This window comes from Sorex fumeus, unplaced genomic scaffold (assembly GCF_029834395.1).
Source record: "Sorex fumeus unplaced genomic scaffold, SorFum_2.1 ptg000006l, whole genome shotgun sequence".
NCBI classification, from domain to species: domain Eukaryota; kingdom Metazoa; phylum Chordata; class Mammalia; order Eulipotyphla; family Soricidae; genus Sorex; species Sorex fumeus.
This window is the reverse complement of record NW_026606063.1, coordinates 21,396,722-21,468,478: the sequence shown is the minus strand read 5'-3', so window position 1 is coordinate 21,468,478 and position 71,757 is coordinate 21,396,722. Positions and strand designations below refer to the sequence as shown.

General features: G+C 47.5%; 1 protein-coding gene and 1 non-coding gene across 3 annotated transcripts in view; both read left to right on the top strand.

Moving 5' to 3' along the window:
* Nucleotides 1-51,345: 51,345 nt before the first annotated feature.
* On the top strand, nt 51,346-51,452 carry LOC130038702 (U6 spliceosomal RNA). The gene has a single exon (XR_008794771.1). It is a non-coding gene; the product is annotated as a U6 spliceosomal RNA (small nuclear RNA).
* Nucleotides 51,453-69,509: 18,057 nt separating this feature from the next.
* The window catches only part of MYCN (MYCN proto-oncogene, bHLH transcription factor), a 6,679-nt gene continuing 4,431 nt past the window's right edge, over nt 69,510-71,757 (top strand). The window contains exon 1 of one of the 2 annotated variants that reach the window (XM_056124639.1): nt 69,510-69,784. In XM_056124639.1, the coding sequence (XP_055980614.1) occupies nt 69,619-69,784 (166 nt within the window). In that variant the 5' untranslated portion in view covers nt 69,510-69,618. Of the gene's footprint in view, nt 69,785-71,222 lie in introns of those variants that run through there. The other variant, XM_056124631.1, reaches the window with a different exon arrangement.

Sequence of the window (71,757 nt, the reverse complement as noted above, 5' to 3'; positions counted from 1 at the left end):
GGCCAGATACAGATTGATCTTTTTCATATGTGGGATGTAAAGAAATGTATTAAGGCAATAGCAAAACGGTCAAAGTCAACAGAATCTGAAAACTGGTCCGGAGAGCTAAGCTGACCAAGGTTGCAATGGGATGGATGGGAGAGGTCAGTGGGTCATTGGTGGAGGGAAGTGGAGGGAGTCGTGTGTGCTGTTGAAACATTACACGCATGAAACAGTTATCATTAACAATACTATAAACCATGAAACCTCAAAAAGATGGAGAAAATAAATTATGAAATTGTATTTGTTTAAAAAGGAAGAAAAGTGGGTGTTCCCAGAGGGTTTCCTAACCAGCACGAGGCAAGGAGCACAGGATTTGATCCCACCTTTCTGCACTACCCTTTACCCCCTTCTCGCTGAACCATCCTAACTGCAGCACATTCAGCGCTGATGGGAACAGGCCTAAGCTTAGGACCAGCCCAAGACTCCATCAAGACTGGATTTGGCTGGAGTGATGATAGCACAACGGGTAGAGCGTTTGCCTTGCACACGGTTGGTCTGGGTTCGTTTCCCAGCATCCCATATGGTTCCCTGAGCACCGCCAGAAGTAACTCCTGAGTGCAGAGCCAGGAGTAACCCCTGTCTGTGCATCGCCAGGTGTGACCCAAAAAGCAAAAAAAAAAAAAAAAAATTGACTGAATTTGGCAACTGCCCTGGAACCTGGCATAAGTCATGGGGCGGGTGGGGGTGGGTTGGGGAGGCACCATGTCAATGAGGTGCCTACGGGAGGAAATCTGCCGGCGGAACGTCTGTTTTCACAACAGCTGCAGAGTGCAAAACGATATTAAATTGTCAACATCTTTCCCCTGCGCTCAAGGGTCTGAAATCCTATCTGTGTCTATCTGTCATCGGTTCTTCCCTGCGGCTGGGGGTCACCATAGGCTCTAGGGGTCCTGGAGCAGGCCTCCTGGCTTCGAAGCTTTGGGGGTCTACAGTAGAGCCCCTCGCATCTCCTCTTTCTCATGGCTCGCACAGAGCACGGTGGCGCTGGGAGGAATTTAAGATCCTGTGTGTGAAAGTGCTTTGATAGCAGTGAGAGGCTCTCTGAGTGATGTTTGATGAAGTGAGGGAGAATTATATGGACAGTATCTACCTGGGGCGGATCACGTAAGGAAGTGGTCAGACTTAACTTGCTTTCAGTTGCTCCCTGTGTTCTTCCTTTGGTGACTGTCATTCCTCCCAAATCTACTCTCATGATGTGAGGTTTGGGTGGGGCTCAGTATCCTTTCTCACCTTAATTATCTCCTGGTGGAAAACTGTGTTCCCTCCTCCTCTTCCCAAGGAGACAACCATGTTTTCTGTTGGTCTTCTGATACTTGCCACTCCCTGGCAGTGGTGAAAAGGATTTCTTCTTGCATGTGGGTGGAACTGGGGTGGAGGTTTCGCTTTCTGATTTCTGAGACTAATGTATGAATGGACTGAAGCGATAGCACAGTGGGCAGGGCATTTGCCTTGCACTTGGCTGACCTGGGTTTGATTTCTCCGTCCCTCTCGGAGAGACTGGCAGAACCTGGCAAGCTCCCTGTGGCATATTCGATATGCCAAAAACAGTAACGAGTATCATAATGGAGACATTACTGGTGCCCGCTCGAGCAAATAGATGAACAACCGGAGGACAGTGCTATAGTGATAATGTATGAATGATGACACAGTAACTCCCAGGTATCTTGACATGTTTGTCTTTGGTTTTATTTTGTTTGTTTTTTGTTGGGGGGGGGGGTAGTCACACCTGGCCGAACTCAGGGCTTACTCCTGGTTCTGCACTTAGGGATCATGGCATGGCTGAAAGTGTTCAGAGGACCATATGGGGTGCCAGGGCTTGAACCTGGGTCGGCTGCATGCAAGGTGAGTGCCCTACCCCACTGTCATAAGGCTCAGGCCCTGGGAAGTTCATCGTTGGAATCATCATCTCGCTGGGAGGAAATACAAACGAAGCTCTAGAAGAGTGATGTGTGGGGGGTGGGGACTGTGATCTCCAGCCAGTTACCAACATCAGCCCCCAAGAGATGTGAGGGAACAGATTCTTGGATAATTCCAGTGTCTGGCTCTTGAGTCACGACCTCACGGGGCAGAGACTAGCTGTCCGCACTGTGCTCATCTATCTTCCCATCCCCAAAAATCAGAGATCAGAGGAAAGGACTGCTTTATACCACTGTATTTTGCAGAATTAATTTGCACAGTCACAGAAACTGGGTCAGTCCCCTTCTAAACCAGACTCCTGGACAAGAGACACCCAGTTGGATTTGTCCCCTCCTGAGCCAGCTGAGCAGAGAACTGTCATTGGGGTGGCCGATCCTTTCTGAAGAACCCCTGCAGCCCCTTCAGTCAGCGGAATATCTCTGTACTCCAGAGATGTACTGGGTGTTTTATTTATTCATTCAGCCTGTCAGCAAATACTTGTGGAACGCCTAATGGTCTGAGGCAGTGTAGTGGATGCTAGAGAGAAGGGGGTGAGCATAGTGCCCCGGGAGTTAACAGATCATCTGTGATTGGAGAGGAGGAGCTTACAAATCACAAAGGCCAGGAAAAGATCCTGAGTGTTGAGGATACTATAAAAGGATGTGCTCAAAGCAAGGGGATGATGACCAGCAGGAAACTCTGCTGAGTGGGAAGATTTAGAGGCTGAGGTCCGCTGATGATGATATTGAGACCCACAAGCCTTGAGGGGACGAGGCTGTGGGTCACGAATATTCTGGAGCATGGATGAGAGTGAGAGAGTTCGTGGAAGAAGGAGCAGAGCCCAGGACAAGCTGGACGAGTCTTGCATGGGCCTTGGGAAACTTCTGCTTTTGTCTCTCAAGGCTGGGGGAACCTTGGGGATGTGGCAGACCTTTTTTTTTTTTTTTGCGTGTTTGCCAAATGCCTCATTTGAGTCCCACTTTCTGGCACAAGCTGTGGTGGAGAGTAGAGTAGAGCATCAATGCCCCCACAAGTCCTTGGTAAGAGTTTAAAGGTCAACCTCAGGACTGGAAAGAGCACAGCAAGTAGGGCATTTCCTTGCATGTGGCCAACCCGGGTTCAATCCCCGGCACCCCAAAGGCCCACCAAGACTGATCCCCGAGCACAAAGCCAGCTAATAGCCCTTAGCACCGCTGGGTGTGGCCCCCCACAAGGCAAAGTTCCAGAGGCAAAGCCAGAGGTCTGCGGTAGAGCCCCCTCTTTCTCATGGCTCACACAGAGCACGGTGGCGCTGGGAGGAATTTAAGATCTTGTTTGTGAAAGCACTTTGAAAGCTATGAGAGGCTCCCTGAGTGATGTTTGATGAAGTGAGAGAGAATTATATGGACAGTGTCTACCTGAGGCCAGTCACGTAAGGAGGTGGTCAGATTTAACTTGCTTTCAATTGCTCCCTGCGTTCTTCCTCTGGTGACTGCCATTCCTCCTGAATCTACCAACATTGGGGTGGGGTTCCGATATTCACATTTTTACTGAGGAACAACCAGTTTGTGTGCTGGATTCTCTCTTCCCCCATCTCTCTCTCTTTCTCTTTCCTCTCTTTCTTTCCTTTCTCTTCTCTCTCCTCTCTCTTTCTTTCCCTCTCTCTCCTCTTTCTCTCTTTCCTCTCACCTCTCTCTCCTTTCTCCTCTCTCTCTCTCTCTCTCTCTCTCTCTCTCTCTCACACACACACACACACACACACACACACACACACACACTCACACACAGAGCCCTGCCTACCCAAATAAGGAGCAGGGCATTTTTGAGCAATCAAGGGCCCGGCCCTCACAAAGACAGCAGCTGTCCCAGGCCCCACATGCTCTGCCTTTGGTCCTCATTTCCTGGTTCTCTGCTTCTCTGCTTTTTGTGACAAGGCGGAGCTCCTGGGGGTGCCACGAGCTGTGGGGGCTGCCCGCCGGCAGTAGTGGAGAGGCTCAGCCAGGCACTTTCAGGGCAGGCTGACGGCAACCAGTCGAGCACATACTCCTGAGCCCTGGGTCTCTGGGTGCAGAGAGAGGCGACCACGTGGGCTCGCCGTGGAGCCGTTCCTGCTCAGAACGGAGAGAAAGCTGTTCCACAGTTCAAGGCAGCAACAGGGGTGGGGTGAGGGGGGGACCTAGCATTTCTGTTGTTCGCTGCTTCTTTCCATTTGCTATGAACTATCTCGACCCCACCGTCACTTTCTAGAAATGTCAGCTGACATACTACCCCCCTCCCTCAGAGCCCACACACCCCACAACAGTGCTGAGGGAGCCTCTTCATGGATGCAAGTGTGTTTCCTCCCTGCCCTTGGCGAAACACCCCCCCCCCCCACCCCCGGAGTGCAGCTCTCCAAGGCCAGGACACGGGCTGCAGAGGATGTCAAAAGTGGGGGGACCCTGGCTGCCCCTCAAGTGCTCCTCGTTAATCAGGCCTGAGGCCTGGCCCTTTGCACGCTACATGTCAGTCTGTCTGCTCGTCTGCCCAGTGTGGTCCCGGCCCAGCTGCTGCCTGCAGCATGTTTTCCCACGCTGCGGCCGGCCCGGGCTGTCACCAGCTGCCACCAGCTGTCAGCCAGTTGGAGCGCCGAGTCCCTTCCCCTGCCACGTGACAGCTCCCCTGTCAGCCCGAACCTGGCAAGCACGTTCTGACAGATGGCACTCAGCGCCTGGCCACTCTGCGGTCAGTTGGACCCCGGGGTGGGGGTGGGGGCATCGGAGTGGGGCACGCACTGAACAACGAAGCTTGACAAGATCTGGGAGGTCTGAGAGAGGAGAGGAGGCAGGGCAGAGCCCAACAGGGACAGACACAGGCTCACAGGGCACCTTCCTGGGACGGAAGCGACCCAGGAATCCAGGGAGTGCTCTGGGGACCACCCTAGTCAGCTCCTCACAGCGTGGGTGCCACACCCCAAGCAACAGCTGAGCTGATCGCCCCCCCCCCAGGGGATCCCCATACCACAAACACACACACACACACCCTTCCAGCGTCAGATGGTGCGTCTGGACAAGTGTCTTGGGACAAGAACAGCCACAATCAGCACCAGGATCTGCTGTGACCTGCTGCCCCAGCTCTCAGAGGCAGGAACTTTGTTTATTTATCTTATTTTACTGTTATTATTTTGGGGGTTGCCAGGGATTGAACTCAGGGACTCACACATGCAAAGCTACAGCTGACCCACATCCCTCAGTACCAAAGCTTTCACATCTTCTTGTGTGTATGGGGGGAAGGTGGGGGGTCCCACACATACTTAGTAGTGATGGGGCGGGGCAGGGAGGGATGCCTTGTAGTACCAGGGTTGGAATCTGGGGTTCTTACCCGCAAAGCATGAGCTCTAGCCTTTTGAGCTGTCTCCTTGGCCACCAGCTAAGATGTCTCGCCATGTGCTACACCCCCAACCTCACCCCACAACTCCCAGGGCACCAAACCAGGGCTCCTGCATGCAATGCAGGCACTTTACTGTGGCTCACACTGCAGGAAGTCTGAAGCTGTGAGGGTCTCACCCTACTTCCTCTCCTACGTTGGGAGAATGCACACAGGAGGAGTGTTGAGGAAAGGCTCTCCAGGGCTCAGAGTACAGACCAGGGTCCATGGGAGAAAGGAAATGTCACATACCCTATGCTGCCCCCACTCCCAACCTCCTGAACCCTCTTTCCATTCTGCCTGTGTCCCCAGGGAACCCAGCCCAGGGCCTGTGACTCCTTCTTCTGGAGGGTCGATGTCATTTCCTGGCTTCCTACGCTCCATCTCAGAACAAGTCCCAAGGTGCTGCCCAAATGACAGCAACCAGGATGAAACTCTGTTTATTCCTCCACCCCCTCCCACCATGCCCCCCGCGAAACTAAATTGTCTTGCCACAGGGGGCATGATTGGCATTGCTAGGCCTGGCCCAACTTTTCTCCAACATATTATGGGGACATTACATAATGTGGGTTGGAGAATCAACTAGCCGGTGAGTCGCAACCTTCCAAGCTTCCTTTTTGTTGTTGTTTTGTTTTGGGACCACAACTAGGGGTGCTCAGAGATTGCTCCTACTTCTGTGCTCAGGAATTACTCCTGGCAGTTGCTTGGGGTACCATATGAAATGCCTACAATTAAATCTGGCTTGGTCATGTGCAAGGCAAGAGCCCGGTGTGCTGTGCTGTCACTCCCTCCAAGCTCCTGTTTGCAGAATATGGACAAGAAAGATGCTGTAGGCAAGGGAAAGGAGCAGAAGCTCACAAAATTTCAGTATGCCCGCTCTCTGCAATAAAGCCTTCAGGCCATGTCTGCGTGCAGAAGTTCACTGGGGCCCACGGGCAGGCGAGCTCCTTCTTCAGCGGCTGCACCATTGGCTGGAAGCCTCTAGAACAACGGTCATTTAATGAATAGGTCCAAGATTTATTTGTTTCCTCAAACAAGGGTCTTCCTTGGAGGAGGCCCCTCTTCTGCTCTCAGATCCAGTCCAAAGAAGAGGGTCCTTCTTCCCCCCCTTCCCTAACTAGAAGAATCTAAGGTGGGGAGCACCTGGGACCATCCCAGCGAGGAGCTAATATATCCACCTGTGTCAGTCTCCTAAGACTTCTGTCCTCTCACCTTACACCAACGACTTGGTTTTGAAGAATGGAGGCTGGCCCAGGCATTGCCTAGAATGTCTGGGAGGCAGTTGAGAAAGTGACATTTCCACAAAGCCATAAAGAACAGACCACTGGGACCGGAGAGATAGTAGAGTGGGTAAGTGTTTGTCTTACCCAAGGCTGACCAGGGTTTGATCCCTGGACCCCTTCCAGTTCCCTGAGTCCAGCCACGGAGTGATCCCTGAGCACAGATCCAGGAGTAATTCTTGAGCACTGCTGAGTGCAGTTCCTAAACAACAACAGCAGCAATGAAAAAATCAGACCGAGAGGGGCCAGAGCAATAGCAAAGCGTGCAGGGCATTTGCTTTGCACACAACCGGTTCAATCCCCTCCACCACATAAGGTTACCCAAACTCTGCCAGGAGTGAGTGATCTCTCAGAACCAGGAATAAGCCTTGTGCACTGCTGGGTGTGGCCCCAAGCCCCAAAATTCAACCAGACAACAACCAAAAAAAGAAGAGAAGAGAAGAGAAGAGAAGAGAAGAGAAGAGAAGAGAAGAGAAAAGAAACCTCAAATACCCAAAACAAACAAAACAGCCAACAACTGGCAGAGAGCAGCCTGGCTTTTATACCCTTCCACCTGTCGAGGCAAGAACAGCCTGAAACTCCCAAATGCTCTTTGTTTTCCTCTTACAGAGTTTCTATTATGCTATGGTTTCAGTAACATTTTTTTAAATTTTATTTTTCTAAATTTGTTCACAGTAATTTCTTACATTCAATATTCTAACACCAACCCCACCACCACTACACCTTCCCACCACCATTATTTCGAATTTTCCCACCACCCAAGCCTGTCCTAAAGGCAGATTCTAAATAATTAATTTTGTATTGCTTGTTATGAATAATCCACTAAAAATGATCCAAAAAAGATTTCCTTAGAGGAAATGTGTGAAAATTGTTGTATCTCATCCTGGAGCCATTAAGCCCTGGTATAAGAGATTAGTAACATGTTGTAGACTAACCTTTCAGGAGCATATTTTGTATTTTGTATTATACTGACCACAATTTCCATTTTTTAAAAATCTTCTAGAACTTTGCAATGTCTGATTCTAAAGAACTAGGCACGATGAGTAGAGGGGAGCTCAGTGAAGTTCTGCACCATCAGTGAGGTATAAATGCCACTTAAAGCATGATCCACTTTAAGGAGGTGGCTTGAAGCTAATAAAATGAGGTGTGAAAAGACCTTAAAGGCTGACCTGGCTGCGGAAGAAATCGCTTCCTTCTCACTCACCTAAGGCTCTGAGCACATGCCCAGTGAGCTTTCCCGGGGCACCAATCCTTCCGCTGTTGCAGTACCAAATCTCCAGGGTCTAAGCCCTTCTTTCTTTATTCATTTCCACAGTCTGGGAAGTGGTCCATTTTCCAGATAAAAACACTGAGGCCTGGAAAGGGTCTACCTCTTAGCTCAGGTCACAGTTGGTATCAGGAAAGGAGTTTGAATTTAGAACCTGTGCAGCTTACTATTTTTCCCAGGCAACAATCAACCTTTGTTCCTACATATCCAAGGTGCCTTTATGGCTCGACCAGCTCAACAAGGGAGGATGCTGATGGGTGGACAAGAGAATTTTCACCCCCTACCTAGGTCATAAATCTTCCCAACAAAGTGCCAGTGGATTACAAGTAACTGGGAGCTTGTTCTTCTCTCCACCAGCAGAGTCTTGCTTTTACAGAAGAAGTCACCACAGAGTTACCGGAATAATGAATATTAAAAATATTTCTGAGCACAACTTTTCAGGGACACAAGCTGCTAGAGGGGTGAAGGGGCACTGTGGATAGAGGTGTGAGGTCTCCAGAACGGCAGTGTGTTTACTGGGTCAAGGAGAGTTCTGCAAAGGTCTCTTGACAAGGACCAAGTTTTAGGTTTTAGGTCACCCCAACCTTTCATCCACCGCCCCTTACAAGTCACCAATTGCTTTGTTTTAAAATCCTATGATCTTGGGGCTGGAGCGATAGCACAGCAGGTAGGATGCTTGCCTTGCACTCGGCCAACCCGGGTTTGATTCCCAGCATCCCATATGGTCCCCTGAGCACCGCCAGGAGTAATTCCTGAGTGCAGAGCCAGGCGTGACCCAAAAAGAAAAAAGGAAAAAAAACTTATGATCTGATTTGTCATCGCTCAGCATATAGCAGAGTTCCCAATTGACATTCTTTTCTGTCACTGTAGCACTGTCCTCCCGTTGCTCATCGATTTGCTCGAGTGGGCCCAGTAACGTCTCCATTGTGAGACTTTTTTGTTACTGTGTTTGGCATATCGAATACGTCACGGGTAGTTTGCCAGGTTTTGCCATGCGGGCGAGATACTCTCCGTAGCTTGCCGGGCTCTCTGAGAGGGGCGGAGGAATCAAACCCAGTTCGGCCGGGCTGGCTGCATGCAAGGCAAACGCTCTACTGCTGTGCTATCAACGCCCTACCACTGTGCTATCTGCTCAAAAAGGGTCAGGAACCTGTGTGGAGATATATACACACAAACTGCACGTAAGTGCATACACAGCCTTGGGTCTAGCTTTCCCACTTCTGAATCTATCTACAAAATAAATTAAAGCAAGGATTTGAAAAGTATTTGTGCAGTCAGATTCCTAGCAGGTTGTTTTCATGATAATCCAAAGGTGGAAAGAGATTCCCAAGGATGAGCCTTGAGGATGAAGAGGTGCTCTGTGGAAGAGCAATGCCTAGCAGATATGAGGTCTTAGGGGCTGCCCCCAGCACCAGGCACTAAAAGTCCAAATATCCATCAGCAGTTAAGTGGACGAACAGAATGTGGTGTTCACTACACTAGAATGGCATCCAGTCTTTCCAAGAAAGGGCATGTTAACATACACAAGTTGGGTCAACCTGAAACCTTTATGTTAAGGGAAATAATCAAAGAGCCAAGGACATGGCCAATGCTATTATGATGGGGATCTGGAGCAGTCAGGTTCATAGATGACTGAGAATTGATGGCCAGCTGCCAGGGGGTGCCAGTCTGGTCTAGAGTTTCTCTTTGTCCTGATAATGCAAATACTTGGGAGTGGAGACTGGAGATTACATTTTTGGAGATTACATGATTACATTTACTGCCACTGAAAGATCCTATCAATATGATTGTCACTGCATTTACTTATATTATATCTATTTTACCCCAAGGAAAATGCAAAGTGAATGTCTGACCTGAAGAAGAATAAAAATGGTCACTTAATGTGTGCCTATAGTACTCAATACAATGGGAAAGATAGTTATCACCTTCTTATTTTAGGGGTGAGGGGAAGAGAGTGTTGGTTTGGCCCAAACCTAGTGGTGCAACAGATGACTGGTTAAAGAAACTTTGTGGGGGTATGGTGCCGCCAGCAGGTCAATCTGTACCTGTGAGGCGAGTACATCAGCAGCCTCACGGCGCCTTCAGACTTCCAGATACCCCAAAATTGCTGCTGTGCCTTTGGCCAGACCCCAAAAACTTGGGGCAAAGTTTACCAAGAAAGTAAACGGCCAAAAGTTAGGTATGTGGGAAACACACCCACAAACCACCTCCAGCTCAGCTATATAAGTGGAGGCAAGGCCTCTTTGGTTCCTGATTGAACTGCTTAATGGACATGATCCCAGAGACTCAGAAACGAATCTCAGAACCCAGTGGCTTTAGGTAGAAATGCGTCTGGTCTCTGCAATAGGCTACCAGTGCTGGGCCAACCCAGGTAGGAATAGGTTTCGTGCCTTGGCCTGTTCCCCCTGGTGGCCCAGTGGCCGCCATCCGTCTGAGGCCACTGGATAGTCACATTTGGGCCCCCAGTGACGAGACACACAGGGTCTCACGGAATGGGGGTGGAGACGGGCTTGTCCTCCCCACCCCAACAAGACCCTAAGTCATCGCCCATAAATGGCCTCTCTGGCTCCTGATCAAGCTGCTTAACGTCCATGATCCCAGAGACTCAGAAACAAATCTCAAAACCCAGTGGCTTTTGGCAGAAATGCATCCGGACTCCACAGTACGTTACTGTGGCCGGGCCACCCCAGGGAGGAAAGGGTGTTGTCCCTCCGCCTGCTCCCTCTTGGCGACTTGGTGGCTGTCATCCTCGAGAGGCCATTGGACAGTCAGGCTTGGGCCCGCAGTGATGAAACTTGTTGGGCCTCATGGGATGGGGGGGGGGGGGGTGGAGCCTGGCCTGTCCTCCCCACCCCAAGGAGACCCCAAGTCATCGCCCACGAATGGCCTCTCTGGCTCCTCATCAAGCTGCTCAACGGCCATGATCCCAGAGACTCAGGAGCAGATCTCTAAACCCAGTGGCTTTTGGCAGAAATCCCTCCAAATTTAAGTGTTAAAATTTCGGAATTTCAAAACCACATGGCCCTACTGCAGCCACACGACATCATGTTATTCATAACCAGCAATAGAACACAAATTGTCTATTGTTGCCTTTTCAGCAGATCTGAGTTTGGGGTAAAATCTCAAATAATGGTGGGTCTGGTGTCGAAATAGTGAATGTGATCAAAGTAGAGAGAGAGTAATGTGGAAATCATCTGCCCCACAGGCAGGGGGAGGGTGTGGGATGGGGGTATACTGGGATTTTTGGTGGTGGAAAATGGGCACTGGTGAAGGTACGGGTGTTTCATTGTATGACTGAGACTTAGACCCAAAAGCTTTGTAACTGCTCTCACGGTGATTCAATAAATAAAATTATAAAAAATGGGGAAAAAAAAGTAAGGTGGAGTTCATGCACAATTCAATCAGCTAATCAGTGGCTGAATAAATAGCAGTACTCCTACAAAAAAAGAAAAAAGAAAAAAAGAAATTTTGGTACATCTACACAATGGAGTACTATGTAGCTGTTAGAAAAGACGAAGTCATGAAATTTACATACAAGTGGTACTACATGGAAAGTATCATGCTAAGCGAAATGAGTCAGAAAGAGAGGGACAGACATAGAAATATTGCATTCATCTGGGGAACATAAAGTGATAAAATAGGAGACTAACACCCAAGAATAGCCAAGATAAGTACCAGGAGCTTCACTCCATGGCTTGGAGACCAGCCGCACATGCTAGGGGAAAAGGCAGCTCAGATAGAGAAGGGAGCACCAAGTAAAGGGTATTAGGAGGATTCTCCCAGGATGGGAGATACATGCTGAAAGTAGACTATAGACCGAACATGATTGCCACTCAATGCAAACCACAGCACCAAAAAGGAGAGAGAGAACAAAGGGGAATGCCCTGTCACAGAGGCAGGGTAGGATGACGAGATGGGGGTGGATGGGAGGGATACTGGGATCAGTGGTGATGGAAAATGGGCACTGGTGGAGGGATGGGTACTCGATCATTGTATAATTGAAACCCAAGCCCAAAAATTTGTAATTCTACAACTGTACCTCATGGTGTTTTGCCAATAAAAAAATAAATAAGGGGCTGGAGTGATAGCACAACAGGTAGGGCATTTGCCTTGCACGCAGCCAACATGGCCGACATGGGTTCGATTCCCAGCATCCCATATGGTCCCCCAAGCACCGTCAGGAGGAATTCCTGAGTGCATGAGCCAGGAGTAAGCCCTGAGCATTGCCAGGTGTGACCCAAAAAGAAAAAAATAATAATAAATAATAAATAAATAAAATAAAAACCTAGTGGTGCTTAGGACTTACTCCTGGGCATGTGCTCAGGGGCTGCTACCTATTCACACTCAGAGAATCACTTGGTGTCGCGATTCAATCCTGGGCTCTCAACACATGAAATATATATTCAGCCCATTGAGCTCTTTCTGTGACCTCTACCTTACTACTTAAGGATGGAATCTAAAGTTGAAGAAACTGGACCAGAGAAATATACTGTGGGCAGGGCACTTTCTTTGCATATGGCTGATTCAGGTTCAATCTACTATACCTCTTATGGTTCCCAAAACCCTGCTAGGAGTAACCCCTAAGTTCAAAGCCAGCAGTAAACCCTAAGAACTTCCAGGTGTGGCCCCAAAGCTACTACTATTACTAATACTAAAAAAATAATACGGGGGTATGGTGCTGCCAGCAGGTCAATCTGTACCTGTGAGGCGAGTGCATCAGCAGCCTGATGGTGCCTTCAGACTTCCAGATACTCCAAAATTGCGGCTGTGCCTTTGGCCAGACCCAAAAAACTTGGGGCAAACTTTACCAAGAAAGTAAACAGCCAAAAGTTAGGTATGTGGGAGACACCCACAAACCATCTCCAGCTCAGCTATATACTCGGAGGCATGGTCTCTCTAGTTCTTGATCGAACTGCTTAATGGCCATGATCCCAGAGACTCAGAAACAAATCTTGAAACCCAACAGCTTTTGGCAGAAATGCGTCGGGTCCCTGCAACAGGTTACCAGCACCAGGCCACCCCAGGTGGGAATAGGTTTCGTGCCTTGGCCTGTTCTCCCTGGTGGCCCGGTGGCCACCATTCTCCAGAGGCCACTGGACAGTGAGGTTTGGGCCCGCAGTGACCAGACACATGGGGCCTCACAGGATGGGGGTGGAGCCAGCCCTTTCCTCCCCACCCCAACAAGACCCCGAGTCACTGCCCACGAACGGCCTCTCTGGCTCCTGATCAAGCTGCTTAATGGCCATGATCCCAGAAACTCAGAAACAAATCTTGAAACCCAGCGGCTTTTGGCAGAAATGTGTTTGGACCCCGCAGTAGGTGACTGTCGCCGGGCCACCCCAGGGGGGAAGGATGCTGCCCCTCCGCTGTTCCCCCTTGGTGGTTCAGTGGCTGCCATCCTCCAGAGGCCATTGGACAGTCAAGTTCAGGCCTGCAGTGATGAGACACACAGGGCCTCACAGGATGGGGGTGGAGCCAGCCCTATCCTTCCCGTCCCAAGAAGATCTCAAGTCACTGCCCAAAAACGTCCTCTCTGGCTCCTGATCAAGCTGCTTAATGGCCATTATACCAGAGACTCAGCAACAAATCTCGGAACCCAGCAGGTTTTGGCAAGAAATCCCTCCATATTTAAGTGTTAAAGTTTTGGAATTTCAAAATCACGCGGCCACTACTGCAGCCACGCAACATCATATGTTATTCATAACCAGCAATAGAAAACAAATACTGTTGCCCTTTCGGCAGATCTGAGTGTAGCGGTAAAATCCCAGATAATAATGGTAGGTCTGGTGTCAAAATATTGAATGTAATCAAAGTAGAGAAAGAGTAATGTAGAAATCATCTGCCCCACAGGTAGGGGGAGGGTGTGGGATGGGGTATACTGGGGGTTTTGGTGGTGGAGAGTGGGCACTGGTGAAAGTATGGGTGTTTCATTGTATGACTGAGACTTAAACCCGAAAGTTTTGTAACTGCTCTCACGGTGATTCAATAAATAAAATTATAAAAAATGGGGAAAAAATGTAAGATGGAGTTCACGCACAATTCAATCAGCCTAATCAGTGGTTGAATAAATAGCAGTACTCCTACATTAAAAAAAATACTTTTTAAAAAAATAATAAAGATGAAGAAACTAAGGTTTGACAGCCCCAAAGCCAAAACTTCAAAAGTCAAGTTGAGATAAAAGTAGGTTTTCATATACTAGATAAAGGGCTAATGTCTAAGGTACAGAAAATATTCACAAAGCTCATTGATATGAGAACCAATAACCCCTCCCCCTCCAAAAAAAATAGGGAGGAGATGAACAGAAACTTCCCTGAAAAGGACATATGATCGCTAGAAGGCATATGAAAAAAATGTTCATCATCACTCGTTATCAGGGAAATGTAAATCAAAACAACAATGAGATATCATTTCATACAATGAGACTTCATAGTTCAGAGAGATTGGAAACAACCAGTGTTGGTGGGATGTGGTGTAAAAGGATCTCTTTCACATAGGTGGGACTGTTGTCTACATCAGCTTCTTGGGAAAACAATGAAGACTTTGAAAAAAATAAACCCACAAATTAACAAACAAAAAACTAAAAATAAAGCTTCCTTATGACCCCATAATCCCACTGCATGGCATCTATTCTAAGAAAACATTAATTAGAAAAGATTCTTGTTTATCTATGGGCTCATTGCAACACTAAGTATAATAGCCAGGAAATGGAAACAGCTCAAATGTCCAACAACAGATGAAAGGATAAAAACGTTCTGGTATGTGAACACTATGGAATACTATGCAACTACAAAAAATATGAAATCTTGCAACTTACTGTAACTTAAATGGAACTAGAGGGCATTAAATGGTATACAGTAAAAACAAAGGATTGAAAAGTATCTAAGGAGGCCATGCTCTTGGACTTTGAATGCAAAACTGAGATTACCAAGCAGTGGTGGGTACTGGGGAAGAAGATGACACAAGGTGGCACTTTAGTGGTACAGTAACTTATTACAGTGAACTTAAAGTTAGGGCTTTTGGACAGGTGTCCTTCTTCTTTTGTGGGATACTTACTCTCCTTTGAGTGCCTTTGCATGACCTTGGTTAAAAGAATTTTGTTTTAGGGCTGGAGTGATAGCACATCGGGTTGGGCATTTGCCTTGCACACGGACGATCCGGGTTCGATTCCCAGCATCCCATATGATCCTCTGAACACTGCTGGGGTAATTCCTGAGTGCAGAGCCAGGAGTGACCCCTGTGCATCACTGGATGTGACCCAAAAAGCAAAAAAAAAAAAGGATTTTGTTTCACTTATGGAAAATTTGTCCAAAGTACTTTGGACAAACTGGCAGGCTACCGAACATAACCTGCCCACACGGCAGAGTCTGGCAAACTCCCCGTGGCATACCCAATATGCCAAATACCAGTAACAATGATGGGTCTCATTCTCCTAACTCTGAAAGAGCCTTGAATTTGGCACTTTTTTAAAAATCTCAGGGCTAGGACGAAGGAGACGTTACTGGGGCCTGCTCGAGGCAATCGACAAATAACAGGATGGTCGTGATCTGATCGTGATGGAAAATTAGCTTCAGGAGGCATAGCATCTTGCATCTTTATTAGAAGCTATCTTGTACACAGATTCTGATCTTCCCTGCTCTGTACCTCAGTCTTGCCCAGAAGGCAATGGGATGGCCAATTTTGAAGACTGGCCTTGAAGACCATGACCAAGCCCACATTCCAGCATGTGCTAACTCCACCCAGTCTTGCAAACTCAACTGTCTTTGAAAAGAAAACAAATGTATAGATCAAACTTAAATCATATTCCTGCCACTCACACGCCTCAGATAGTACTGATTTTTGCCTGTTGCCTCATGAAAAGGCAATCATACTTGACCTTTGAGAAGTGTCCTGATTTGGATGCAAATCACCCTTCAAGTTGCCAGTTAGTTTTGTTTTGGGAACAGTTAACTTTAAAACTCACCATCAAGAGCTGCCTCTTAGTTCTTACTGATATTGGGGTTAAAGTCTACTAGGGAAAGGTAACCAAAGGTTGTCACCAGTGGTATTGCAGATTTTGCTTTGAAATTGCCCAGAAGGGTCAGACAAATGTATCTTTGTTTGAAAATCACAAGTTCTAATGATTTGCTTGTTTATGCTTCAAAGCTTAAAAAAAAAAGCACACAACCTTTTACTTATTGTCTTACAGAGCTTATTCTGTGATCTTAAAAGTTCAGTTTTTAAACAATTCAGTTCAATGACTTTTGAAACAAAAAAAAAACAGCATATGCAAAATGACAGATTTGGCAGAATGGGTAGAAATAAAAATTTTTATGGAATGTTTATGGGATCAACCCTAACTTAAAAGAAATGCACTAAGGTAGGGGGTGGTCAGAACCAGGAATAAAAGACTTTATAATAAGTTCTCTTATTACCTGATCCACCTTGGCAGTGCTTGTGGGTCTCCAGTATATACCTGGTGATGCTGGGGACCATGTGGTACCCAGAGATCAAACTAAAGTTCAGCATACAATGCATACAATGTATGCCACTTAACTACCTCTCCGCCCCCAAAACCACCATACTTTTTAAAAAAAATTTTATTAGTAAAACACCATGAGGTACAGTTATAGACTTATAAATGTTTGTGCTTGGGTTTCAGTTATACAATAATCAAGTACCCATCCATCCACCAGTGCCCATTCACCACCACTGATCCCAGTATCCCTCCCACCCCTCATCCCCCCACATCCCACCCTGACTCTGTGGCAGGGCATTCCCTTTTGTTCTCTCTCCTTTTGGGTGCTGTGGTTTGCAAAAGAGGCATTGAGTGGCAATGATATTTGGTCTATAGACTACTTTCAGCATGCATCTCCCATCCTGGGAGGATCCTCTCAACACCCTTTATTTGGTTTTCCCTGCTCTATCTGAGCTGCCTTTTCCCCTAGTGTGTACAGCTGGCCTCAAAGCCATGGAGTAAACCTCCTGGTACCTATCTCGGCTATTCTTGCGTGTTAGTCTCCTATTTTGTTACTTTATGTTCGCCAGATGAATGCAATTTTTCTTTATCTGTCCCTTTCTTTCTGACTCATTTCGCTTAGCATGACACTTTCCATGTAGTACCACTTGTATGTAAATTTTGTGACTTCATCTTTTCTAACAGCTGCATAGTACTCCATTGTGTAGATGTACCAAAGTTTCTTTAACCAGTCATTTGTTCTCGGGCACTTAGGTTTTTTCCAGATTCTAGCTATTGTAAACAGTGCTACCATGAACAAGCAAGTGCAGATGTCACTTCAACTGTACTTTTTTTGCCTCTCTGGAATATACTCCCAAGAGTGGTATTGCTGGGTCAAATGGGAGCTCAATTTCTAATTTTTTGAGAATCGTCCATACTGTTTTCCAAAAGGGCTGAACCAATTGGCATTCCCACCAGCCGTGAAGAAGGGTCCCTTTCTTGCCACATCCATGCCAACACCGAGCCAACAACAACCTACATTTTTAAAAAAGTTCTTGGGGCTGGAGCGATAGCATAGTGGGTAGGGTGTTTGCCTTGCACGCAACCAACATGGGGCGAGCTGGGTTCGATTCCCAGCATCCTGTATGGTCCCCTGAGCACCGCCAGGAGTAATTCCTGAGTGCATGAGCCAGGAGTAACTCCTGAGTACCGCCAGGTGTGGTCCAAAAAGCAAAAAAAAAAAAAAAAAAAAAAAAGTTCTTGAATCCTCCTTCTTTTATTTTTTTAATTGAATCACTGTGAGGTAGACCATTACAAAGTTGTCCATGATTAGGTTTCAGTCACACAGTGTTCCAACACCCATCCCTTCACCAGGGTACATTTCCCAGCACCAAGTGTCCCCACTTTGCTTCCCATCATTCCCCACCCCCCACCCCCTGCCTGCATCTATGGCAGGCGCTTTTCTTCTCTTCTCTCTCTCTCTCTCTCTCTCTCTATATATATATATATATATATATAGATATATATAGATATATATCCCTCTTTCTCTCTCCCTCTCTTCTCTCTTTTCCCTCTCTCCCTCTTTTTCCCTCCCTCTCTTTCTCTCTCTCTCTCTATATATATATACAGCAGCTCTCTCTCTTTCTCTCCTTCTCTCTCTCCCTCTCTCTTTCTCTCTTTCCATATATATATATCCCTCTTTCTCTCTCTCACTCTCTTCTCTCTTTTCCCTCTCTCCCTCTTTCTCCCTCCCTCTTTCTCTTTCTCTCTCTCTCTCTATATATATACAGCAGCTCGCTCTCTCTTTCTCTCCTTCTCTCTCTCCCTCTCTCTTTCTCTCTCTCCATATATATATCCCTCTTTCTCTCTCTATCCCTCTCTTCTCTCTTATCCCTCTCTCCCTCTATCTTTTTCCCTCCCTCTCTTTCTCTTTTTCTCTCTCTCTCTATATATACAGCAGCTCTCTCTCTTTCTCTCCTTCTCTCTCTCCCTCTCTCTCTCTTTCTCTCTCTCCATATATATATCCCTCTTTCTCTCTCTCCCTCTCTTCTCTCTTTTCCCTCTCTCCCTCTTTCTCCCTCCCTCTCTTTCTCTTTCTCTCTCTCTCTCTATATATATACAGCAGCTCGCTCTCTCTTTCTCTCCTTCTCTCTCTCCCTCTCTCTCTCTCTTTCTCTCTCTCCATATATATTCCTCTTTCTCTCTCTCTCCCTCTCTTCTCTCTTTTCCCTCTCTCCCTCTATCTTTCTCCCTCCCTCTCTTTCTCTCTCTCTCTCTATATATATATATACAGCAGCTCTTTCTCTTTCTCTCCTCTCTCTCCCTCTCTCTCTCCCTCTCTCTTTCTCTCTCTCCTTTTGGGCATTGTGGTTTGCAATATTGATACTGAAAGGTATCAATATTCCTTCACTACTTTTAACCTTCAGATCTTGTCCAGCGTGATCATTCCCAGCTATAACTGTCATAGTGGTCTCTTCTCTATTTTACCTCCCCTCAGTCCCTCTAACTAACACCTATGGTTAGTTCCAACCTCTGACCAGTCCTCCTAACTCCTGTTTTCCCTGGCCATAAATATTATTCTTCGATTATATGTATTTCTTATATGCCACAAATGAGTGCAGTCATTCTTTCAGTCCCTCTCCTTCTGTCTCATTTCACTCAGCATGATATTCTCCATGTCCATCCATTTATAGGCAGATTTCATGACTCACACCACGGAGATTGGTACACGTCCAAAAGAACAAGAGCAACTGGTGTTGGCATGGATGTGGGGAGAAAGATGCTCTCCTTCACTGTTGGTGGGAATGCCGACTGGCCCAGTCTTTTTGGAAAACAATATGGATATTTCTCAAAAAAAAACAAACTAGAAACTGAGCTCCCATTTGACCCAGCAATACCACTTCTGGGAATGTACTCTGGGGGCCCAAAAACACACAGCAGAAACACCATCTGCACTCCTATGTTCATTACAGCACTATTCACCATAGCCAGAATCTGGAAACAACCTGAGTGTCCAAAAACAGATGAATAGATAAAGAAACGATGGCATATCTACACAATGGAAAACTGTGCAGCCGTCAGGAAAAATGAAGTCATGAAATTTGCCTATAAATGAGTAGACATGGAGAGTATCATGCTGAGTGAAATGAACCATACTTTTATACCAGTAGAGTGAGTCAACAAATCATCTTATTGCAATTTTTGCTAATTTCTTGTCACTGAGAAAAAAAAATTTTTTTACTTCATTAAATAGTAACATACAAATCCAGCAGATAAATGATCAAAATCTACTTTAGCATACCCTATTACTAATGTTTATTTTTATTTTTTGTTGTGTTGCTTTTTGGGCTACTCAGCAGAATATTTTCTGGTTCCACCCACATAAGGGCAAATTACTTGATTTTATCTTTTCTTATAGCTGAATAGCATTACATTATATACATATACCACAATTTCTTTTCTTTTCTTTCTTACTTTTTGTTTTTGTTGTTAGTTGTTTTTGTTTGGGGGACACACCTGATATACTCAGAGCTTACTTCTGGCTCTGTACTCAGGATGACTCCTGGCAGGGCTCAGGGGTCAGTAGTTCCCCTGGGAATTCAACCCAGATATGCCACATGCAAGGCAAGCACCCTGCCCACTGTACTATCTCTCTGGTCTCATCTTTTCATATCTTATTTTTTGCTTAAAATATCCAAAAAGGAACTTGGTAGTAATTTTTTGGCATAAATCATTATGTACCTATACATTATTTTTTGGAAGATAAAGTCCTAGAAATTCATTTATTTACTAGGTTAAACAATACATATTTCTAAGATTTGATAAGTATTCTTATCACTGAAATTCTAAAACTTTTAAAATAAGCACAGGGTCTAGAGCAATAGCACAGCGGGTAGGGTGTTTGCCTTGCATGTGGTCGACCCAGGTTTGATTCCCAGCATCCCATATGGTTCCCCGAGCACCGCGAGGGGTAATTCCTGAGTGCAGAGCCAGTCGTAACCCCTGTGCATCGCTGGGTGTGACCCAAAAAACAAACCAAAAAAATTAATAAAATAAAATAAGCACATTGCAAGAGAAACTAAAGTGACCGTTGGTGTTCTAGACCTTTTCCCTCCAAATCTCCTCCTCTAGGTCTTGTCTCATCTAAAGAGGTTCCAGACCAGCCCCGAACAACCTGTTCAATCTCCACAGACCTGAGACAGTTCAACTCTAGAGCAAGAACCTGGGCCCAGTTAGCTTTTGCACACTTAGCGCTAATCTTAGTTAGCTTGCACAACTTTCTATTTGTTTAGGTTTTTGTTTTGGTTTTAGGATCATACTTGGCAATTCCTGCCTCTGCATTCAAGGAACCACTGCTACCAGTGCTAGGGGAGCAAACGGGATGCCAGGGATAGAAGCAGGGTCAGCCGCACACATGACAATCTCTTTACCCACTGCACTAACCCGCCAGTCCCAGCTCGCACAACTTTTGATCATAAACAAGATACCTGGTCTTCTGAATCGAAATTCCTCTCTTCATAGAACGAAAGGGCCTGCCAGATAATTATGAAAGGCCCTTCCTGCTCTTTATGCTGGAAATGAAAGAAATCTGATGGAAATGCATGTAAAATATTAACCAGGGACTTCAAACTGAGCTGGGCTCCCAGCTTTCTCTAACCCATCCTTCAGCCTCCCCAGTTCTCTTCCATTTCTCTTGGGCTTGGCTGTGTTTGCCTTCTCTCTGCTGCTCTTGGATAGACTTCAGCTGTGATCAACAATAACCTACGCCTTATTGAATCTATTGGATTTAGAAGTAATCTTTCTCTGGAGTGTTTCTTCACGGTTTATCAGGAGCCTTTGAAATGCAAATCATTTCAACCTCAAGCTAGAGAAACAGACTCCAACTGACCTCTCCAGCCTGTACCAAAGCCCCAGATAGGCAGGACTCTGGCTTGCTTCCGAAGATCAAAGGGCCATTGTTCATCTGAAGTTCACTACCAGAAAACCTAGATTAGCCAGTAGTTCCGCCCCCAGCAATTTTAGCAATCTTTCCACCTTTGGGGGAGCAGGAGAGTTGCTTGGGTCTCCCCAAGGAGCTGGGGGTTGGGAAACACTCCTTCAGAGTTGGGCTCAGAAATTACTGCTGGCCATCTCAGGGGAGCACATACTGCTGAGTAGGCCAAGTATGCAGGCTAGCCTGTTGACCTGTTTCCTGGTTCTCTCCCACCTTTCTAGCCCACCAATTCTTATCAAATTTCATGTGTAACCTGGACAGGATACAAGGACTCTGGTCACTGGGTTTTTAGTAGTTCATGGAAAGAAACTTCAATGACAACTCAACAGAGAGACCAGGTATCAGTTGAAGCTGGTTTTTTCCTGATTCCTCTTGACTAAAGCAAATCCAAGGGGCAGTACTGGTTGTCTGGATGAGTTGGAGCGATAGCACAGCGGATAGGGAGTTTGCTTTGCATGCGGCTAACCCGGGTTTGATTCCTCCACCCCTCTCAGATAGCCCAGCAAGCTACCGAGAGTATCTCGCCTGCATGGCAGAGCCTGGCAAGCTCCCCATGGTGTATTAGATATGCCAAAAACAATAACAACAAGTCTCACAATGGAGACTGTGCCCACTTGAGCAAATCAATGAACAATGGGAGGACTGTGCTACAGTGCTACAGTGGATTTGCATAAAGGGGATATGCATACCTGCATTTAGAATAAATTAAATTGCAGGAGAGAAAGTACAATGGTAGGGCACTTGCCTTGCAGACCAGACCCAGATTTGACATTAGCCAAGCGTCACATATGCTGGTCGACTTTGACTCTGAGTATGGAAAGATCAGACTGCAGCTGAATCTCACGAAGACAATGTTCACGAAAAACGGACTAGTTCCTGACGTTCCATTTGCTCCCAACGGAATGAACATCTCCGAATGCAGCAGTTATGATTAGGAGCGATAGCACAGTGGGTAGGGCATTCGCCTTACAAGCGGCCTACAGGCCGACCCGAGTTCGATTCCTCCGCCCCTCTCGGAGAGCCCGGCAAGCTACCGAGAGTATTCGATATGCCAGACACAGTAACAACAAAGTCTCCAATGGAGACGTTACTGGGCCCGCTCGAGCAAATCGACGATCAACGGGAGGGCCTTTACCTTTACCTTTACCTTTAGGTCGAGAACTCAACATGATAAATGACCTGGCCCCTGAGCTGCGCAGGAGGAAGACAGCGGCTTTGAACGCCTTCAAGAGCATCAAAGAAATAGCTAAGAGGATGAAGAACCTCTGGCTCCGGGCACATCTCTTTGACTCCACTGTTCTAACTGCACTAACATACACCTCAGAGACCTGGGCCCTATGAAAACAGAAACAGGGTCACCCAAAGAGGAATCTAAAGAGCTATGCTTGGAGTATCACGCGTCATTCAAGTGAAGAAAGAATCCAGAGTTCTGACCTCCATCTATGGAGAATCAGGGACGTTGTCTCATTTGCCAAGACATCGAAAATCAGACGGGCTGGACATGTAATGATGGGATTTGTAATGTTGGACTAGAGTTGTTACCAACAGGATTCCACATGATGTCAAAAGATTGTGTGGACGCCCAACTATGAGATGGTCAGACTTCTTTGTCAAGACCCTGAACAAATGGTTCTTCATGTTCCTGTAGCAAGCAGACACCATTGGGCTACAGTAGCACGCAACAGGAACAAATGGGGACGTTACTGGCGACCGCTCGAGATCAATGAGTAACAGGATATCAAGTGATCAAGTGACCCCATAGGTCCCTCTGGGCCCACCAGGAGTGCTCCCCTGCAGAGCCAGGAGTAAGCCCTGAGTTTGACCCCAAAACAAACAAACAAAAAAGAACACCTAGAATAAATTAAATGGATTTCTAAACTCTAGCTGTTTCAGTGCTACTTTTGCAGCCTCTCTCTTGCTCCTCCTCGAACTCATCAAGACTGGTCCTTGGAGGGGAGGTGAACCAGTCTAAGCCAATAAGAAATGAGTTCCGAGCTGCTTAAGGTTTCCAATGCTTCCCACTTTGGTTGTCCGTCTCTGCCTACTCTTTTCAGTGAATGCCCTGTGGATACAACATTATCTATTCCTGCCTGGAGTCCCACTCAAATGATAACAAAGGAATGCAGAAGGCTTAGAAGAATCTAGGGAACTGGAGAGGCAATTCCTGCAAACCATAGATAGTAATACTTTAGAAGCCGGGGAAACAGATGGATAAATGCTATGTGACTAAGAGAAGAAAAACAAATTGAATTTCCTTCAGTAGAACAACTGGAAAGAAGATATGAGGCCTAAAACGATGAGAAGGCTGTAGGTGGAATTTACAACAGGGCCAAAAGTTAGAGTATGATCTAAAAGTCGTCACGAGGAAAAAACTGGACCTCCACATGTCCCCCTTGCCCATCTGGACAGTGTTGAATATCTCCCTCAAGATGCACAGTTAGGGCCAGAGAGGTAGCGCAGTGAGTAGGGTATTTGCCTTGCAAGCAGCCAACCCTGGTTGGATGGATCTCAGGAGTCCTGTCAGCAATAATCCCTGAGCACAAAGCCAGGAAGCCCTGAGCACTGCTGCATATGGTACTTGAACAAACAAAAAAGAGAAATAGCAAAGGAAGATTAATCCCGAGACACCTGGCACAGCCGAGAACATGAAGATGCTTAGTCTTCAAAGGAGCAAAGACAAGTAAAAGAAGACGCAATTTGGGGCTGGAGGATAGCACAGCAGGTAGGGCGTTTGCCTTGCACGCAGCCAACATGGCCAACACAGGTTCGATTCCCAGCATCCCATATGGTCCCCTGAGCACCACCGGGAGCAATTCCTGAGTGCATGAGCCAGGAGTAACCCCTGAGCATTGCGGGGTGTGACCCAAAAAGCAAAAAAAAAAAAAAAGACCCAATTCAACTGCAGAGTGATAGCATTCTCCCCAGACTCCTACCTGTGCCTCTATCCAAGAGGGAACATTTCCTGACGTATTTCCTTTTGCACATGTGGACAAGGAAAAGGAGAAACTCATTGCAGAAAGTTAGCAAAATAAAAGGGAGCATGTAGAGACATTTGAAAATGCCAAAGGCCCCATCAAATTTCCCCCAATCCTATCGTTTGTGAGTAAAGCTGATCAGGGAGCCAAAAGCCACACACATGCCCACAAGTTCTCATTCTTGCATACCACAGTACTCTCCCTTTGTAGAAAGCCTCCAGCATAAAAGAAAGACCAAAAAAAAAAACAAAAAACAAAAAACACTGAAAAGAGGAACCCGAATCAACTACAATACACTTTTTTGAAGTTTGTAAAAGCCAGAAGAAATTTTCAAAGAAACTACAGAAGAAAGTATTCCAGAGATCACTGTATCACTGTCATCCTGTTGATCGTGGAATTACTCGAACGGGCACCAGTAACGTGTCTATTTCTCCCAGTCCTAAGATTTTAGCAGCCTCTTCGTACTCATCTTTTCCCAACGATTGGAGGCTCTTTCAGGGTCAGGGGAATGAGACCTGTTGTCATTACTGTATTTGGCATATCGAATACGCCATAGGGAGCTTGCCAGGCTCTGCTCATGTGGGTTGGATACTCTTAATAGCTTGCTGGGCTCTTCGAGAGGGATATATTTATATATTTTTTCTCTATGATTTGTTGCCTACTGTCTGAACCCCATCAGATATGGTGTAGTAATTGTGGAAAATGTGTAGGAAGTGTCATGCAGCCACAAAACGCAAAGCACAAAGTGGCCGCATAGTCCAGAAAGTGACTTGGAGTGTTGTGGTGGTTGGGCAGTGGAGGTTGGTTGCTGGGGCTGGGTCCCTTGGGGTGAAGAGGGTTTTCACCCACCCCAGAGCCTGGTGCAGAGTCCAGTGGCATGGTTCTTGGAGCCTCATTTCATACTCCCGTCTGGTAGGAGCATCCTGTGTTCTGGAGAGGGGCCTCTGAGGACACTATCTGGTGCTGGCAGGGTGTGGCTTATGGATGTGATTTCTGAGTCACTGGAGACTGGGGGAGGCAGGAAGAGGATCTCTGTTCCAGGGTCCCGTTGAGTCCAGAGTTTAAGGTCATGAAGTTCCGCATTATCTGGGTTCCGTGGGACTTCATTCATGTGTGAGGCTAGGCCTGAGCATCCGGAAAGCAGCCTGGAACATGGCAGTGGTTGGGTAGTGGAGGTCGGCTACTGTGGCTGGGTCCCTTGGGGTGAGGAGGGCTCCCACCAGAGATAATGCTATTATTTTTGTTTTGTAAATATTAATAATATTCTATCATTCTCCATTTTAAAAAAATCAGTAGTTATGAAATGTTTAAAGAGTAATTATAAGAAAGTTACCCACATGGGGGCTGGAGTGATAGCACAGCAGGTAAGGTGTTTGCCTTCCATGTTCGATTCCCAGCATCCCATATGGTCCCTTGAGCACCGCCAGGAGTTATTTCTGAGTGCAAATCCAGGAGGAAACCTTGTGCATCACTGGATATGACCAAAAAAGCAAAAAAAAAAAAGTTAGCCATAATTTTTTTTTAAATTTTTATTAGTGAAACACCATGAGGTACAATTGTAGATTTACAAATTTTTGTGCTTGGGTTTCGATTATACAATGATCAAATACCCATCCCTCCACCAGTGCCCATTTTCCACTCCCACCCCCATCCCCCATCCCACCCTGCCTCTGTGACAGGACATTCCCTTTTGTTCTCTCTCCTTTTGGGTGTTGTGGTCTGCAAGAGAGGCATTTAGTGGCAAACATGTTCAATCCATAGTCTACTTTCAACATGCATCTCCCCTCCTGGGAGGATCCTCCAAACACCCTTTATTTGGTGCTCCCTTCTCTATCCGAGCTAAAAAAAATTTTAGTAGATAAAACACACCACCTCCAAACTCCAAGGTGAAACCAAAAGAAAAGGGCCAAAGGACAAATGCACAGGGCATTTTTCCAGCCTCAGTTCTGTCCTCGCTCTGTGCTTAGGGATCACTCCTGGTGGCACTGGGAACCATCTGGGATTCTGGGGATAGAACCCATGTTGGCCGCATGCAAGGCAAATGCCCCACCTGCTGTACTATCTATCACCCTGGTCCCGCTAACCTAATCTTTTCTTTTATAGTTAAGTTGTATTCCTCTGTGTGGGGGGGGGGGCACAGGAGGGAGGGGAAACTCTAGGGGGAACCTCTAAAGCCAAATTTCTCAGTGGGCTTTTGGACTGTTTCCATATGTTGTAAATAGTGTTGCACTGCACACAGGTATTCTCATGTCTTTTTGAATTGGTGTTTTTATAATCTGCAGATAGACAATTAGTTGTGGATTTTCAACCTATATCACAGGCCTATTTTCAGCATCTTACATCTCCAGAGCTAAAGAGACAGCTCCATGGGCTGAGTGGTTGTTTTGCGTGCTGAAGGCCTGAGTTCTATTCCAAGCAGCATATGCTTCCAGAACACAACCAGGTATGATAGAAAGAAAGAAAAAGGAAGAAAGAAAGGGAGGAAGAAGAAGAAGAAGAAGAAGAAGAAGAAGAAGAAGAAGAAGAAGAAGAAGAAGAAGAAGAAGAAGAAGAAGAGAAGGAAGGAAGGAAGGAAGGAAGGAAGGAAGGAAGGAAGGAAGGAAGAAAAAGGGGAAACGGGAGTAAAACAAGCCTCCCCATTGATTACTGATAATGCTGAATCAATCTACACTCCACCAACTGTGTGGGAACCAACAGTTCCTTTTTCTTCACATTCTTGCCAATACTTATGCTCTCTGATGTTTGAGCTATAGGCCATTGTCACAGGTGTAAGGTCATTTTAGTTTGATTTTCGTTTCTTGACAGTCAGCGATAATCTGTGTCTTGTAAATAGGGACCACTGATAGTCAGCCATGGTCCCGTATAGGTTGGCTCTGCTTTTGCCAGTGGTGGTTATGAAGTGGTGCTAAGGGCCCAGTAGTGCTACGCCCAGCATTGCTGGAGGAAGGCTACTGTGTGCTGAGAACCAAGTTCAGGGCATTGTATGTGTTGAGCATTTTCTCTACTGCTTGGGATGTCTCTCCTGCTGAGTGGTGAACAGTTTTCCATGTGCTTGGTAGCCATTGCTTGGTAGTCTTCTTTGGAGAGGTGTCTCTTCATTTCTTCTGCTCACATTTTGATGGGACTACTTGTGTTCCTGTTCATTTTTTAGTTTTAGGAACTCTTTCCAGATCTCAAATGTTATTATTCCTTTATAAGATAGACAATATGTGTGTATACGTATATACATATATATTTGCCATTCAGTATGATGCTCTTTTCATTTTATTGACAGTTGTTTTTGCTCAGTCAAATCTTCTTACCTGTCTTGGGGCTGGAACGATAGCACAGCAGGAACGGCATTTTGCACACAGCCGACCCAGGTTCGATCCCCAGCATCCCATATGACCCCCTGAGCACCATCAGGAGCAATTCCTGAGTGCATGAACCAGGAGTAACCCCCTGTGCACCACTGGGTGTGACCCAAAAAACAAATTAATTAATTAATTAATTAATTAAAATCTTCTTACCTGTCCTGTGAAAGTCATTTACCTTGATTTCCCTAGATTTCCTCTCCTCTGGGAAACAGGTGGATCTTGCATGGATTTCATGTCCTGACTGTAGGGCTCTGCTGACCCCCATGCCAGGGGTCACTGCTTTTGGTGACTTGGTGTTCAATATCTTGAAAATCTTTGCTTCATACACTTTGCGTGGTTCTCCCTTTCAGATGGAAAGAACATTCTTGTTATATCCATCACTGACATGTCTTGTTTTACTTTCTTAACTCTGGTGGAGTAGATGAAAGAGGATTTATGGGAGACAAGTTTTTAAATCAAGTTTGAGTATCCCCCCACCCAAATTACATTTGTTTGATAATTTATATGATTTTAACATTTTAGATTTTGAAAATATTTCCCTCAGAATATTTCCAGAGGGCTGGAGCGATAGCACAGTGGGTAGGGCGTTCGCCTTACAAGCGGCCAACATGGCCGACCCGAGTTCGATTCCTCTGCCCCTCTTGGAGAGCCCGGCAAGCTACCGAGAGTATTCGATATGCCAGACACAGTAACAACAAAGTCTCCAATGGAGACGTTACTGGGCCCACTCGAGCAAATCGACGATCAACGGGAGGGCCTTTACCTTTACCTTTACCTTCCCTCAGATTTATAGGATACTTTTCTTTTTTCCCTTGTGTGTGTGTTTATGTTGAGGGTTGGAGTGGGGTGTGTGTTCTCATTCAATCCAAGCTGAACGCCAGGACCCAAGAATCTATTGTGGTCCCTGCTGTGCCACAGGTGCTCAGTGGAACTCAGGGACCACCAAGGCCTCACTTGGATGTGCTCTTTGGTGATTCCTGAGCATAGGGCTGGGAATAAGCCCTGAGCACAGTTGGGTCACTTGATCACTTGATATCCTGTTACTCATCAATTTGCTCAAGCGGGCGTCAGTAACATCTCCACTCGTCCCTGTCATGTGCTAGTATAGTCCAATGGCGTCTGTTCATTCTAGGAATACGAACAGTCTCAAACCGATCGTTCAGAGTCTTGACAAAGAAGTCTGACCATCTTGTAGGTGGGTGGCCACGCAATCATTTGACGTCCTGTGGAATCCAGTCGGTAATGGCTCTAGTCCAGCAGTCGTCTCCAAATCTCATTACGTGTCCAGCCCATCTGATTTTCGACACCTTGGCAAACGAGACAGCGTCCCTGACTCTGGACCGTCGATGGAGGTCGGAACTCTGAATTCTTTCTCTCATTTGAGTGAAGCATGATACTCCAAGCATAGCTCTTTCGATTCCTCTTTGGGAGACCCAAATAGCGTTCTCATCATGTTTTCGTAGGGCCCAGGTCTCTGAGGCACATGTTATTGCAGGAAGAACATGGAATTGAAGAGATGTGCCCGGAGCTGGAGGTTCTTCATCCTCTTAGCTATTTCTTTGACTCTCTTGAAGGCATTCCAAGCCACTCTCTTCCTCCTGCGCAGCTCGGGTGCCAGGTCATTTGTCATGTTGACTTCTCGACCTAGGTACACATAGCTGTTGCATTCGGAGATAGTCGTTCCATTGAGAGCGAATGGGGCATCAGGAATGAAATTGTTTCTCATAAACATTGTCTTCGTGAGATTCAGCTGTAATCCGACCTTTCCACAGCTGGGTATAGCCCAGAAATTTATACATTAAATCAAGTTTATAACATTGATGGAATTATAATATGTTATCTTAAGGGAAATGGATAAAAAGAGAGACATTTGGGATATATCATTCATTTTTCAAATATAATAAAGAAGCAAAGCAAGGTAAAAAGACCAAAACAGTCCAAGCATTTAGATGTCAGAACTAAGGTTTCCGGAAGGAAGAATGCAGTGAACACACAGGATGGAGGGGTTCCATAGATGGAACGAAAGATTTCAGCAAATTGATAGTGGGTACGAAGCTTATCTTTGAAGAAATGTGAAATAGCCCTCATGAAACATTAAGTAATGTAAACCAGGGACTGGAGCGATAGCACAGTGGGTAGGGCGTTTGCCTTGCATGCAGCCAATATGGCCAACACAGGTTCAATTCCCAGCATCCCATATGGTCCCCCGAGCACCTCCAGGAGTGATTCCTGAGTGCATGAGCTAGGAGTAACCCCTGAGCATCGCCAGGTGTGACCCAAAAAGAAAAAAAAAAGTAATGTAAACCAACTGTGAAAATGTGACCCAAACAGACCACAAGGTCACAAATGAGAGAAATAATACACAGGATACTAAAATCATTGAACTGTATTCTATATCTTCAAGATATTAGATAGAAGACTGAATATATTTTTAATGTAGCCATGAAAAATATAACTTAAGATACAAACAGATCTTTCAGAGATTTAAAAATAAAAGTTTTATATCTTGGGACCAGAGAGATATCTCAAAGATTAAGACACTGGCTTTGTATTTGGCCAACCCTGGTTCAATTCCCTGTACTACATATTGGATCTCCAAGCACTGCCTGGAGAGACTCCAGAGTGCAGAATCAGGAGTAAGACCTGAGTACCACCAAGTATGTGGCTCCTTTCCCCAAAAAAATGTTTTATAACTAAAGATTAAGCATATAGCATAGAGGTAGCACACTTGATTGGTATATATATAAGATTCTGGATTTGATCCTCTGCCAAGGAAAATCTAGTATAAAATGTAGGTGGGAGAAAACTAATGGCAGATTATATGCTACAGAAAATCAGTAAAGTTGAAGATACCTTAACAGAAAGTATCAAAAATAAAACAAGGAAATATAAGGGAACAAAAAAAAATTCAACAGAACATTAATATGTGGGTGACTTCAAGGAGTTAAATGGAAGTGAAAGTTACTGTAGAATACATGGTACCAACAATTGCTTCCTTTCTCTTTGTCTACCGAGAGTATCTCGCCTGCACAGCAAAACCTGACAAGCTACCTGTGAAGTATTCAATATGCCAAAAACAGCAACAACAAGTCTCAATATTTGTTGTGAGACATTACTGGTGCCCACTCGAGCAAACAACAGGAGGACAGTGCTACCGTACTACAGTGCTATTCATCTACATGACATCATGAAATCCCCTCCGACTGACTGTGGTGAAGGCAGGTATGAGGGAGAGTGACTTAGAATCAAATACCTGAAAGAAAAGAAAATGAGAGACAGAGGAAAATTAATTACAGGAACAGTGTCAAAATGTTTCCAGATTTGATAAAAATATAAACGCACCGATTCAAGAGGCTCAAATTAACTTGAGGGAAACTAAAACAATCATAGTATTATCATAATATTATCAAATTGCTTGAAACTAATGATTAAAAGGAAAAGTCATTGGGCATTATGTTAAGCAAAATAAATCTTAAGGAAAAGGATAAATACTGAATAAACTCACTCATCTGTGATCCATAGAAAAATAAAACAAGGGAATAGACAGTATAAAATAATGACAAACCTTGGCTTTTGATTGCAAAACTGAGGTGATCAAGCAGCAGGGGTTGAGGTGGGGATGAGGAGGTGAACTGAGAGTGACACAGGAAAGGTCACACAATGGTGGAAGGTTTGGTACATTTTAATGGGGGTAAAGATCCAGTAACCTTATGCTTCAAACCCTAAATGTTAACACTACTATCACCATATTTCATAAACAACAATACAAAAATTTTTAAAAAGAAAGAAAACTCCTAAAAGCAATTTGGAAGGAATAATATATCACATACAAGAGAGAAAAATGAAGAACACTGGTAGATTTCTTCTCATACTAATGCAAACTCTAAGAAACTGGAGTGAAAATTTTTTCAAATAATGAAAGAAAAACTTGTCAACATAAAATTATTTGATCAGTAAAATTATCTTGAAAGATGAAATAAGGACTTTCTTAGACATACATAACCTGAAATAACTCACCTCCCTCCAGCAGAATAGTACTACAGGAAATATTAGAGGAAGTTCAACTGGAAGAAATATGTTATTGAATAATAATCTGGATCTATAGAAAGAAATTCTTTTAAAAAGCCTGAAAAATAATCCATACATGAATTAGTATAGATTATTAACTTTGAAAGTTCTTTAAAAGGTGAGACTGAGTCTCAGATGATAGCTAAGTGAGCGTATGCTTTGCACATAGGTAGCCTAAGCTCAATACTCAGCACCTCAAGTCCTTTAAGTTCTACCAGGCACAACCCCTAAACTCTGTGTTGGAAGCCAGCCCTGAGTATCACTGGGTGTGATCCAACCCACCCCAAAAGACTTAAGAACTGGTTTTAGTAAATTAATGAGGCATGATAAAGTTTATAACATATAAAGCAAAATGTATAGGAATAATATCAAGAAGGATGAAAGGACAAACATGGCAGTGAATTATTAGGCTTTGATTCATAGAATAGTATTATATCATTTAGGTATAATAATTTCATAGAAAGTATACTTCAAAGCAAGAAACTTGTCAGAGATGCAAAGGACATTAGGCAGTAATAAAAAGATCGTTCTCTAAGAAGATATAATCCTCAACATGCATGAGTTTAACAAGAGTGTCAAACTACAAAGAGGCAAAAACTGATAGAAGTGTCTGGAAAAACAGGTGACACCACTGTCACAGGGGATTCTATCAGGGTCTACCAGAATGCAGAGCAAGAAAAAAAAATGTAAAAGTGATCTCTCAATGAAGTATGTGATTAGCTGAGGTGATAGATATCTTAACTGAACTTATCAATTGTTTGGCGATAATACATGGATCAAATCGTTACCTTATGCACCTTAAGCTTAAACAGTGTGGGCTGGGGGATGTTGGAGAGATATTACAATGAGTATGGCATTTGCCTTGCATGTGGCCAGCCCAGGTTTAATTCCCAGAGTACCAAACAGTCTTCTCAGACCATCCAGGAGTAATCCCTGAGCACAAAGCCAAGAGTAAGCCCTAAACACAGAATAGTTGTCACTAAAAAACAAAATAAAACAAAAACAAAACCAGCGTGGACTGGAATGATAGTACACCAGATAAGGCACTTGCCTGGCATGCAGCCAACCCTATTTGATCACCAACGTCTCATATGGTTCCCTGAGCACTGCTAGAAGTGATCCCCAAGCCCAGAACCAGGAATATGTCCTTGGCATGCCCAGAAACAAAAATGAAAGCAAAATCAAAAAAAAAATTACATAATGTTTTATGTCAATTTCATTGCAACAGACTGGAAGAAGAGAAGAAAAATTAGCATAAGCTTATTAAGTGAATGTGGATAAGTATCAAAGACCTAGATGATGAAAAGAAAAGTTGTTGTCTCTAAGAAAGGGCTGGGCAGATTGAGGGCAGAAGGCAGCTGGTTGTCATCAAATCCAACACTCTGACTTTTTAAACTCTATCTAAATATCCCTGGGACCAAATTTCAGTTTAAGAAAATGCATGAAGAGAACTCTGGAGGATATCAGGAACCATAAAACTGTGTGTCTGATCACTTCTTCCCTGTGTATTTGTACTTGTTCAGAGTTTTTCCAAATCGATTTATTATCTTCATTAAAAACAAAAATGAAAACAAGTGAGTCAATAAATGCAAGTGAACAAATCCCATCCTGTTTACAACTCTATTGGGCAGAGGAAAAAACTTTGACAAGAAAGAAGAAACCGAGATGGAAATTCCCAGAGTTGGAAGCAGTTGGCTATGCTCCTGGGGGGCCGTGCCCAGGAGCAACCTTCCCTGGGGAACCCACCCTGGGCATGTTCCAACACAGAAGCTGAGCTTCCTGAGGGGCTGCTGCCCACCGACGACGAATGGAAGGCCCTCTCAATAGACGTGCCTTCACATGCATGAGTCTAATAAGAGTGTCCAACTACAAGGAGGCAAAAACTGGTAGAAGTGCCTGATAAAACAGGTGACCCCACCGTCACAGGGGATTCTATCAGGATCTACCAGAAACGAGCAGAAAATTAGTAACGACAAAGTAAAACTCAACAACCTTGTCGATAAACTGAAAATAATTGATCACTTCATCGAAAACCAGCAGAACGTACCCTCTTCTCAAGCTCATATGGAACATTCACCACATTCTGGGCTGTGTAACTCACTTAAATAATGTTTTTAAAAGGAGAGAAGGGCAGGGATATAGTACATCAGGCAGGGCAGCCTGCCTTGCTGGGGCTGACCTCGGTTCAATTTCTGGCACCTTGTACTATCTCTAGAAGTGATCCCTGAATGCAGAGCAAGAAAAAAAAAAAAGTAAAAGTGATCTCTCAATGAAGTATGTGATTAGCTGAGGTGATAGATATCTTAACTGAACTTATTAATCTTATTGACCACCAGCATTTAAGTTTCACCTGTGCTTCCTGCCTTTGCTAAAAATCTCTCTTCCAGGGGCTGGAGTGATAGCACAGTGGGTAGGGCATTTGCCTTGCACACGGCCGACCCGGGTTCAATTCCCAGGATCCCATATGGTCCCCTGAGCACCGCCAGGAGTGATTCCTGAGTGCAAAACCAGGAGTAACCCCTGTGCATCGCCAGGTGTGACCCAAAAAGCCAATAAATAAATAAATAAATAAATAAATAAAATAAAACTCTCTCTTCCAGTGAAGGAAAGCTTCTAACAACTCTTCTCCCATTTGGTAACCGATTTCCCAGAGACTGCTTATCTAGAAAGGAAAATGAGAAGTAAGATCGATGGCTCTGAGGTGAATGAAAAAGGAAATGAGAAGAGCTGAGTTTCTATTCTAAAGAGAACTCTCTAAAAGTTTCCAGGCCGAAAAAAAAATTGCATTGGTTGTGCATCCTCTCTTCTATTTATTTTACCCCTAAATAATTCATAACCCCCTTTAGCAAAAAAGGAATCAAAAGCCAAGAGGAAGGAATCTTCCCAAGTTGATAGGAGTAAGAATTTAAACCTAGGTCTCCTCTCTCTTTCCTCTTTGATTTATTCCTCCTGGGATAGTATTATTTTTTTCTTTCTACAAACATGCCTATGGCATGTAGGCACACTAAGCACTACTCTGGGTTTTCATGGAGTTTTTATGGACTCTAGTTGGAAACCTAGAAAGTGGTGTGGGGGAGGGGTAGAAGGAAAACAGACAAATAGGCTGAAGAGCGAATATAGTGGGTAAAATGTTTGCTTTGCACGAGGCTGATCTGGGTTGCATCCTGGCATTCCTGAGCCTTGCCAGGAGTGATTACTGAACACAGAGTGAGGAATAAGCACCAGGTGTGGTCCTAAGAGAAGAGAAAGTAAAAGGAGAGAGAGAAAGAGAGAGAGAGAGAGAGAGAGAGAAGATAGAGGAAAGGAAGGAAGGAAGGAGGGAGGGAGGGAGGAAGGAAGGAAGGAAGGAAGGAAGGAAGGAAGGAAGGAAGGAAGGAAGGAAAGAAGGAAGGAAGGATGAACAAAATTATCCCAGAGTTTCTTTAGGGCTGTGAAGCAATAAGGCAGGTCATGTCATTGACAGGGTCAGCATGGGGTTGCCCAGTGGTTAGGGAGGGCTCTGAGAAAACAGGACAAACAGAGGGAAAATCTAGGCACAGAGGATTTTAGGAGTAGAGGAGAGGAAAGGCAAAAATCATGATGTACAAGTACCAAGAAGTTACCCAAGTCCAAATCTGGCTGCTACCTCCTGGCTGTGCTGAGCCCCCTGGCCCGGCCTTGCACACAGATATTGATCAGATCCCGATCTCTCATGGGGTTCCCTGTCCCTGCACAGCAGAGTCTGAAACTGAGAGTCCAGCACAGGAAGATTTGTGGAAAATACCCTTGGGAGCAACACAGAGACAGCTGGCCCAGGGACAGACAGGGGCTTCACATGGGGACCCTTGCCTCAGCAGTTCTCTCTCTCTGTCTCTCTGTCTCTCTCTGTCTCTCTGTCTCTCTCTCTCTGTCTCTCTCTCTATCTATCTATCTCCTCTCTCTCTCTCTCTGTAGGAGAACCCCCATCTCTGAGCTCCACCACTGGTACACTTAAACAGAAGCTCCCATCCTCATCCTTCTCTTTGTGCAGTTGCAGATTGCCTCTTCAGAGCTTTCCAAAATGGTCTTGCAGCTTCCACACTTGACCTAGTTAGCCACTTCTCTTGTCTTTCTCAGACCCATCAATAGCTCTTTGAATAGCTGTCTACTGCTTCTCAAATACCTGTGGCACTGCCTTCCCCTCTGCAGATACTCTGGCCACATTCCTCACGGCACCCCTAACCACTTTGCCGCTGGCGGGGCCAATCAGAGCCCTGATAACTACCAGGGACCAGATCCTCAGAGTCCTACTGACCCGTGAGGGAGACAACTCCCAAGATCCAAGGACTTGGAAAGTACTTCCTGGAGTCATTCGTGGTTGCGTCATCCCTGAGCTGGAGATGTGTGTAGAGTAAGTTTATTGGGGAATGCCCTTTGCATCGCCCCTGCGGGGCAGTAGATAGGGTAAGATTGGCCAGAAGGAGTTGAACCCCAAGGCCTTTTCAACCAGGGCCAACCCTGGGGCCAACCCCAGGGCCAACGCTCTCCTTAAGCGGGAGGTCTGGAGTTGGAATGACTCTTCAGGATTGCCCAGATTGCAACAGGGCAGGCTGCTCATTGGCACCCCTGTGTGGTCATTTGCACCCCTTTTAGCTGCCTCCTGGTAGAAATCCATCACTTTTTTTTTTTTTCGTTTTGGATCATACCCGGCAATGGACAGGAGGTACTCTTGGGTCATGCATTCAAGAATTACTCCTGGAGATGTTCAAGGACCATATGGGATGCTGGGAATCAAACACAGGTCTGCCATGTGCAAGGCAAATGCCCTACTCACTGTGCTATCGCTCCAGTCCCCAAAGGCCATCACTTTGACTGTGACAGTGGCAGTCTTCCAAGTCAGGCAGAGTCTTAGCAGCAAACTATCACCAGGCAATACTGCAGACAGAGGGCAGAATTAAAAAAAAAAAAAAAAAAACTTTGATCCTGAAATGGGTTCGGAGCAGTGCTTGGGGGAGTGCCATGCGACCACCCCACAACGGTCGGACAAGTCTAATGCAAAGAACAATTCACTTCCTTTCTTGTGGCATCTCTAGAGTCAACATCTGGAGGCTGGGAGCCTGAGGCCCATTACAAGTAGCAAAAGAATTTGGACAGGATGCATTTAATCTTGAGTTAATGGTACAAAGCTCTGCCAAGATAAACTTCTCAACCTCAACATATTTTATTTTGAAAAACTGTTATTGTCAGGTACAAGGGAAATTCCTCCTCACTTAGGCGGCTGTGCCAGATGACATAATCACTGGATGGGGCCTCTTGTTTGGGGTGTTATCTTTTTCATCTGAAGTGATCTTTCCCCCACAGGCCCATCTCCCAAAAAGCTGGCCATGGTTGCTAAGTAATTCTACCTCTGACAGCTGCAGGGAAGAAAAGAAATGTGCCTTGGAAACAGACAGTTTGGAAGGTCACGTTTCTGCACTCAGTGAATGTTGGATTTCGACCGCCCCCAGCCCTGGCTCTGTGTGGGACCCAGAGGGAATCCAAGGGAGGACTTGGAGCCTAACTTTGACCACCTACCATATGGTCAATGTATTGGCAGTGGTGATAATGATCGTCATTCATGCCTGCTATGGGCTGGGCACTGTGCAAAGACCACGGTTCGTGCTTGTAAGGTTGGCAGGCAGTAGGTAGATGCTAATAGTATCCTAATGGTCCAGAAGGGGAAACAGAGGCTGATAGAGAGAGAGAGAGCTAAGTCTGGCTAATAGGGTCTGTGAGGGAACCAAGCCCTGATGGAGGCCTTCAACTTTAAAGTTCAAGGATTTTCCATCTACCCTGATGTCTAGTAAGCAAAGAAACCCAAAGTCGTAAGCCAACTGCAAACATGAGTTGGGGCAGCATCCTGCTCCCAGAGGGCTGGAATGTGGGGCATGACCCCCCACGTCTTCTTCTTGGGATGGTCCCAGAACTCCTTGAGCTCTAGAACGGTTGAGAGCTGCTTTTGGCAGTCCAGACCCCAGAGGGATCTTTGGGGGAGGAGGCAGGGCGGGAGGAGGAAGGAGGATGGAAGGGGAACAGTGGCTGATGCTCTAGACCAAGACTTTCTCTGCTCCAGGCAAACTGCTGGTGGCTGTTCACTAACCCAGCAGAAACAGCCTCGCAGAAGCAGGAGGGGTTTGTCCTGACTGCTAGGACTTAGTCTAGGAGCTTTCTTTCTTTCTTTCTTTCTTTCTTTCTTTCTTTCTTTCTTTCCTTCCTTCCTTCCTTCCTTCCTTCCTTCCTTCCTTCTTTCTTTTTTTTTAATGCTTTTTGGGTCACACCTGGCGATGCATAGGGGTTACTCCTGGTTCATGCATTCAGCAATTACTCCTCGTGTTGCTCGGAGGGGCCATATGGGATGCTGGGAATCGAACCTGGGTCGACCACGTGCAAGGCCTGCTGTGCTATCACTCCAGTCCTAGGAGCTTTCTTTTTGGATGAGTGATATAAAGTGGATAGAGGGGAAGGTGCTGGGATTGACCATCACAGACTCTCAAAGCACACACTGAAGTTCTGGAAATAAACACCAAGGTTGTTTTGGATGGGTCCAGTAAATCCTGGCTGGATAGTTATTGGTCTGCAAAGTTTTCTCAGAGGCATTTTTGACTCCATGAAGTTGACATGGCTGGGGTCACCACTTCCATTTGAGATCATGAAAGTGAGTCTAAGAAAAGTGACCTGATCGGAGCTGGAGCGATAGCACAGTGGGTAGGTCATCTGCCTTGCACATGGCCGACCCAGGTTCAATTCCCAGCATCCCATCTGCTCCCCTGAGTACTGCCAGGAGTAATTCCCGAGTGCAGAGCCAGGAGTAACCCCTGTGCATTGCCGGGTGTGACTCAAAAAGCAAGAAAAAAAAAGTGAGCTGATCACTCAAGACCACACTCCAGTCTTGGGGTGAAGGACTCCTCCAAGTTCTCTGCTCCATTGTTCCCTACTTGTGTCTGAATCAGAATTCAAAGCAGGGACCCTGCATGTTAGCGGAGAGGAAGCATCTTTGGAGTCCGACATCTTGTGTTTGAATCCTTGGTTCCAAGCTGGGGGACTCTGGGTAAGCTACTTAACTCCTTCAGGCCACAAATTCTCAAAATAAGGGACTGCAGAGACAAATCCTTAGTGGGAATAAACTTGGAGTGTGTGCAGAAAATAAGAAAATAGGGCTTAAGTCACCTCCTGCTGTTGGGTCTGGAATGAGGGGGTCTGGGCATCACTGTCTTTGGGAGGACCTTCAAGCTCTGGTATTCTGGGAGCAGAAGAGCTGAAACCCGAGTTTAGGAGCTTCCTTCTAAGATGAGTGATATAATGTGGGTAGACGGTAGGGTGCTCAAATTGACGGGACAGGGGGCCTATGAGTTTGGGGGGAAGTTACAATGAACAATTTGGAAGGCACTGTAGTTGCCAAGAACTTGGGTGGCAACTCGCTTTTTGGGAAACTGTGTACTCAGCTCTCCCCCTCACCCCACAGGCTGGTGGGAGACATGACCCCAGCTAAGATACCCCAAGAAAGACTGAGGAGTAGCGCTCCTCCTCTCTCCCTTAGTACCATCTCTTCAGTGCCGAGAGTCCTGGCCTACTGTGGTGAAGGGTCATATACTTCACACAGGGGTGGCAGCAGGAAATAGGGGTGTGTGACGCTTTCAACATCTCACTTTGGGTTGAAGATGCAGGGGGCAGAGTTCACCCCATATCACCTTCCAGGCCACACCCAGAAAAAGGGGTCTTTTAGCTTCTGATGGGCACCCCCACAGAGGGAAGCCCACAGCCTTCATTGTCATCAGTTCTGGAGAGGGAGACTCTCTCCTCTGCTCCCTCTTTCTCCTTCTCTCCCACAAATATTTCTTGAGGATCCATCTCTTCCAGCATTTTGGCCAAGTTCTGGGTGCCCAACAGTAAGAGAAGCAGATGATGGAGAAGGCTTTCATTAGATATGCCCTCTGCCCCCCACCGCCCATATGTCTTAGGTCACCTCTAAGGCCACACAGAATGTCCTAGTCACACGAGGAACACGGTCCTGCATCCACCTGAAGTCCAGGATGGGTTCACCCAAAATGCCTTTAGACAGAGCCACTTCTGTTTTTTTGCTTCATTCTCATAGTAAGGTGATTCTAGGCCTATGGGTCAACAGCCCACACTGAAGAGTGACAGTGATGACTCTTGAGACAATAGATAGTCAAAATGTCCCAGGCTGGGGGCTGAAACTATAGCACAGCGGGTAGGGCATTTGCCTTGCATTCGGCTGACCTGGATTTGATTCCCAGCATCCCATATGGTTCCCTGAGCACCATCAGGAGTGATTCCTGAGTGCAGAGCCAAGAGGAACCCCTGAGCATCACCGGCTGTGACCTAAAAAGCAATAAATAAAAAAAATAAATAAATAAAGGACTGGAGTGATAGCACAGCGGTAAGGTGTTTGCCTTGCGCGCAGCCAGCCCGGCTGAGCCGGGTTCGATTCCTCCGCCCCGGGTTCAATTCCTCCACCCCTCTCGGAGAGCCTGGAAAGCTACTGAGAGTATTCAATATGCCAAACACAGTAACAAGAAGTCTCACAATGGAGACGTTACTGGGCCCGCTCGAGCAAATCGATGAACAACGGGAGGACAGTGTGTAACAGTGTAAATTTGAAAAAAATGTCCCAGGCTGATTGAACCTGTGCCACCTGGGGAGTGGGGAGAGGTAAGAGGTTTTGGTCTTCCCTCCCCCCACTGCTCCTTTCTGCTTGTTATGGGGTCTGTTTCCTTTCCTAGTACTGTTCCCCAAAGAACCACCATCTGCTTGACAAGGAGCACGGACTTTATATTTTTAAATGTAAATATTGGGCCAGAGCCATAGTATAGTATAGTGGGCCTGGCATTTGCCTTGCATGCATTGACCCGAATTCGATCTCCAGCATCCCATATGGTCCCCAAATCTACCAGGAGTGATCCTCGAGCTCAGAATCAGGAATGAGCCCTTGGACGCTGCTAGGGTGGCCCAGAAACAAACAAACAAAAAGTTAAAAAAAAATTAAAATAAAATGTCATTGGCTTACCACTGATTTGCACTCTCTTTAGATTTACATCTATAAACAGTTAAGGAAATCATTTAAACCAAGTGGCAAAGCTCTAACAGAGGTCAGAGGCATTGCGGAAGTCCAGAGGAAGGGACAATGAACTGTTGGGGAGAAAGCTGGGGGCAGCATCACAGAGGAGCTGATATCAGAAAAGGATCTTTGGGGGTGAGAGATGTTTCCTCTGTCAGAAGACTTGGGGGAGAGGGGCTGGAGCGACAGTACAGTGGTTAGGGCATTTGCCTTGCACGTGGCAGAACTGGGTTCAATCCCCAGCATCCCATATGGTCCCCAAGCACTGCCAGAAGTAATTCCTGAGCACACAGTCAGGAATTACCCCTGAGCATTGCTGGGTGTGTCCCAAAAAGGGAAAAAAATAAGAGGTTTAGGGAGTGCCTTCTTCCTGGCTCTCGGTGGAGGAGAGAGAAGGGAATTTCTGCTTCTCTGGGGCTGGCTAAAATTTTTTCTCTCTTTTTATCCTCTTTAAGAGCTCAACTGATGCCATTTCAATTTTGATCAAACTTTTGACTATACGATGAGGTTCCACTTGTCCTAGACCTTGCCCATTCTGTCCTGCTTCTTCTGAGCTTCTGGCTTGGTGTTTGGAAGAACAGCCAAATTATAGCAGAATGCAGTAAATGATGCCCAAGCAACTTGCTCCAGCATCTACAGGCTCTGATTTCACCCCAATGGGAGCCAGTCATTGGGCAAGCACCGCATAGAACAAGCTTCAGGAAAGAGCGCTGTGCTGTTCTCTGGGCAACAAGGACCACACCCGGCCCTTCTGTGTGAGAGCCCGTGGGCCACACAACACAGACACTTGTAGTCAGGGCTGTGGAACACCTTTGTTCTACTGCCACGTGTTTGGGGACTCCAGGGAAGGTTGCAGTTCCAGCTGGAAGAAGACACTGACTTTGTGCTGGAGGACTCTGAAGGCAATGACGGCCAACACAAACTTCTGAACAGAAAAGGTGGGGCACAGTTGGGAAAACACAGGGAACGCACGGAGTAGGAACAGGTTGTGGGGCACAGGCAGTGAGACTGGGGGGCAGGGGTCCTATTCAGAAGCCTGGGGGGGGGGGGGGGCAGCAGAACGGGTTGGCCAGTCACTGTGGCATCTAATTAACCATCAGCACAGCTGCCCTGGCTCTGGCCAAGGTGTAAACACCAGCGAGGCGGATGCCCAAGATAAAGCTTGGGGCGTGAGGTGCAAGGGAGATCGCTGGAGCCTCCCAAAGCCAATCCACACCCCCTCCCCCCAGCTCTGGCTAAGCTTTTCAGTTGGCTGCAGACTCTGCCCCACGCCCACCCCCTGGCCCTCTGGCAGCAACTGTGAAATCCCTCCTGCAGGCGGGCCGAGGTGGTTCTCCATGACTCATCATGGAGCTGGCCTCCAGCCAGACCTACACGCTACAAACCCAGGCTGATAAACCAAAAGCAAATCCTCGCCAGCCCTGCACAACCAGAGCTGATAGCGGGGCTCATCTCCTCCAACAGGGGACCTGATAGGTGGCCACCAGCAGCGTTAGGGGGTGAGGGTGGGGATTTCAAACACCCCAAAGGTTCCCAGTCTGGACCCTGGTGTGAGAGGGTAGTCCTGTTGGGATGCTGAAGGGCTTGACTCTGGGAACTCAGAGTTCACCTTTTTGAGAAGCGTAGATGGGTGACTGGGGATGAGTGGGGAGAGGGGCTCCCTTTCTTCTTTTTTTATTAAAAAAGTTTTTTTTATTGAATCACCTGAGATACAGTTGCCCTAGAACGGATATTGATGCCCTAGGAAGGAAGGAAGGAAGGAAGGAAGGAAGGAAGGAAGGAAGGAAGGAAGGAAGGGATGGAGGGAGGGAGGGAGGGGAGGGAAGGGAGAGAGGGAGGGGGAGGGAAAGAAGGAGGGAGGGAGGGAAGAAGGAAACCTTTAAAATTTATATTCTGTGGCCATGCTTGCATAAAGACAAAGGTAACCCAAGTACAATTTATTATCATCCATACACATTTATTTTTGTCTTATATTTTCTTTGTTTGGTTTTGGGCCACACCTGGTGATACTCAGGAGTTATTTCTGGTTCTGCACTCAAGAATTACCCCTGGCAAGGCTCAGGGTATAGTATGGGATGTCACTGATCAAACCTATGTGCAAGGCAAGCTTCCTACCCACTGTACTGTCTCTCCAGCCCTTGTTTCCATTTTAGAAAATTTATTTTTTATTTTATTTTGGGAACAGGGGTCTTCTGAACAATGCTGAGGGTTCTAGGGATCACTTCCAATGACACTTAGCCAACACGGCCAAATGGCTCAACTTTAAGGGCCAGCCGTGCCAGGGGCCACAGGGCTACACCCAGTGCTGATGGAAAATGGACTTTGTGGGGCCAGAAATCTAAATCAAAGCTTCTCACATGCAAGATATAAATTCTATGTTTGGGGAAGGGGGGAGCACATCTGCAGTGCTCAGAGCTTACTTCTGGCTCTGTGCTCAGGAATCACTCATGGTGGCTCTTGGGGAACTCTCTGGGGCCTTAGGGATCGAACCCAGGTCAACTGCATGCAACACAAATACCCTACCCACTGCACTTGGCTCCAGCCTCCAGACATGCAATTGTGACCTCTCAAATATCTCCCTGACTCCTCTCTTCTGCTTTTAAGAGAAAGGAAAGTTGACAGAGACTTCCTTAAAGTGCAGTGGGCCTTACGTACTGTCTTCCTGTGACCTGGTCAGGGTGTTCTTGTAGTCCTGAGAGCTCCTCCCAGCTAGCTTGGTGCTGCAGCAAACATCCAAAGGCCTCATGTTAGCTCTCTGACTTCTGCATCTGGAAAAGGGCCACAGACTGATGGGAGGCTGCAGTGGGGGGTAGGGGAGGCTCTTGGGGGAAATTTGCCATCTCTTCTTTCCATCTTTGGAGAATTAAGGCTTTGGAAAATGGACCTGGACATGGTAAGTCCTAGATGGAGACAGACATAGTAACATTTCATTCTCCAAAGATGCAAGATGAGGTTGGGGCCAAGGAGAGGGCTCAGAGCGCTGGAACATGTGCTTTGCTTGCTGGTACCCTGGATTTCATCTCCTGTACCGTAGCACTACAGCACTGTCCTTCCATTGTTCATCGATTTGCTCGAGCGGGCCCAGTAACGTCTCCGTCGTGAGACTTGTTGTTACTGTGTTTGGCATATTGAATATGTCATGGGTAGCTTGCCAGGCTTTGCCATGCAGGCAAAATACTCTCGGTAGCTTGCTGGGCTCTCTAAGATGGGTGGAGGAATCGAACCCGGTTCGGTCAGGCTGGCTGTGCACAAGGCAAATGCCCTACCACTGTGCTATCACTCCAGCCCTTCTGCGTATGGTCCCTGAAACACTGCCAGGAGTAGCCCACCCTCTGGCCCCATGCTCCCAGCCCCCAAAATGCAAAAGGATAAAGGTAAAGGTAAAGGTAAAGGCCCTCCCATTGATCATCGATTTGCTCGAGCGGGCCCAGTAACATCTCCATTGGAAACTTTGTTGTTACTGTGTCTGGCATATCGAATACTCTCGGTAGCTTGCCGGGCTCTCCGAGAGGGGCGGAGGAATCGAACTCGGGTCGGCCATGTTGGCCGCTTGTAAGGCGAACGCCCTACCGCTGTGCTGCGATAGCAAAAGGATTAAAGAAGAGAAAGTAGCCCGGTGCCAGTTTTCTGAGCCAGGTAACAGGTGGCAACATGGCAAAGTGAGGATCCCGCCGGAAGACTGGCCTGAGCAGGAAGAGAAGGAGTTCGGCTGAGGACACATTGAAGTCAAGGCCTCCCCAGTATTTTCTGGAGGCAATGCCAATGAGCATTGCGCAGCGGGATGTCATGTTTTAGGAAGCAAGGAAGGAATGAGAGGAGATCTGGAAAGTTCACCTGGCACAAAATAGACCCTCACTCAGTCTGCTCTGATGGCAGAAGTCCCCTCAACTCTCTTGCCCTGGGCGAGAGAGATGATTGGGCGGACCCCACACAGACTGACTTGAAGGAAAGAAACAGCAGGGCCTTTGTCTGATAATGATCAAGCAGACAACTGGAGGGCATCCTTCAGCTCTGGGTACCCAAGGTGTGGGGCCTGCGGGGCGCTTCTGCTTCAGAACTCAGCATGCCTCTCCACACCCCCCCCCCCCCCCAAGAGCTTGTCGTCTTGCTGTCTTGTGCCTTGAAGATCTGGGAGGCAGAAGAAAAAGAAATCGCACTTTCCAAAGCCTGCAGCGATACTTATTTTCCATTCACATCTACTTCGCTAAGTCTATATATTTTTATTTTTCCTCTGTTGATAGATATTATATAATCACATTGTTTAAATATTTAAGATGGCGATTACACCATTCCATGTTAATTGCTGCTTCTGTGAACATGTCAGATGTTCTTAAGCAAATTTAATTAGGACGAAGCAATTGATTGATGGTCTTTAACGTCCAAACTTCAGAATGTACCCAGTTTCATAACCCAAAACTACAACTGCACACTCAATCTGGACTCTAGAATTGATCATGCCACAAGGTAGTCCGGTAATATGTATTAATCAATAATCAAGAAAGCTTAATAAAGAAAGCGCAAGGCAGGCAATTGAGAATCACAGATTTATTTTTATGCCCAAATAACAGGTCTGATGTTTCTAGTCTTTTTTCGAGCCGTTTACGTGACAGGCATCTCAGTACCTCCCAAGACAGTCCCATCTGTTGTTTCTTGTTCTAATTGATACCAAATTGCTGCTTCTATTGCACTGGCTTAGAGTTTCCAGTCCCTTGCAAATCTCACTTTCTGGAGCAACACAGACAAATTCCATTTCTGATCTGCCGGCTCCTTGGAGAACTGAGTTCCTGTGCATAGGGAAGCAGAAACCCCCAGATACTGCTCTGCTTCCAGGGAACCATTAGGGAGAAGCTCCCGGAAGGGCGGTCTGTGCCAGACTTCATTCCACATTGGAGGGTAATTAACCATTTGTGGGGGCTATGCTCAGTGGTGCTCAGGAACTACACTGAGATGTCTCGGGCCTCCCACGTATTAAGTTTGTGCTCCAGTCCCTCCTTTCAAGCTGTATCTCTGATCCCCCACGTTGGGATATGATAAGTCTTCAAACTAATGGGATTAGGGCTGAAGTGATAGCACAGCGGGTAGGGCGTTTGCCTTGCACCTGGCCAACCCAGGTTCAATTCCCAGCATCCCTATATGGTCCTCTGAGCACTGCCAGGAGTAACCCCTGTGCATCACCTGGTGTGACCCAAAAAGCAAAAACAAACAAACAAACAAACAAACAAACTAATGGGATTTTCCAAACTCTTTGCAAACTCTTTGCAGGAGTTTGGAATGCCTGATGATTTGCCACCAATTCACTTGGATGTGTTTTGCTGAAGGACAGAGCACTGTGAGAGGGGCTATCACCCTCTTGATCTGTCCAGATGAGTGGCATGTTTGGGGGAAGGGTGTGGACATGCTGGATCTATTTTAAAATCAGGTTCCACATCCATGTACAAATTGATATTGATTAAAATGTTTCAAGGAGTGGAGCGATAGCCCAGCTGGTAGGGCATTTGCCTTGCATGCAGCCGACCTGGTTGACCCGGGTTCAATTCCTCTACCCCTCTCAGAGAGCCTGGCAAGCTACCGAGAGTATCTCGCCCGCACGGCAAAGCCTGGCAAGCTACCCATGATGTATTCGATATGCCAAACACAGTAGCAACAAGTCTCACGATGGAGACGTTACTGGGGCCGCTCAAGGAAATGGATGAACAATGGGAAGACAGTGCTCTTGATTATATTATCAGGTTGAATGCTGACTTTTGGGGAGTTTTGTTGTTGTTTTGTTTTGGGGGGTGAGGCTTCCCTCAGGGTGCTCAGAGCTTACTACTGGCTCTGGACTCAGGAATTGGTCCTGACAGTACTTTGGGGGATGATAAGTGGTGCCAGTGATCAAACCCTGGTTAACTCTAGCCTCTATTCTGTCTCTCTAGTCCCCCGGAATGATCTCTTTAAGGTGGCCCCAGGAAAGGTGCAGAAAGTTACCTTTAGAAATGCGTGGGCACTTTGGTCAGATTGAGTCCAATTGTGCTGGGTTTGGGATTGTACTAAATCCAGCTCTGTGATGTAGACCTCAGTTACCTCAGATGGAAAATAGTCATGGAAAAGTGGAGAGAGGGTAAAGTGAGAAAAGTCTATCACGGAAGTGCCTGGTGCTCTATCTGGGATACAAAAGACGCTTAATTAATCGCTGATTATCAGGATAGTGATTCCCAATACCCAAAATGAAAGAGAAAGAGAGAAAGAGAGAGAGAGAGAGAGAGAGAGAGAGAGAGAGAGAGAGAGAGAGAGAGAGAGAATTTGCCATAGAGGCAGGCTGGGGCAGGTGGGGGCGTGATGAGAGGGAACCTGGGGACACTGGTACTAGGAAATGTGCACTGGTGCTGCAACACTATATGACTGAAACCTAACCCTGAACAGCTTTGTAAGGGTCTATTTCACTAAAAAAAAAAAAAAAACCTTAAAAAACCAAAAAACCAAACAAAACACAGGACTATAGTTCTCTACATGAGATATGCCAGAAAGGGCTGAGGATAGCCAGAGTGGCACAGCACACACCTGGCATGTGACCCATCTAAGTTGGCTCTTCCTCATTGCTGTTCCCCATGACCCAGCATTGCACACTGAGGCTGAACATCTCTAGGGGCGGTTGAGCATTATTTTTTGGGGAGGGGGGTCACAGCCGGCAATGCACAGTGCTTACTCCTGGCTCTGCACTCAGGAATTACTCCTAACGGTGCTCAGGGGACCATATGAGATGCTAGGAATCAAACCCAAGTTGGCCGCATGCAAGGCAAACACCCTACCCGGTTGTGCTATGGCTTCAGCCCTGGTTGACTATTCTTAATTTTCAAAGTTGGGGGTCAGAGGGCAGGGTGCTTGCTTGGCGTGTGACTGACCTAAATTAGATCCCCAGCAACTCATATGGGCCCCCGAGCACTTCCAGGAGTGATTCCTGAGTGCAGCAGGGCCAGGAGTAAACCCTGGGTACCGCTGGGTGTGACCCCCCTCCCAACATAACAAAATTAAAAAAGAGGAAATATCCATTTATTTAGAAAGTTAAGTTTACCCAAACCAAGCAAATACAATCTATTAAAATCTATTTCAGGGGCTAGATTTAGTAGCACAGCGGGTAGGGCATTTGTCTTGCACGCAGCCGACCCACATTCGATTCCCAGCATCCCATATGGTCTCCCGAGCACCACTAGGAGTAATTCCTGAGTGCAGAGCCAGGAGTAACACCTGTACATCCCTGGGTGTGACCCTAAAAGCAAAATAAATAAATAAACAAATAAACAAATAAAATCTATTTCAAGGGCATTGTTCAAAGTGAGTTCTAGGGCCAGATATGTGACACTGTGTTAGTGTTTGACTTATATGGGTAAAGTCCCAGTGGCTTCCATCTCTGGCACTGCAGGGGGGCGGGGGAGTGTCTTCTGCTATCTAATTTCTTTTTTCTTTTTTTAGTTCTGGGCCACATCTGGTGGTCTATTCCTGGCTCGAAGCTGGGGATGGGGAGAGCTCTTGTTGGTGCTCGGGGGACTGTGCCGAGCCTGGCCTGGAACTCAGATCTCCCAAATGCAAAGCATGTGCTCTGGTCCTTTGAACTATCTCCCCTGGTACTGATGTCTAAAGTTTCTCATTCAAAATTCAGTACTGGGGCTGGAGCAATAGCACAGCGGGTAGGGTGTTTGCCTTGCACGCGACCAACCCAGGTTCGATTCCCAGCATCCCATATGGTCCCCTGAGCTATACAACCGCCAGAGATAATTCCTGAGTGCAGAACCAGGAGTAACCCCTGTGCATCGCCAGGTGTGACCCAACACACACACACACACACACACACACACACACACACACACACCCCAGTACTGAGTGGACTGGAAAAATAGCTCTTGCCTTAGAGGTGACCCATCTGGGTTCCATCCCTGGCACCATATTTCTGACCCCGAGCCCTGTCAAGAGTGATCCCTGAAACAGGAGTGAGCTCTGGACATTGCTGGGCGTGACCCCCAAATCAAGCCAAAACAAAAGCAAAAGCTGTCACACCCACAATCTGCCCCCAGGCACCATCTTAGAGCACCAACAGCCCTGGTCCAGAGACTCCCAATGGAATCCCCAAATGGATTAGTGCCCTCCAGAGATATCTCTGGAACGCAACCACTTACATCTTAGAATTCCATGATATTCAACATGAGCAATGGAAAATAAATTATCTAGTGTCTGCCCTTGGCAGGCAGACTTGAATGGTGGTGGGAAAATTTGAGCAAAATATAATGCCCAAAAGTAGAAACTGTCTGCCATGGATGCAGAGTGAGGACCGGGATGGGGAGGGGGTTGGAGGAAAATGGGGAATTGGTGGGAATATGCACTGGTATAGGGATGGGTGTTCCATCATTGTATGGCTGAATCTCAAACATGAAAATTTTATAACTGTATCCCACGCTGATTCAATTAAAAAAAAAAAAAAGATAACACACACACACACACACAGCAAAAGCAAAAAAAAAAAAGTATTAAGAGTTAAAAATTGGGGCTGGACACAGGACCCAAAAGGAGAGAGAGAACAAAAGGGAGTGCCTTGCCACAGAGGCAGGGTGGGATGGGGGGATGGGGAGTGGGAGGGATGCTGGGACCCGTGGTGGTGGATGATGGGCACTGGTGGAGGGATGGGTACTTGATCATTGTATAACTGAATCCCAAGCACAAAAATTTCTAAGTCTACAACTGTACCTCATGGTGTTTCACTAATAAAATAAATAAATAAATGAAAAATTGGGGCTGGAGCAATAGCACAGCTGGTAGGGAGTTTGCCTTGCATGCGGCCAACCTGAGTTCGATTCCCAGCATCCCATATGATCTCCTGAGCCAGGAGTAACATCTGAGTGCAAGAACCAGGAGTAACCCCTGTGCACCACCTGGTGTGACCCAAAAAGCAAAAAAAAAAAAAAAAAAAAAAAAATTGGGGCTGGAGAGATAGTATATAATGGGTAGTGCACTTGCCTTGCACACTGCCAACCCAGATTCGATCCCCAGCATCTCATCTGGTTCCCCGAGCGACACCAGTAGTGATCCCTAAGCACAGAGACAGGAAGTCAGGAGTGACCCCTTGAGGATTACCGGGTCTGGACCCAAAACAAAAAGCAAGACAAAAAAAAAAAATGTTTAAAATTCCTTAACTCTTTCAGATATGTAAACACCACTCATACATAAAAAATTCGAACAATAGGGAAAAAATGCATAAAAATGTCCTTATCATCTGTCCTGTGCTAATCCTTAACTCCCAGCCTTAAATATTTCCACTAAACAATTTCCCTAAACACACAGCCTTCCAGAGATGTGTTTATAAACACGTATGAAGTTTTTCCTTCCACAATGAGCTCAGAGGTCAAGGCTGGGGTTCAAGTGGTAGAGCACAGAGCATAGTGTGTGCAAGGCCTGAATTTTATCCTCGATTGGGCGACAGGCCCCTGCCCCCAAGTACTACTGATTGGAACCCCTATGGAAACAACAGCCGCAGCAGTCCTAAGAACAGACACGAGCTCATGCTACGTGCACTGTTCTTCCTAACGCATACTACACAGTAGAGTGCAGAGATAGAGCACTCACCTGACTTGGGTGAGGCCCTGGGTTCAATCCTCAGCACCACAAGAAAACAAACCACCAATGAAGACTGCCTGCTGGACACGGTCCTCTTCACAGCCAGGTGTGTGTCTGGAGTTTCCCAAGAGAGGTGTTGGAGCAGAAAGAAACGTGGTGTATCCCCCGAGTCTGGGATGCCAAACAGCTGGATGAGAACAGAAAAAGCACAGGTTAGCGTCTGACTATTTCATCTCTCAAGTATGGCAGGGATCCAGATGGCAGGTGGGGAAATAATCCAGAGAAAACCATTAGGGGATTCTGGCTAAGAGGGGCTTGTTGTTCCAAGACTGACAGTCACCCTTGCAATTCTATGGCACTCTGCCATTTTTCACACAGTTGTCAACTGACTATAAGGAGGAACCCAGGAGCTCCCTACACCCCGAGGAGTCCCAGGTTCAAAGAGGATTCCAGGCTGGTGGGGGTTGGGGGTGTGTGGGGGGAGGTGCCTAGATGCTTGGGTAAGGCAAAGGAGAGGGGCAGCATGAGAGCCCAGTGTCCTCTGCCTGATTCCCCAGCCTAGGGAAAGGAGTACGACATCCCTGGCATCTTGCACATGCTTGATACTGTCTCTTCCATTGATGAAGATCCTCTTCCGGGGCATCTGGCTTAAAGGAGGAAGAGCATCTCTTCTTCCAAATATGGGGGTAGGGGGAATTGGCCGTAGTCCTTTAGGTGTCTTCTAAAGTGCCCAGCCCTGTGTTAGAAGTCACCAATGTGGGCAGTGCTGCCTGCCTTGTGTCCCCTTCTAGGCATGTCCACTCAGTCCTGAGCACTGTGCCCCCATTGCCTACAAAGTGGTTTGGGCTAGAAAAGAACTCCCTCGTTTAGAACTGAAGTCGTTGGGACTTTCATGAATGCAGAGAAGGGGTCCTCATGGTTCCCAGATTCCCACTGAGAATCTCTTCTCGCTCATCCTTGTGGTGTGGAGTCTACCATCCTCTAAGACTGTCCTTAGGGTGCTCACTTTGGCGGCACATATACTAAAATTGGAACGATACAGAGAAGACTAGCATGGCCCTTGTGCAAGGATGACATGCAAATTCATGAAGCATTCCATATTTTTGAGATGAAGTCATGAACTTTGCTTATAAATGGATAGACATGGAGAGTATCGTGCTAAGTGTAATGAGTCAGAAAGAAAGGGACAGACATAGAAGGACTTCACTCATTTGTGGAGCATAAAACAACATAACATGAGACTGAATCCTAAGGATAGTAGATACACGGGACAGGAAGATTGCTCCATAGCTGGAAGCCTGCCTCGTGAGCAAAGGGGAGAAGGCAGCTGGAATAGAGAAGAGATCACAAAGAAAACGATGGCTTGAGGAAATGGTTGGGATGGGAGATGTGTGCTGAAAGGATCAAACATGATAACCTCTCAGTATCTATATTGCAAACCATAATGCCCCAAAGTAGGGAGAGAGTATGGGGAATTTTGTCTGCCATGGAGGCAGGGGGAGGGTGGAAAAGGGGGGGGGGTATACCGGGATATTGGTGGTGGGGAATGTGCACTGGTGGAGGGCTGGGTGTTTGATCATTGTGTTATTGTAACCCAACATGAAAGCTTGTAACTATTTCATGGTGGTTCAATAAAATTTAAAAAAAAGAAAAAGACTGTTCTTCGGAGCAGAATGTGGGAGAAGGTGCTAGAAACACATCTGATGACAAGAGATGCTGATCCCAGGAAGGTGACTGACAAGGTCAGTCCATTACCTCAATGGAATTTAAGGAAGAAGCTGTAGGTAGAAAGTCAAATGACCTCATTCCCTCTGATAGTATCACTGGGAAGTAATCATGGGAGTATCCCTGACCAGTATCTGTGGGGCAGTACTCATGGGGAATATTCATATGGGAGGATCCAGGGGACAGTGCCCAGGAGTTATTTCCATGCAGGAGTATTTATGGGGAGTATATACTGAAGTACGCACCAGGCCGTGTCCATGGGGAGTATTCATGAAGAGAAGCCATGGAGAGTACCCATAGCGCAGTACCCATGGGGCATATTCATGAGGGACTATCAAAGGGAAGAATCCATGGGCAGTATTCTGGAGAGAATCCATGAGGAGTATCCATGGGGGTGGGGGACATCTGTAGGGGCCCATCTGGCTCTCCTCAGCTCAAATTAGCAACACTGGGAACAGGAACTGGGAGGCTCCGCCAGATTCTCCAAGGGACACTAACAGAGGGAGTTCTCCCCTGTGTGAAGGTATTTCCGTGTGGTATGATGGTTCAAGAGTCTTTAGTAACCAGGAGAGAAGGTGCTGAGAGACGATGCTAGCCTTTCCATTCTCCCCAGCACCGCCCCACATGAACCTCACTGTAAGGAATCAGTGCCAGTTGGGGGGAACTGTGGTCTCCTCAGGATCTGAAATGGACTCTTGGGGACCTCTCTGGGAAGCACTGGACAGCCTTAATCCTCTACATCTGGGGAGGGTCAGGGTTGCCCTGGCCCAAGCCTTGTGGGCTGTGCTATTTTGAGGACCCTGAATCCCATGGCTTCTCTCCTCACTCTCCTCACAGGCAGTGCACACGCAGCTTAACAGTTCAGTTCTTCGTGAACCGCAAATGACCACACCCTCAGTTCGTTCAAAGAAGTTTGGACCCAGCTACAGCTGTAGGGGAGGGAGGGAGACATGACAGTCAGAAGCTCTTGCTGGGTTTATTTGTGAGATTTGTTGCGTCTTCATTCCTAGGTTTCAATCTGGATTAGAAAATTCCCAGGATGCTCAAAAGCTCTTCTAGGCTCTTCTAGAGAGAACTAGCAAGAGCCTGAAAGGTGGGGAATCTGCTATTCCTATACGAGCCAATTCTTTTCCCTTCCTATCACTTAATCACTTAACTTCCCGTTAGTCGTCGATTTGCTCGAGCGGGCGCCAGTAACGTCTCCATTTGTCCCTGTCGCGTGCTAGTGTAGCCCAAAGGCATCTGTTCGCTCTGGGAACATGAAGGGCCTCAAACCGATCGTTCATGATCTTCACGAAGAACACTGACCTTCTGGTAGGTGGGCGGCCACGAGGTCTTTTGACATCCCGTGGAATCCAGTCAGTAACAGCTCTAGTCCAGCGATCGTCTTTAAATCTCATTAAGTGACCAGCCCATCTGATTTTTGACACCTTGGCAAATGAGACAGCGTCCCTGATTCTTGATCGTCGACGGATGTCGGAACTCCGGATTTTTTCTCTCATTTGAGTGAAACGTGATATTCCAAGCATAGCTCTTTCAATTCCTCTTTGGGAGACCCGAATAGCTTTCTCATCCTGTTTGCGTAGGGCCCAGGTCTCTGAGGCATATGTTAATGCAGGAAGAACAGTGGAATCAAAGAGATGTGCCTGGAGCTGGAGGTTCTTCGTCCTCTTAGCTATTTCTTTGACATTCTTGAAGGTGTTCCAAGCCACTCTCTTCCTCCTGCGCAGCTCGGGTGCCAGGTCATTTGTCATGTTGACTTCTCGACCTAGGTACACATAGCTGTTGCATTCGGAGATGGTCGTTCCATTGAAAGCGAATGGGGCATCAGGAACGAGGCTGTTTCTCATAAACATTGTCTTCGTAAGATTCAGCTCTAGTCCTACCTTTCCACACTCACGGTCAAAGTCGGCCAGCATTTGTGTCGCTTGGCTGATGTTTAGTGTTATTAAAACAATGTCATCAGCAAAGCGGAGGTGGTGTAATTGCCGACCATCTATCTTCACTCCCATTCCTTCCCATTCCGGTTGTCGCATGATGTTCTCGAGGTTGGCACTGAAGAGTTTCGGTGAAAAGGTATCACCCTGCCGAACCCCTCTCTTGACATCAACGATCACTTCTTTGTAGAATGGTGAGATCCTGGTAGTGAATCCGCAATATAGCTCACGGAGGATCTTGATGTATTGGGCTTGAATGCCCTGATTGGCTAGGGCTTCAATGACCACTTCCGTCTCAACAGAATCAAAGGCCTTCTTTAAGTCAATGAACGTTAAACAGAGCGGCATCTTGAACTCCCGAGAAACCTCAATGAGTTTGGTTATTGTGTGGATATGGTCGATGGTGCTGAATCCTTTGCGGAACCCGGCTTGCTCTCATGGTTGTCCTTCATCTAGTGTTCTGCCAATCCTATTTAGGATGACTCAAGTGAACAACTTGTAGATGACAGACAATAGGCAGATAGGGCGATAGTTGCCAATGTCATGGATGTCTCCCTTCTTGAACAGCAGTACGGTCCTGCTGGTTTTCCATTGGGACGGAACCTTGCATTCAGACAGGTAGCGAGTGAAGAGCCGAGCCAGTGTATTGATGAGTACTGATGGCAGGTTCTTCAGGTGTTCAGGTCTGACCTTGTCTGGGCCGGGTGCTGTTTGTTTCTTTACTGACGAAATGGCGTGTGGGATTTTGGAAGGGAGAACGTTGGGAACGACATATCCATCCTGTGGAATTTGGTATGTCGGCAAGTGGACATGGCTATCGAAGAGATTTGAGTAGAAGTCATGGATAATCTTCTCCATTGCCGTTCTGGAGGATGTGATGGATCCATCAGGACGTCGGAGGGCAGTCATCTTGGCCTTGTAATTGACGAAGGACAGGCGGGCTTAACGAATACTTTTCCCGGCTTCTGCCGCATCTACCAGTACTTCTGCTCTTCTCTCTTTGAGGTCTTCCTTGATCGCATCTCTGCACTGCTTTGCGAGTTTGGACGTTAGCTTGCGGTTGCCTGAGGCATGCGCCAAACCACGCTGGCGAATTAACTCAAGAGTTTTCGAAGACAGGCGTTTTTTTGTGGCTATCTCTCTCTTGGCGTTCCTCGCACATTCATGGAGGTGATGAACCAGTCGATCGTATTCCTCGTTAATGTTGTCAACAATGGCATCTTCCCATGTTGCCGCAATAGTGCCAAAGAGTTCCCAGTTGGTGGTCGTTTTGGGAGTTCTCTTTTTGAACTTTGCAGCCCTTTCTCTCTGCTCTGTGAAGTAGAATTTTGCACGAACGAGATGGTGGTCCGATCCCGTTCGAAATTTTGGGACAACAGCGACATCGGTCAAGCAAAACCGTCAATTGAATATGATGTGGTCTATTTCGTTGTGGAATCGTCCACCGGGAGACTCCCATGTCCAACGTTTAGATTCTGCCTTCTGGAACTGTGAGTTACCATGGATGGTCTTGGTAGACATGATGAACTCAGACAGTCTCTCACCCTGTTCGTTCCATTCTAGGCCATGGGTCCCGATGTGAAGTTCTTCAGCTGATCTTCTCGTTCCTATCTTGGCATTAAAATCACCCACGATGATCTTGTAGAAGGTGTGGTCTTCTTTATAGAACTTCTCCAGCTCCATGTAGAACTTCTCGATTTCTCTTTCATCATAATGAGATGTTGGTGCGTAGACAATGAAGATAGAAACTGCAGGCAGTGAGCCACATCTATTCAAATGTAAACGTCTGATTCGGGTTGTTAGGCATTTGAATGAATCAATGCTCTTGGCCAAGTTTGTGTTGACAAGGACACCGACGCCTCCGACACCTCTTTTATCGGATGTTCCGAGGAACAATTCTTCTCCAGTGTCGAAAACGGCATGGTGAGATTCGTGCCTTCTTGTCTCGGTCAGACCAATGATATCGTACTTGATCATTCGCGCTTGTACCATCAGGTCCTCGATGGATGTATCTGATGCTAGCGCACGTGCATTGAAAGTACAGATGATCATTTTTGTCTTCCTTCGTTGTGGCAGCCTAGTTTGGCCTTGAGATTTTGTCGGCCTCTCCTTTCTCATCCTTCTCAGTGCTGCCATGTTGGTGAAGCCTTCAGGGTCAGGTGAATGAGACCAGTTGTAGTTACTGGTTTTGGCATATCGAATACACAACGGATAGCTTGCCAGGCTCTTCCGTGCGGGCGGAATACTCTCGGTAGCTTGCCAGTCTTTCCGAGAGGGATAGAGGCTTTTGGAGCGACCTCTAATCACCCTTGTAGGTGTTACCATATTTGAACCCTATCAAATATGGTACGACAATTCCGGAAGTTGGGTATTTAGTGTCTTATGATGTGTCCCGCGGCCGCTTCATGGCCGCGCGGGTCCAGAAAGCATCCTGGAGTGTGGCGACGGCTGGGTACTGGAGGTAGTGTCGATAGTGGAAGTCTGCCCGTGGGGTATTTATCTGGGTAGGGTGGGTCTTCTGTGAGCAATCCGATCCCTGGGTGGTTGATGGAAGCAGACAGGGCAGGGTAGGGTGGGGCTCCTGATTAGAATCCCTTTGTCACCTGTGGTTGGTGGGAGCAAGCAGAAAAACTCTGTCCCTGGGTCCGCCGAGCTGGAGTCCAATGTTTCAGAGAGTTCCGCTTATCCTGCTCTGTGGGTCTTCAGTCGTGCGTGAGTCTCGGCCGGAGCTGCCACTACCTCCACTACCCAGCCGTCGCCACACTCCAGGACGCTTTCCGGACCTGCGTGGCTGCTCCGGCCGAGACTCATGCACGACTGAAGACCCACAGAGCAGGATAAGCGGAACTCTCTGAGACCTTGGACTCCAGCTCGGCGGACCCAGGGACAGAGTTTCTCTGCTTGCTCCCACCAATCACAGGACACTTTCCGGACCCGCGTGGCAGCTCCGGCCGAGACTCCCTTCCTATATTGTTTTTTTTAAAAAAACTCAGTACAAGTTACTTTATTTTAATTTTAATTCAATTTTATCTAATAAAAGGTGTTTGCCTGCTATGATGAAATTTACAAACTCGAAGTCCAGGCAGCCTAAGGATGGCTCAGTGGTAGAGTATCCTACCTTGCAGGCCCGAGGCTGCATGTGTCATTCCCAGCATCGCCTCTGAGGCCTAGTTCACTGCCATTTGTGATCCCCAGCACCCCACCAAGTACATGAGTCCTGCCAGTCTGTTGCTCGGAAGCATGTGACATGGCCCACAACCAGGGTTGGTAAGAATGTGTGCTCCAAGATTCTTTGTGGGGGACGAAGGAGGGGATGTCCACACCCAGCAGTGATCAGGGCTTATTCCTCACTCTGCACTGAGATCACTACCTGGGGAGCTCAGGGGACCATACGTGGTATTGGGGATCAAAGCCAGGCTGGTCCTATGCAAGACAAGCACCTCTGCACTATCACTCTGCCCCTCCTATTTTTGAAAAGGTCCGTTTACACAGACTCTAGTAGTAAGCATTATTTCTGATGAACCATATAACTCTCTCCCTTTAATAAGAGTATGAAAGGCCATAGAGATAGTCACCAGGCTATCTCTGTATGCAGGAGGCCCAGGTTCAAATCCAGGTACCACCTGATTTGAACCTGGTCCCTGAACACAACCAAGGAGTGATCCCTGAAGGCAGAGCTGGGAATAGCCCTGGAGCGCTATCAGGTGTGACCTCAATATGCAATCCCAAAATAGATGAATAAAAAATTTAATGTTTTAAGAGTTGCTTCAGAAATAAGCTTAGATCTTAGCCTTCATAATAGGTGGAGTGCTCTTCAAAATCCCTCTCTTCTGGGTCACAGGTGTGTGTGCGTGTGTGTGTGTGTGTGTTGTGTGTATGGGCATGCGTGCACGTGTACTCACATGTACACATACACCAGAAAGTGAACCCAGAATCTCATATGTAATAGATCCGCATTCTTTTACTTTTGGTTTGGTGGCCTCATCGGATTGCCCGAGATTGAACCAAGATCAGCTGCATGCAAGGCAAGCACCCTGCTTGTTGCCCTATCTCTCTGACCTGAAACCTGCATTCGGCCACTGAGCCATATCCTTGGCCCTGGCTCAACTTGTTTTCTATGCCTTCCGCTTACAAGGTTTCTTTGGGAAAGTTGCACTTTCGCTAACATTGTCCTAATTTCCGTTTCTTCTCTGGCTGCTTCACCATCTCTCAGTCTGTGAGACTGTATTCCACCACCACCACCACCCCCTCCCTCCCCCCAGAGGGAGAAGCTCTGTCCTCTGTGTTCACAAAGACTGCAGCACACCTGGTTTCCCTGTGACTTCTTTATTGCCCCTAGTGGGTTGGAGGTACCTATCGAGCTGAATGCAGGTGTCATCTGTGTTTGGGGATAGATTGAGAGCATGCAAGTAGAGAACTTAGACGTGGGTTTGGAAAGCCTAATGTTCAGAGCCAGGCTTCTGAGCTGCCAAGAAAATCTTTTGTCACTGTATACATGGACGGGTGCAATGGTCAATAGCTGCTCAGACACCCAGATTAGGATCGTAAGATTGAAGTCAAGGAAGGGGCTGTGTGGTTTGTCTGCCTCTAACAGCCTGGGCTCTGTAATCAGTGCCCAACCAGAAGGAAACCTTCTTCAGCGAGTGTCAGGGAAAAGAGAACAAGTTCTCCACACTGAAACAATTTGCTAGCATTTACAAGTTCCCATTTTTCCTGTATTTTGACTTCTAATTGGTTTCCTCTTCTGTGTTAAGAATGCCATCTGTCCCTCTGACAGGTTTTTGGACTTGATACCATTTACCAGGAAATGTGACCATCACCGTATTGTGAGAGTTCTGTGATGAGTTCTGTGGTGTCCATCCCAAACAGCCCTGTGGCAATAACTCTCCACAGAAAGCCACTGAATTTGAGTAAGTGGAGGGTTTTGTTTGTTTGTGGGTCACAACTGTGAGGGTTACTCCTGGCTCTGCACCCAGCAATTACTCCTGGTGGTGCTCGGGGCACCATATAGGATGCAGGGGACCGAACCCGAGTTGACCACATGCAAGGTAAGTGCCCTACCCACTAAACCATCACTCTGGCTCCTTGAGTAGGTGGATGTTTTGTCATTCTTCAAGTAAGTACTACATTAGAAAAAATCCTTTATTTTGACAGCTACTAGGAGTCCACAATATAATGCGAGGTGATAAACATCGTCTTTAAAATTATTTTTATTAAATCACTGTGAAATAGAGCACTACAAAATTGCTCATGTTTGTGTTTCAGTCATACAATATCCCAACACCCATACCTCCACCAGTGTAATTTCCCAGCATGAGTGTATGAGTGTTCCCAGTTTCCCTCCCACCCCTTCAAGCCACCCCCCCACCCTAGCCTGTCTATATGGCAGGCACCTCTCTCTCTCTCTCTCTCTCTCTCTCTCTCTCTCTCTCTCTCTCTCTCTCTCTCATTTTAGGCATCATGGTTTGTGATGCAGATGCTGAAAGGTTATCATCTATATCACTTTACCTGATTTCAATACTCAGTTCTTGTACAGAGTGATCAATGCCAACTAGTATTGTCATAACAGGGAACATGGTCTAATTTTGATTCTGAATATTCCATCTGCTCTTCTGTACTAAAAGACGTATCATTGCCCCAATCTGTAGATGAAAAAACAGGGGCAGAGAGAAAGGACTTGCCTAATATATGGAAATAATACAGTTCCAGAATAGTAAACTTAATTCAGAATTTGAACCTCTTGCTCTACAAATACCATCACCTCCTAGTGGAATAAAAACAGGGGTAGAACTCTCCTTCTCTTATTTTATGATCCAAGAAACTGAAGCTAAGCTAATGCCCAATTAATAATTCACAGACTCAACAGATCATCCTATTATTCGTCGATTGCCTCGAGCAGGCCCCAGTAACGTCTCCTTCATCCTGGCCCTGAGGTTATATTCAATGCTCTTTAGGAGAATGAGACCCATCATTGTTACTGGTATTTGGCATATTGGGTACGCCACGGGGAGTTTGCCAGACTCTGCCGTGTGGGCAGGCTACATTCGGTAGCCTGCCAGTTTGTCAAAGTAGGAATGAGATGTCATAATAAGATGTCGCGTGGCCGCATTTGCGGCCGCGCGGTTCCAGGAGCTGGTTTTTATAGTCTCAGAGTCTTGGCCGCTGATGGGATTACACGGCGCCAGGGGGCCAGTTGGTGGGTGTGACCCCCGCCTACTGGAATTTGGAGGATCTGGGTGGAGGATGCTCGACTCCAATCCGAGTAGGCTTGGAGATCTCGGCCCCGGAACCCACATGGCTTTGTCCCTCTGCCGGTACCTTCAGGTGTGCGGAGAGTGTTCTCAGCATGGTGGTGGCTGGTCCTGGAGGTCTTCGGCTGCCGGGGCCCTGGCCAGGGCGGGGAGGAAAGCTCAACCCGCTCCCCTCCAAGGGGCCCCGGCGAGGAATAGCCAGGCGCGGGGGCAGGAGACTGCGCTCTTCTCCTCCGGGAGCTGGTTTTTATAGTCTCAGAGTCTTGACTCAACAGATAATTCACAAATATCCACTTGAGGACCCCTCCCAGGAGTCAGTGATCCCATGATAATTATCTTACATGACATTGACCTTGCCATACTTTATTTCAAGTTCAATTACTTGGGTCATGAAAGTAACCAAAGAGGGAAGCAAAAGAAGGAAGAGGATCCATCCAGGAGAGGATTTGACTGGAAATGGTTATTAACTAGTCCCAATGAAAACAGAGAACCAAGCCCAAAAGATTCTGGAACCTGAATGTAGTAGCACAGTAACTAGATTTTGCTAATCCCCTGAAGGCAGGCAGAGGCTACAGGTAAGAAGAGAATCAACCTTTTACTGAGCAACCACTGCAAGCCAGACACTTTGCAAATGCTAGCCCACTGCACCACACGAGATACCAATTTAAAGATGAAAAAATGAAGGCTTGGAGTGGTTGCCTAGGATTCCACATGGATAGAGTCAGTTGGCCCTTCTGGCTTCTAAGGAGTTGGGTTCTCTCTGCCACTCACAACTGTAATAGATGTTGGGAAAGATGCAAAGGCCAGGTAGGAAGAGTTTCTGCAGGTCAAAACCAGCAATTAGGACTTATCCATGCAGGCTTGTGTACACACACACACACACACACACACACACACACACACACACACACGGGTCTGATAGAGAACCCAGCAGGAAAATGGTAGCTGGTGGCAGGCAATGAAAGATTAACAGAGATTTGGAGGCAAGAGCAGAGCTGAGGAAGGAAGGCCAGCTTTCCCTCCCGGAGAGTCTCCAAATTATCTTTGAGGAAAGGATTTGCATAAGCAGAAAGGAAGAAGACTTTCCAGACCAGGAGCAGTAACTCCTGAAGTGGACAGACTGAGTCAGGGCTGATGGCTCTTTAAACACAAGAAAACTGTAAGGGGCCCCAAAATGACCCTGGACAGGGCTTAGATAGTCCTAGGGCTGGGAAAGTGTCATGAGCACGGAAGGGAACTGAAAAACTGAATTGAGCAAGATCAATGGGTGGTATCTGCCTTTCGTTAGGGAAGCACCAAACACCTTATCTTTTCAGAAAAGGAGATCTGAAAACCTCAACAGAGAAAAGTTGGATGCACACTAACCATGGGGCTGAGCCTTGGAAAACAGTTCCAGCAAAAAACTGAATTGAAAAGATGGAAGGGAGAGACATGTGCTCTTTCTAAAGGCCACAACCCAATGGATGAGGAAATCAGACCTGGAGTCAAAATGATTTGCACCGTCTCCCAGCTCCAGGTAAGTTAAGACTGGGTTTCACTCCAGGAGAACCCTTGGTGTGCAAAGACAGTTGCAAACTTGAGCCCTGGGGCACTCCTCTACTCCCCTGGTGGGCCTTGACCCACCTTCTGGCTCTGGGGGCAGCTTTCCTGCAGCACTTTTAGCTTAAGGAAGATGATCAAATAAAGGGAATCGTAAGAAACAGTGTGTCTTCTATGGAGAGAGCTCTTCGAAATTTACAAAGCACAGGTGTTTCCCCCTCCCCCTCCCACCATACACACACACCCCTTAGCATCAGCCACCCAGAGTTCGGTAGGGAGGGTGTTTGCCTTGCACCAGGCCCACCAGGGTTTGATCCCTGGTATCCCATATGGTCCAGGATTCTTGAATGCAGGCCAGAAATAACACCTGAGCATTGCCCGGTGTGACCCGGAAAGAAAGAAAAAGAGAGAAAGAGAGAAAGAGAGAGAGAGAGGAAGGAAGGAAGGAAGGAAGGAAGGAAGGAAGGAAGGAAGGAAGGAAGGGAGGGAGGGAAGGAGGGAGGGAGGGAAAGGGGAAAGAAAGAAAGGAAAGAAGGAAGAAAAAGAAGAAAAGAAAAAGGGAAGGAAAAAATAAAGAAAAGGAAGGAAGGAAGGAAGGAAGGAAGGAAGGAAGGAAGGAAGGAAGGAAGGAAGAGGAAGCAAGCAAGCAAGCAAATAAGCACTTTTACTCACCCCCATCTAACTTTTTTCCTTAATGTACTAAGCCTGACTCCCTTGAACTACTTCAAATGCTGTGTTATCAGTCTTCTTGGGGGAAACATAGGGATTGATAAACCCTTCTCAATTTCTAGATCTATAATTAAATTACTGGCATTAAATGAGGATCATTTTTCTTTTAAACATAATTGTACTATTACCAATAAAACTTCCCACCCACGAACACTCTCAGTGCCGGCCTCCAGTCTTAGAAGTCAAAAAATCCATGTCTCACCTTGAGCAGATGCAACATTTGTATACTTTAAAAGGCTTCGGTTGGCTTATCCTAAGCCTGAAAAATCCACTCACTAGTTTTTGTCCCATCTTGATCTCTTGTTGCAGAAAGATCTGTAGGGGGTCCTGGTAATGCACTTTGGGGAAATAATAAAACTTAAGAAGAGATTGCTTTCTTTGGCCAGAAGTAGCCCAAAGGCATGAAGAACACGTTCTTTTGAAATACAAAGTGTTGAGCTCTTTAAAGTGGAGAAACTGAAGCACCACCCAGATGCAGAAATCCAAGGCCCCACCCAGAGACGAATGATCCTTCGGAAAAGCAGAAACTACAGAAGAATACTTGAGATTATGGAAAGACTATGGAAGTGCAAGGGATGAGATCACCCAGGGACCAGCAACAGTGCAAGACTTTCTCAGAAAAAAAAACCCAGGTTAACTTCTTTGTATGCAAAAAAAATTCCAGGGGAAAAACATTTGGAGAATAAAGTCTCTTTCCAGGGAGCCGAGTGATAGATAGTACTGTGGGGAGGGTGGCGTGGCGTTTGCCTTGCACGTGGCCAATCGGGGTTCCATCCCTGACATCCCCTATGTGACCCAAAAAGCCAAAAGCCAAAAAGAAAAAAAAACTCTTCCCAAAAGTTTTTTTGGGATTGCTCTTTAAGTCTGTGTTCTCCCTTGAAAGCATTAGCTTATTGCTTTTTTTTTTTCTTTTTGGGTCACACCCGGCGATGCTCAGGGGTTACTCCTGGCTCTTGCACTCAGGAATTGCTCCTGGCGGTGTTCAGGGTACCATATGGGGTGCTGGGAATCCAACCTGTGTTGATCATGTTGGCTGCCTGCAAGGCAAACGCCCTACCCGCTGTGCTATCACTCCAGCCCCAGCTCATTGCTTATCTTTATATCTCTTTGCTTGCAGTTTTTTTTTAAACTGGAAAAATCCATAATTTTTCTTGAACATGTATTTTCCCCCTTCCTCTCCTTCGCCTCTTTCTAGGAAAATATTCCTTACCGAAAACTATCTTGCGAGGCTGGAGATATAATACAGCAGATGGGGCACTTGCCTTGCACACATCTGACGGTAGTTTGATCCTTAGCACCCCAAAGTTCCCCTGAGCAGCCAGGAGTAACCCCTGAGCATCGCCAGATGCGACCCCCAGATGTGACCACCTTATCTTGCTTCACTATTTTGCCTCCTTCGAAAATTCTTTTCTGTGAGGGAAGGCGAATTCCTTGCTGCAGTCTGAATCCACAGCCGCCGAGTAATCCGGTGGCCGGGTTCATCTTCCATGCCATGCAGAAGGAGAAGACTCCAGGTGCAGCTTAAGGGGGCTGGCGGTCGGTGCGCATCTCTGTCATAGAGATACTCCTGGCCTAACTCCGGCCAGCTGGGCTGAGCGTGGCTGTCTGAGCCGGGTGGAGCAGAGAGGTGGAAGCACTCTTTCCTCAAGCCCACCTTCCTTGCTCCCCACTTGACCCAGCCACCACCAGCACCTTGAATCCACTCTCAGCTGACTCAGTTTAGCAACGCTTGTTCTGAAAGGATGCCGGTCACCTCACTGATGGCAGAGATCAATGCTGGTTCAACCCCCAGCACCTCATAAATTCCCTCAAGCATTAACAGGGGGTCACTTCTGAGCCTGAGTACTGCCAGCCAGGGTCCTGACTTCCTCTCTCCAACTTCCTCACCCCCTGTCCCAAACCCCCTGCCCCAAAACTATGCCAACCAGTCTAAGAAAGGCAAGGGAACTTTAGGGGGAACAACTTCAGGCTTGACTGAGCGGTGTTTTCCTTTCTCCACATGTTTAGTTTAAGGATTAATTTCACTAGAGTAACAAAAATATTTACAGTGGAAAATTAACAACAGAGAAACATTAAGTTCCCCTTTAATCCCACAGGTTAAAAAATTTGAAGAGGCAGGTCAGGAGGGAGGTCAGGGGTCAAGGTGCTTGTGTGTGGTTCAACCCCCAACACCACATATGGTCCCCTGAGGATGGCCAAGAGTGATCCCTGACCACAGAGACAGGAGTAAGCCCTGAACATAGCCAGGTGTGAGTGTGTGTGTGTGTGTGTGTGTGTGTGTGTGTGTGTGTGTGTGAGAGAGAGAGAGAGAGAGAGAGAGAGAGAGAGAGAGAGAGAGAGAGACATTTTCCTCTCTGCTAAGACCCTCTCTACTCGTCTCAATGATTATGGTTTGTGGTTAATTCTACCCAGTTTGTTTCCTGTTTCATGTGGACAGAGCTAAGTATATTCACATCCCAATGCCATCTTGCTTATTTCCCTTCATTCCTTCATTTCCCTGCTCATTTTCCAAGTCAGTAACTGCAGATTCAACTCATTCAACTGTACTCTGCTGCCTGGGATGCGTAGCTCCCTGGTAGAGGAATGTGTGAGGCCCTGGGTTTGATCCCTCTCACAAAACAAATAAATAGGGACAGCATGCTAGTCCACTGAAAGGATAATCATAATATGGTCAAGCATTCACCTATTGATTTAGACTGCTGGCACTGTTTCTATCATTTCAAATACCGCTGTAACACACATTCTTGTTGATAGGACTTAAATATGTTTTGTGTCTGGTAAAATATATTCAAAAGACTGGAACTGCTCTTACTCCAGAGCCTGAGATATCAGTAACGTAGGAGAGAACCCCCTCTCAGTTTCCAGCCTAGCCAACACTTGAGCCAATCTGCCAGAACCTAAAAAAAAAAAAAAAAAAAAAAGTTCATCTGTTTGAAATTTAATTTGCATTTCTCTGATTACTAGAGAAACTTTTCTTATGTTTATAGCTCATTTGCATTTCCTTTTCAGAGAATTACCTCTTTTCCTAGACCCATATTTCTTAGGGCTGTTTTGTTGTTGTTGTTGTTGTAGTTCCAAGTGTAGGGGCCAAGACTATGGGTCTTCTTTAAGAGACCAATATTTTCTATCACACTGTTGTTGCCTTTTGATCTGTGTAGGGCGCATTTTTAATGTAAATTTTGAAAAACATTGTTTTAAATTGAGGCACTGTGATTTACAAAGTCATTCATAACGACTGAGTTTCAGGCATAGAGTGTTCCAGTACCAATCCCTTCAGTAGTGTCCACTTTGCTCCAACAAATAAAAAATTTAATTGTAATCAACTCTGCCAATTTTTTCCTTTAGTGTTTCTGGCCTATCTCCCTTAGAAAGAACTTTAATCTCCATTCCTTTTTCTTTTCTTTCTTTTTTTTTCTTCCAATTTTGAGTCACACCTGGCAATGCTCAGGGGTTACTCCTGGCTCTGCACTCAGGAATTACTCCTGACTGTGCTCAGGGGACCATATGGGATGCCAGGGATCGTACCCAGATTAGCCATGTGCAAGGCAAAAGCCCTACCCGACTGTACTATCACCTCAGCCCCTTTCATCTTCATTCTTATACTTTCAGTCTTTTTAAAATTTACTTTAATTCTAGCATTTATTTATTATTTTTACAATTGGGTAAGATGAGGAACTAGTTTAATTTTATTCCAAATCAACAGTTCAAGATATAAAAATTAGTCTGTTGAAATGGACATATTTGGAGATTAAGGACTCTGGGAAATTCTTAGGAGAAACGTTGGTCCCTTCAGATTCATGAACTTGGAAAAGACATCCAGGCGTGGTTCATTTGACCTGTCATGAGTTGAACTTTTATTTGTAAGCTACAACATTGTCCCTCAAAAATCTCCATATTCATATTTATAAACCAAATCTTGTGCACTGTCCTGTCCTCTCTCTTATCTCTTGCTCCAACCTAAGTCTCTATCTCCTCCTCAGCCCATGATTAATGTCTCAGAGGCTGGATCTGGGCTCATCCCTGTTATGGAACCACTGGACAGATGTTGCTGAACATAATCATCTTCCAAGCCACCACCTCTGATGGCCCAGAGAGCCTGAGAGTCTTTCAACTTTGGGAAGGCAGGGAGAGGGGTGAGGAGACACCCAGCTATGTCCAGGTCTTACTTACTCCTGGTTTTGTGCTCAGGGATCACTCCTGGTGGTCCATATGTAGTGAAGACTGAAGCAGCGTCAGCCTTAAACCCTGTACTATCCCAAGTAGCCTTAACCCCGGTACTATCTTTCCTGCCATATCACAACGTTTTGAAGAGAATTTGCTTCTTTCATCCCTAGCAAGTCCAGGAACTAGCAGAAGCAAGTTCCCTGCAATCTTTTATCTATTCCTTTGCAAACGAAGTCCCAATAAATACTTGTTGAATTTTATCATTTGGTTAACCTTCAAATCCAGACATGCTGGTAGAAAGGATACATGATTAGCCTGGAGGCACACGGAAGAGCCAAGCGTCTTGTCTGTCCCCTCCTTTTCTGCTACACTGCCCAAGGATGTGAGGCCTGGTGAAGGACACAGGTTTGAAGAGAAGCCAGAGAAAGTACCTTGAAATGGATCAAAGGTGCCAGCGGAGCTGGCATGCGTGGGAAAAAGGAGGACAGAGCATCCCTAGTGACTGTCTGGGGTTGTCCCTGAGAACCTAGGAGTCGTCAGTGACATTCATTTCCTTTCCCCTCTGTTTCTGAGAAGCAAAATTTTGGGAGAAGTTTTTGCTTTAGAATTTAAATTCAGGGATCTCCCTGCTTGAATAGTCTCTTGGGTACTGACTATACACAAGGATCCCGAGTGGGTTCCACGAAATCCATCCTGGGCAAAGCAGACCTGGTCCTTCCAGAAACTCCCAGGTTTAGTAACGGAGACCAACCCCATTTTTTTCTTGGGGTCACAGGCGGGTGCTGCACACAAACTCCCAGGCAGATAAAATTACTAGAGGAGGGAGGGATGCACTCAGAAGGGGAAAAAAAAATCCAGGAGGTTCCAAGAGAATGCAGGGGGAGGGCTGGGTTGAAACGAAGGGGTGAGGGAAAAAAGCAGACTGGAGTGTGAAGAAGGGATTTTGCAAAGGTGCAGCCCTTTACATCTGTGAGGCCAATAATAATAAGAAAGGTGCCTGCAAGGGCCGCTCATCCTCATTGATGGGCCACTTCCTCCAGCTCCAGGAATGGGCCTCCCTTGCGAGAAGTCCGTAGGCATCTCGGTCAGGGCTGGAAGAGCCTTCACAAATGCTAATGGGCCAGTATTTTACCCGCTGCCCCCTGCCTCTTCAGCCCTAGCTGGCTTGAAAGCTTAGGTGAATAGTGGGGATAAGCGGCGTTTCCAGTGTCAGGGGAGGAAGAATAAAGCATTCCCATCCCAAATCCCTACCTGGGGACCCCGGCTTCCCTCCCCCAAACACTGCGGGGAAAGTTTTTCAAACCAAACTCCCACCACCTAGCGTTATTGGATAGGAAGGCGTGGGGGGTGGGGGGCCGCTTTCCGGAGACTCGGGTTATCCCGGAGAAATTTAAAGGAGGGGGGAAAAAAAGGCAATAATCTTAATAATCTGTGAACAACTCTCTTCCCCGTCCCCCCCCCCCCCCAGCTCCCGCCTCCCGACACACACCTGCTGCTAGAAAGCTGGAGTACAGCGAAGGCCCAGGGGGTTTCGCTGGAGGGGGTGGGGGCGCAGAGCAGCGCCCGGAGGGTGGGTGGGGTGTTAATTTCCCCGGAAGAACCGACGACGATCTGCTAAGAGCAAACATCGGCCAGAGCCGCGGCTGTCCGCGCGCTCGTTATTTCTTAAAAGAATAAATAAATAAAAATTAAAAAAAAAAAAAAAACAACGTCGCGAGGTGAACCAGCACGGCGCGAACTCTTCTATTTTACAACCGAAGCTTGGGTCGGAGGGAGCCCCAAGGTGGGAACTGCACGCTCCCGAGCCTTCCCCATCCTTCCGGGCGGGGGGGAACAGACGCCAGCGAGGGGGCCACCGCGAAAGCGCGTTCCCAACGGCAGCCGAGCGCGGCCCCCCGACCCGGAGGCGCAGCGGATTAGCCTGGAGCGTCGCGGGCGCGGCGGGGGCACCGCGGGGCGCCGCACCCCCTCTCTCCCCCCCAACCCCTCGCCCCGTGCCCCGCTTTCTGCTCGCTCTCCGCGAGGTGTCGCCTTCGGCCGGAGAAAACCCGGCGCCGCCACCCTCGCGGCCGCAGTTATTTATTTATTTTCCAACAAGGGGGGGCGCCCCTCTCCTTTGCAATTCCAAACTAGCCCCAGCCCAGCAGTGGGCCGGCTTTCCGCCCCCCTTGGGGGGGGGGCGCGCATCCCACTCCGTTCCTTTCTTGGAGCAACCCCAGGTGATCGGACGTCCCTTGGAAGGTCACCCACCACCACCACCACCACTACCACCCACCCGGCCCCGAATCCAAGTTGGCTTTCACGGGAAGCTCAGTTCTCGCTCGCTCCAATTGCATCCCCAGCGTCCCCTCCGCAGACGCCCAGCCGAAAACACGCACTCCCCCCTTTACTTTACCCCCCGCGCAATCTTTTATTTATTTATTTGTTTGTTTATTTATTTATTTCTTAAATGCCCAAGCAATTGCCAGGTCGGCAGAGTGGCGAAGGCTTTGCAGCACTCGGCGCGCAGCTGGTTCGCAGAGTGCAGCGGGTGCAAGGCTGGGGGGTGGGGATGGGATGATGGGGGAGTGGGGGGGGGTGTCTGAAAGGGCGGGAGGCGCACACCCCCGACTTCCCAGCTTTGCCATCTCCTCTGGGCCCAGAAGAAAAGCAAGCGGCTTTTGGCGCGAAAGCCTTGGCGCCTCCCCTGATTTTTATGGAAATGAAGAGGGCGGGGTAAAGCCGCTTTTCCTCGGCCTTTCTCCCTCCCCCTTGTCTGCGCCGCAGCCCCCTGCTCGCTCGCTCGCTCGCTTGCTCGCTTGCTCTCTCTCTCTCTCTCTCCCTCCCTCTCCCCGCCCCCCGGGTGTGTCAGATTTTTCAGTTAATAATATCCCCCGAGCTTCAAAGCGCAGCCAGTGACAGTCATCTGTCTGGACGCGCTGGGTGGATGCTGGGGGCTCCTGGGAACTGGGCTGGAGCCGAGCGAGCGCTGGCCAGGCGCGAGCGCGCACGGACGGCAGCTGCCCCCCGCGGGACCCCCCCATTCTCCTCTCCAGGCCACCCCGGAGACCCTCTTGCAGAAGCGCCTCCGGAGCTCCGGAGCCCCGCAGCCGGCGAGAGGTAAGGAGCCCCGGGGTACCCGGGCAGCCCGCGAGCGCGCCGGAACGAACGCAAGCTCAGGACCGGCTCGGTCGGTCGCTGGCCGCTCGCGCCCGGGACGCGCCCGGGTGATGGGTGTCTCTGCTTGGGAAACAAAACCGTCTCGGAAAGGTTGCCCCCCGCCCCGAAAAAAAAGCCCGTCCCAGCCCCGGAGGCACCCCGGCTGGAGGAGACCCGCCCAATTCCTTTTACTGCCCTGGCGGGGGGCGTGGGGGTGTGGTAGTGGTGGTGGTAAGGGGGGGTGTATAATAGCTTCTTCGAGAAGAAATTGGCTTTTTCTTTTCTTTTCTTTTTTCTGGGACGTCTGTCTGCATTTGAGCTGATGGGGAGTGGGTGTCCCTCCCACCCCTCCCGAAAGAGGCTCGGCAAGGTGAAACAGCCCGGGGTGGATAATCTGGGTCACGGCGGCTGTCCCGGCTCTCGCCGAGCGACTCTCCCCAACACCGGGGCTCCCGACAACCGGGGCGCAGGCTCCGCGCTCCCCGCCCAAGGACGGCGTTGGAGGGGTTAGGAGGGCAGGGGTGGGGTTCGCTTCTGGCAGGACTCCTGGCGGCGGATGTGAATGCAGAGGGGCGTCAGCTCAAACTGGGGGTGGGGGTAGGGGGGGATTGTGGATTTGGGTGCCAGCGGTTGGTCTCCGGGTGTAGAGAAAGGCTTTTGCATTTTTTTTTTACATTTACAAAGTTTCCTCCTCACCCTCCCCTCTCCTCCACCCCCCCCCCTTTTTACTATTTTGCACTTTCTACTATTTTGCAATTTCACCAAGCGGGGGCTTGAGGGTCTTCCCAGGGCGGTGGGTGGGTGGGTGGGGTGGAGTGGGCTTTCCTGGGCGCTGTCGACCTTACCTTGGTGTCTAAGTCGGGGCTGTGGCTCGCTGGAGAGAGCTGGAATCCTGCAGACCCCCCCCCCCCTTCCCTACTCTCCCCCGCCCCAGCCGCACCCCCACCCACCAGTGCCTTGTGTGAATGAAACGGCAGTTTCCAAAGTGGCCGAGCCACGCCACCGCCCCCCGCATCTGCTGGCCCGGCCCTCCCACCCCCTGTCGTAGACAGCTTGTACACAAAAGGAGGGAGGGGAACGAGAGCGAGACAGAACTTCCTCCACCTTCGGGAGCGCTAGGCGGAGTGGAGAGTGGGGGGGTGGGCTTGGAGAGGAGCCGGGCGACCTGGGGTGGCTGGGTGGGTGGGGGGCGCCCACTGTCTGTCTGTCTGCCTGCCTGTCTGTCTGTCTCCCACCCCCCACCCCCACCCCCGACTCCGGCCCCTCTTGCCAACCGTCTCGGTGTGTCTGTCGGTTGCAGCATCGGAGCGTGACGCGCGCCCCCCCCACACACACACCGCGCCCTCCTCAAACCCCCCGCGGGAAGGAAGCACCCCCTGAACTGAAAAATAAATCAAATCAAAAGAGCCCCCCGAGCGGAAAGAGAAAAGCCGGCCCGGAGGCGAACCGATGCCGAGCTGCGCCGCGTCCACCATGCCGGGGAGGATCTGCAAGAACCCCGACCTCGAGTTCGACTCGCTGCAGCCCTGCTTCTACCCGGACGAGGATGACTTCTACTTCGGCGGCCCCGACTCGACCCCCCCGGGGGAGGACATCTGGAAGAAGTTTGAGCTGCTGCCCACGCCCCCGCTGTCGCCCAGCCGTGCCTTCCCCGAGCCCAGCCCGGAGCACGGCAGCTGGGCCTCGGAGATGATGCTCCTGCCCGAACCCGACCTGTGGGGCAACCCGGCCGAGGAGGATGCGTTCGGCCTGGGCGGACTCGGGGGCCTTACCCCCAACCCGGTCATCCTGCAGGACTGCATGTGGAGCGGCTTCTCGGCCCGCGAGAAGCTGGAGCGCGCCGTCAGCGAGAAGCTGCAGCACGGCCGCGGGCCGCCGGCCCCGGGTCCGACCGCCGCCGCCCCCGCCTCGGGCACCCCGGCCGCCC